The sequence below is a fragment of the Phragmites australis genome, chromosome 20, assembly GCF_958298935.1.
Source record: "Phragmites australis chromosome 20, lpPhrAust1.1, whole genome shotgun sequence".
Taxonomy (NCBI): Eukaryota; Viridiplantae; Streptophyta; class Magnoliopsida; order Poales; family Poaceae; genus Phragmites; species Phragmites australis.
This window is the reverse complement of record NC_084940.1, coordinates 24,878,004-24,950,092: the sequence shown is the minus strand read 5'-3', so window position 1 is coordinate 24,950,092 and position 72,089 is coordinate 24,878,004. Positions and strand designations below refer to the sequence as shown.

Sequence of the window (72,089 nt, the reverse complement as noted above, 5' to 3'; positions counted from 1 at the left end):
ACAAAATCAGCCAGTGCCTGGGATTTGATAGAAGTTCGGGGGACGAACTGGAGGTTGAATCCCCCGAGCTCTACTGCCCACTTTGCTGTTCTCCCTGTTGCATCTCTATTATGGAGAATTTCCCTAATTTAGAATGAGGAAATCACCTTGATTTTGTGAGCCTGTAAGTAGTGTCTGAGCTTGCGAGAGGCTATCATGATGGCGTGCAGCAGTTTCTGAGCCTGTGGGTACCAAGCCTTGGTATCATGTAAGACCTCGCTGACGTAGTACACTGGTTGCTGGAGGCGCTCTCGCTCAGCGATCAGAACCACACTTGCGACCTGTGGTGTCGCGATAACATAGAGCAAGAGCTCCTCATTGGACCGAGGTGCGGTTAGTATGGGACGGGTGGAGAGGTATCTTTTGAGTTCATGGAATGTTGTTTCCACCTATGGTGTCCACAGGAAGCGATTGTTTTTCTTCAGGAGTTTGAAGAGTGGCAGTCCCTTTTCCCCCAGCCTTGAGATGAACCTGCTCAGAGCAGCAATGCATCCCGTCAGTTTCTGAACTTCCTTTAACCTGGTCAGCGGTCGCATCTGGTCAATGGCTCTGATTTTGTCGGGGTTCGCCTCAATCCCCCGATGAGATATGAGGAATCTTAGCTGCTTTCCTGATGGAACCCCGAACGTACACTTCTGTGGGTTTAGCTTCATGCGGTACTTCCGGAGGTTATCAAATGTTTCTTGGAGATCGGCGACCAGGTCCGTCTTGATCTGACTTTTGATGACCACATCGTCCACGTATGCCTTGATGTTTCTCCCGAGCTGTGGTCGGAGAATGAGTTGAATGCACCGTTGGTAAGTGGCGCCGACGCTTTTCAGGCCAAAAGGCATTTTTACATAACAAAAGACCCCAAAGGGTGTAACAAAAGCCATTTTTCTTCATCCCCCCTACACATGCTAATCTGATGGTACCATAACTGAGCATCTAAGATGCATAACAGGTCGCTGTCGGCAGTTGAGTCAACTAGCTGGTCGATTCAGGGAAGGGGGAAAAGATCTTTCGGGCATGCCTTGTTCAGGTTGGTGAAATCGACGTACATCCTCCACTTACCATTGTGCTTTCGGACCATGACTAGGTTAGCCAGCCATTCTGGGTACTACACCTCCCGGATGAAGCCTGCCTCCAGGAGCTTATCGATCTCCTATCGAAGTGCTTCCTTCTGGTCGACCGTGAACCGATGCGCCTTCTACCTAACGGATCGTGCGTCCGACCGTATAGACAGCTTGTACTCGATCACATTCCTGGGGACTCCGGGCATATCAAACGGACCACGTGAAAAGACGTCCGCGTTCGCCCAGGGGAAGGTGATGAGTGCAAGTTCCTATTTGGGGTCCAGCGAGGCCCCAATCTGGATTGTCTTAGTCGGGTTGGTGTCGTCAAGGCTTACTGCTTTGAGTCGATCATCTAGGCTAGTGATGACCTGGACTTTTACTGGCCATCCGCTGGGTTCAGTGGTCTCAGGTTGTGACCCGGGAGTTAGCTCGATCATGTTGAGGCTCCTCTTGTCGTAGTGCAGGGCCGTCTTGGTGTTGCCAGCAATGGTGATGGCCCCTGTTGGCCCAGAGATCGTGATTGCCTGGTATGCGTAGTGAGTAACGACCATGAACTGGGCCATTGCCAGTCGCCCGAGGATCGCGTTATACGCAGCCCCGAAGTTGGCCACATCGAAAAGGACCCTTTCAGTCCTGAAGTTGTTCGGCGAGCCGAAGGTGACCAGTAGCTAAATTCGTCCTAGCGGCTTGGCCGAGGAGCCCGGGGTGATCCCGAAGAAAGGTGGGGATGGCTTTAATGAGCTTCTCGAAATATGCAGGGCATCCAGTGCATTGGTGAAGAGAAGGTTGATCGAGCTCCCACTATCGACGAGCACGCGGCCTAGCCAGATGTTTTGTACCGTGGGTTCGACTACGATGGGGTAGTGACCAGGGCATCTGACGCATGCCAAATGGTTGGCCTGGTTGAAGGTGAGAGGACCTTCGACCACTTGAGGCGTGGGCTCAGGTCTGATGTGGTTTCCCACACTTCCCGGACCGCTGACTTGTATTCCCTATTAGAGGAATATGTCGCGGCCCGTCCGAAGATGTGATGGACCATGTGATCGGCCTGCTAGTACCCCAATGCTGACTAGTCAGGGGTAGCCTGGTCTTCATCGTGGTCGCCGCATTTGTGCTTGCGCTCTCCGAGCTCCTGGTCGATGATGCCTCAAGCTACTTTTTATGCCTCTTGTGTGCTTAAGAGAAACCACCGTGGTAAAGTGGTTGCCCTATATGTTGGTGTCCCCATAAAGAATCGAGTTGTAAAAAGGAATGTGTGGGTGCTAAAAGTTCTTGTGACTAACGTGAAAGGACCCAAACAAATTTGGGTATCAAAAACAAAAGCCTAATTTATTTTGTAGGCATACTTCTCCAGTGGATCAAGTTGGGTGTTTGATAGTGGATGCACTAATTATATGACTGGAGAGAAAATCATGTTCTCATCATTTGAAGAAAATGAAGGATCACATGAGAACATTGTATTTGGGGATGATGGAAAATAAGAGGTAATTAGTTTAGGTAAAATTGCTATCTCCAATGATCATTCTATCTCAAAGATCTTGTTAGTTAAATCCCTTAGCTACAATTTGTTGTCCGTATCATAATTTTATGAAATGGGCTACAATTGTCTTTTTACTAATGAGGGTGTGACCGTTTCAAGAAGGGAAGATTCCTTAATATCTTTCACCGGTTGTTTGAAGGGCAAGTTTTATCTTGTTAATTTTTCAACAGATTAAGTGAAGCCTAAGACTTGTTTGATTGGTAAGTCTAGTATGGGTTGGTTATGACACCGCCGACTAGCCCATGTTGGTATGAGGAATTTGTCTAAACTTCTAACAGGGGAGCACATCGTAGGATTAACAAATGTTTCCTTTGAGAAAGATAAAATTTGTAGTACATGTCAAACGAGAAAACAAGTTGAGCTTTTCACCCTGTCAAGAACATGATGATGACCACAAGGTCATTGGAGCTTCTTTACATGGATTTGTTTGGACAAATCGCCTACATAAGTATTGGCGGTAACAAATATGGCTTAGTCACTGTTGATGATTTTTCTCGTTTCACTTGAGTGTTCTTTTTGCATGATAAGAGTGAAACACAAGCCATATTCAAGAAATTTGTGAGAAGGGCTCAAAATGAATTTGATGTGAAGATCAAAAGGGTGAGAAGTGACAACGGAAGTGAATTCAAGAATACATAAGTTGAAGAGTTTCTTGATGAAAAAGGGATTAAGCATGAACTCTCGGCACACTACTCCCCTCAACAAAATAGGGTTGTCGAGAGAAAGAATAGGACTCTCATAAAGTCGGCAAGGACCATGCTTGATGTGTACAATATTTCAGATCAATTTTGGACAGAGGCCATCAACACCGCATGTCATGTCATCAACCGGTTGTATCTTCACAAGATCTTGAAGAAGATCGCCTACGAGCTTCTAAACAGTAACAAGCCAAATATATCTTACTTTAGATTTTTTGGTAGTAAGTGCTTTATTCTAAATAAGAAGGCCAAAAGTTCTAAGTTTGCACCTAAGGTTGATGAAGGTTTCTTACTTGGTTATAGATCAAATGGCTATGTATACCGAGTTTTTAACAAAACCACCAGTTGTGTTGAAATCACGCGTAATGTGACATTTGATGAAACTAACGGCTCTCAAGTAGAGCAAGTTGATCCTAACATTTTAGGTGATAAAGAAATTCTAAACGGGACGATTAAGAAAACGGCAATAGGTGAAATCAAGCCTCAAGAACCCCAAGAGCTACAAGTGGCCAACAATGATCAAGATCATCCATCTTCATGAACTCAAGTGGAGCCACCTACATAAAATCAAGATCAAGATAAAGCTCATGATGACTCCAACCATTTCCTCGATGATGATAAAGAGGGAGATATTCAAGCCTAATCCCAAGTGCCACATCCAAGAGTTCATCAAAGTATCCAGAGAGATCACCGACTGGTTGACAACATTCTTGATGATATACAAAGGGGTAACTACTTGTTCAAGAATTATAAATTTTTGTGAATATTACTCCTTTGTTTCTTTTTTTGGAACATTTGAAGGTACAAGACGTACTTGGAGATCCGGATTGGGTGATGGTCGTGCAAGAAGAGCTCAATAATTTCAATAGGAATGAAGTTTGGTCCTTGGTGGAAAGACTCAATCAAAATGTGATTGGCATCAAATGGGTCTTCCGTAACAAGCAAGATGAGAATGGGATCGTGACAAGAAACAAGGCACCGTTGGTTGCTCAAGGATTCACATAAATAGAATGTTTGGATTTTCATGAGATTTATGCTCCCTTAGCTAGGCTTGAGTTAATTCATATATTGCTTGCCTATGCTACTCGCCATGATTTCAAGTTATACCAAATGAACGTGAAGAGCGTTTTTCTAAATGGGCTAATCTTCGAATTAGTGTATGTGGAGTAACCACCCGGATTTGAAGATCCCAAATATCCTAACCATGTATACAAGCTCCATAAGTCACTCTATGAGCATAAGAAAGCACCAAGAGTATGGTATGAATGCCTTAGGGATTTTCTCATTAGAAAGAGTTTTGAGATAGGCAAAGCCGATACTACTCTCTTCACTAAAAAATTTGATAATGATCTATTTATTTGCCAAATATGTCAATTGCATCATATTTGGTTCTACTAATCAATCATTTTGTGAAGAATTTAGTAGGATCATGATTAAAAGATTTGAGATGCTAATGATGGGAGAGTTCATGTTCTTTCTAGGATTTTAAATCAAACAACTCAAGGAATGAACATTCATATGTCAAATAAGTATATCAAAGATACGCTCAAGAAGTTTGACATGGAGAATGCCAAACCTATCAAGACATCCATGCAAGAAAATAGACATCTCGATCTCAATGAAGAAGGTAAGGTCGTGGATCAAAAGGTATATCGCTCCATGATTAGATCTTTACTTTACCTTTGTGCATCTAGGCCTGATATAATGCTTAGTGTGTTTATGTGTGCAAGATTTCAACTCGCTCCAAAAAGAGTGCCATTTAATGGTCGTGACGAGAATTCTTAGATATTTAGTTCATATCGCTTACTTTGGCTTATGGTATCCTAAAGGTTCAACCTTTGACTATATCGGCTATTTGAACTCCGATTATACCGGTTGCAAAGTGGATAGGAAGAGTACCTTAGGGACTTGCCAATTCTTAGGTAGGTCCTTGGTCTCTTGGTCCTCAAAGAAACAAAATTTTGTAGCCGAGGTTCAGTATATTGCAGCGGGTGCTTGTTGTGCTCAACTACTTTGGATGAGGCAAACCTTGAGAGACTATGGCTATAATATGACCAAAGTTTCACTTTTGTGTTACAATAAGAGTGCCATAAAAATAGCTAACAATCCAACACCATTTTTTGAGAGACCACTCAACCAAAGGCATATCGATATTCGCCATGTGAAAACCAAAAAATAACTAGCCGATATCCTCACCAGGCCACTAGACGAGCAAAAGTTTTACGAGTTGAGAATTGAGCTAAATATTCTAGATTCTCACAACGTGACTTGATATGTTGTACACAATTGATTATTCTAGTCTTATAGCTTTGATAGCTAGAAGTTTGCAAAAAATCTCTTTTAGTGGTATTTTCAAAAGATTTGATTCTTTGATCTTATGATCATAATTTGCTACTTGTGATCATTGTTATGTATTGTTGTTTGTTGGTTGATCACAAGTGGTAAAATTTCTTATGTCCAACTTTTCAATCTCTCAATGATCCAAATCGAATCTCATCTTCAAATCACAGTTCTGTCATCCTGCAAATCCCGGAAGTTCTAGATTCTGATGTCCATAGCCTCCTGTTTTCTCTGTCGAGTTGATAGAACCCAAAAGTTCTGGGTCCACCCAAAAGTTCTAGATTCTGTAAGTAAACTTGGAGGTTCTGAGCTTCCCTCCAGTGACCCCTCTCTATCTCCTACTCCACCTCAACCCGGAAATTCTGAGCTAAGCAATCTTATACCCCTACCTGTGGAGTTACCCCTTCATTCTAATCTTTTCATCCTCTCACCCTGGAGAACCCTCTCTGATGATTTGAAGGTTCCACCATCAAGATCTCACGATCTTCGTCCGAGGTATCCCTCCATGGGTTGGATACTTCGGGCAAACCTCCAAACTGAGTCCGGGTTCATCAGTTGTTCCTTAAGGTATACCAAAAACTTCGATCTTCCCAATCTCTCAATGCTTCCTTTTAGAGTCGATTCCCTTTGGTGAAATAGCTCCTTATCTATCATGGAATCATATCTCATAAGAGTTTGCACATGCTTTGGATAAAACCCCTCATACCCTAGAATTCTTGCCTGTAATCGAGAAACCCGGAAGTTCCAGGTTGTCCAGCTCCGGTTCATCTAAATCTTGTTGTTCATTTCCAATTCGTGTTCAATCTTTTCCCTTTATCAAGCATATCATCCATATCTATCTCAGGGCAGTTCAAGATGGTTCACGAGAAGGATTTTTGTCAAGCTTATCAAAGAAGGACAAAGGCCCATTTTGATCCTTAAGCACAAAACAACATACCATCGCAGCAACCTGCTTCAGAGGGCAGTGGTAGCGGGAGTGGAAATGGTGGTGGCCATGGTCGTGTTTGCAAGGTCGTTAGAAAGGTGCGGGCTTCACATTCAAGTAGCATCCGCATTGATGAGATAGCTCAAACCGTCAATGTGTCTCGTGGTGGTGCTTTGCCACCTAGAGGAGGAAGGGGAGCAGCACGGAGAGGCAAAGGAAAAGCAGTTGCATCTGGCACAAGATGATGACATAGTAGAGGATGTGGAACAACAAGAAGAAAGGACTGTTTTGGCACCGTTAAAGCTTCACGGATCCTACCATGCATCTGTGCATTCAAGTCAGTTGGGCAGAAAGGTGATAGACTATATGAACAAGTCCGACAAGTGAAAGAAGGAAAGATACAAAGATCCTTCTGAGTATGAGAAGAATTTGGTGGACCATCAGTTTTTGAATGAATTTCAAGCTGCTTTTTATAAAACTATGATCCTTAGGAAGAAGAAGCCAGTCACTCCCATGCAATGGATTGATTGGGACTATATGGCTAGGAAATATGATCCAATCTTCAATGAATTCATATCCGCTTGTGAGCACAAAAGAGTGAAGAATATCATGGGTTTGAAGTATGATTGGAGTGATGAAGTGATATCCTAATTCTATGATACACTCCACTATGATCATGAGGAGAACCAAACAGTGCATTGGATGATTGAAGGAGAAAGGTACAAGATCAAGTACAATAATTTTGCTCACTTGTTTGGATTCGATGTTCGTGATACTAGCAATACTAAGATTCATGTGGAGCAACAACTTGCCACCGATGAAATGGAATTCATGTATGGTGATCATGGAGAAGTGACGTATGGAACAACTAAGGGCATGAGGCCATTTTACAAGTATCTCAATTCTTTGTTCCACATAATTATTACTCCCAAAAGTAGTGATGCTACTAATGTTCAAGGAAACACAAAGAACTTGCTTGCTAGAATGTCTAATGAGGGTGATCCTTTTAGTGTGGTTCATTTCATTTGGGAAGAAATTCACACCACATCCTACACCACAAGCAAAAGTTGTGCCTACGCTCCCTATATCATGTTTATGATTGAGAAAGTGACCAAGAAAAAATTTCTTCAAGGAAGTAAAGCATGATCCTTTGAGGATTAGGTTGGTGAGCTTCCAATCAATCCCATTTTTGCCACCCTCTCCTTCCACGGCAGCACCTAGAGCAGCATCTAGAGCAGTGACAAGGCATGGATCTTCCTCTCGTGATTCATCCTCTTTTATCAAGAATGCTTTCAAGGAAATTTTCAATGTGTGCACTCATAATGCCTTGAAGATCGAAGAGCACAAGGATAAGACAAATTTGAGGTTGAGGAAGCTTGAAGCAAGGCAAAAAGAGATTCATGCTCATTTGAAGATTGAGCCTCCTTGCTCTCCCATAGCTTCCGAGGAAGAAATGAGTGAGCTCGAGGTTTTTGAGAACCTTTGGGCATGGTATGATCAAGCTCGAGCTACCGTTACTGTCACCGGAACATCTCATGCTCAAGTTCATGATGAGGAAGAGAATGAGGAAGAAGAAGAGGACTTGGGTGGTGCCAAGGAGAGCTCACATGATGATGATGATGATGATAGCAACAATGGATATGGAGATGAGGACTATGAGGAGGACAGCGAGTGATTTCTCTAATCGTACCTTTCTCTTTTCTTTTTGTGACTTGATGCCAAAGGGGGACAGAAAATGTGTCTTCTCTGTTCTTTTGTCTAACCTGAAAGTTTTGGGTTAACCTGAAACCTCCAAGTTAGTGAAAATCTCCTCTCCTTTATCAGTTCAATCCTTTATCGTTTCCGATGTTGGGCATGTAATGATCTTTATTGTAATGGTGTAATGAACTATGTGGTGTGCTAGTTGTTGAACTTTAAGTTTGTAAGAACTTATTTATGTTAGTATGAGACTTATGTGATGCTTAGTATGTGATGTACTGGTGTAATGTTGTTTTATCTTTTATTGTGTGATATACCATGGCATACACATCACGATTTTATATGTTCGCTCACACTCTTTGCACCCCACGAATGCTAAGATATAGGGGGAGATTTTGCAAAATTCTTTTAAATATGTGCATTTGATGTCAATATCAAATTTTAATCAATGCACGTATTTAGGGGAAGCTCACAATATATCTTAGAATTCAAAATCTTTTAATTCAATTATCTTTTGTAAGCTTTAATCGTGTTGTCATCAATCCCCAAAAAGGGAGATTGAAAGTGCATCTAGACCTCCTAAGTGGGTTTTGGATAATTGATGACAAATGGTTAAGGGACTAATGAGTTTAATGAGGTTATGAATAGGTATTAGACCTATTGAAGATGTTAAAAGGCGTTGGCATTCCTTAAAAAGAAAAGAGAAGCAGCACGTGGTTACTCATTATATTTAAATTTATTTTATTTTTGAATTTGAGTATAGGTATTTCATACTATCAAGATTGATGCGTATAGATAGTCTTGAAGGTGTCTCGGTGCTCAAAGTAACATTTTTAACCTAAAGATGAGAGACACAAATCACCCTATGAACACTGGATTTTCAAAGTTGCTCTGTGTACCCAGAAGTTCGGGGTGCAACTCGGATGTTCCAGGTAGCCGAAACCTCCGGGTGGAGCTCTGGGCATGGGTGCTCGGCTTGGTGTTTTTTAAGCCAACTCGGAAGTTCCGGGTTGCTGTAACCTCCATATTGGGTTCTGGCCGGGGGTCCTCGGGTTGCTTCCTTGTCTGGACCCGAAAGTTCCGGGTTGGTTCAGAACTTCCAGATTCTATGTCATGTCCGGACCCTCCGAGTTAGCTTCTGAACGGAGGTCCTCTGATGCTAAGTCTTGCGCCAACCTAGAAGTTTTGGGTTGAACCCAGAAGTTCCAGGTTCATACAAAAAGCTACATAATGGGTAGTTTTGGGGGGACAGGTATAAATACCCCTTCAACCCCTCCCCTCTTTTTGCTGAAAAACCACGAGACAAAAGCCTTTAAAGCCATTCGATAGCTCTCCCCACTCCTTTAGGGCATCAATTCTTGCAAGGATTTGAGAGTTGGGTGTGAGAGCAAAAGATTGAGTGCTAGTGAGCCACATTCAAATCTTTGAGCACTTGAGTTCATCGTCAGGCCAATCGAGCCGCATTTGTTACACTTGGAGGTTCATCCTCCTAGACAGCTAGGCGTCTCCTAGTGAGCACCCAAGATATTGGAGTGTCACGGGATGTTTGTAAAGGTCATCCTCACCTCCCCAAGGGAAGAGGACAATCAAATAAGCACAAGCTCGATCTTCGTGGTCGCTTGGTGAGAACAAGGGTTGAAAGAGATCCAGCTCTGTGTGAGCACCTCAACGGAGACGTAGGATCATTGAATCTGAACTTTGGAAAACAAATTTGTGTCTCCTTTGCTTTTTTGTGTTCATTCTTGTTCCAGTTGACTTTTGGGCGATTTGCTTAATCTACGTGTTTGTGAGTTTGTGGCTGCATGTATTCTGTTGAAAAACTTCTGTGCATCCTTTGCAACATGTGGTAATACTTAGAATCATCTAGACTTGCTTAGGTGTTCTTATTTTCAATTTTGTGTTCTAGCCGGAATATTTGGGTAGAGCTCAAAATTTTTGGAACCCGGAAGTTCCAAATTGAACCCGGAATATCCGGATTTTGTTAATCTGCTGTGAAGTTTTTAATTTTCAGGAATGTCTATTCACCCCTCCCCTTCTAGGCGACATCTCGTACATTCACATAATATTTGATGTTGAACGTATTGAGCAGTAACAAAGATGTACTCCCTCCGATCACAAATATAAGTCGGTTTAGGTTTGTTCGAAGTCAAACATTTTTAGCTTTGACCATCAATAGTTAAAATTCTACATAGATTTACAATATAAGATTGATATTGCTAGATTCATCATGAAAAATAATTTTGTAATATATAACTCTTTCTATTTAATATAATATATTTTTTAGATATTGATGGTCAAAGTTTCACCTTGTAGACTGTGTCGATGTTCTAAACGACTTATATTTTTGGTCGGAGGAAGTAGAACATTTCAGTTTCTTACACATGTGGTGGATCTTAGTTGTCATGTCCTAAAACACTAATCACATGATTAAGCATTCATAATTATCATGACATTATGTTTATACGTATTCGTTTGATGAATTGGGTTTAAACGTGTTCAAAATACTTAGAGATGGCCTAGAGCTCCTCAGGAAGACCCTAAATACTTTAGAGGAAAGAAAAAAAGGAAAAAAAGAAAGGAAAGAGGGGTAAATTAGAACAAATTCAGCAATAACCCTTCTCGCGATCTGACCGCCAGAGCATAGCAGAGGCGCCACTTAAGGATCGACCAGCTCTCTCTTGCTCTCTCTCTCTCTCTCTCTCTCATTTTCTCTCTCTCGCTCCCTCTCTCCACCAAAACCCTACAAGTGCAGTGTGATCCGTTCGTCACAATAGAAGGCCGGAGAACGAAGGTGGGAAACCCCCACGAGCTCCCTAGAGGACTTCCCCGCACTCCTTCCCCTCTTTTCCCCATCAGAATCATCTCCTCGAGCGTTCTCCCACCGTGAACTTCAACATCACTCCCAGAGCCCAATCCAGGAATCGAAGCTCTCCCATATGATTCCAATTTGCTAGGAAGTTTCCCTATGCCGAGGTAAACGTCCCCTTACTGTGTGGTTTTGAGCTGGAAAACCCTTATGACACTAGATCTAGATCTCATTTAAGCAATTTTACGTGTTTGTGCCGTGCATGTCGTCCGAATGGCCACGTAAAACGTTCCCCTAGTCTTATGGAGTACCTTGGTGTCCTTCGTCGCTGAAGGTTTCGCCGGAGTCCTCGCCGGTGACCATGCAAAGGTGTTGCCGGTAGGGTGTCGCGGGGAGCACCACTAGGGTCGGTCTGACCGTTAGATAGCGGTCTGACCACCGATATACCGTCTGTTTGACTGCCAGAGGCCAAAACCTTGTGCACGCTGGTGGTTTGACCACCACTTCAACACTAGTCAGACCGCCAGCTACTTAAAACTATATGCACTTAGGTTGTCTTTTTCGGGGTTTCAAACTTCTATACTCTAATCATTTGGCGATCTTTTACAAGTGTTTTCAAAGCACGACACTACTATTATTCAATCATGCATCGTGTGTACACTTTTCCATCGTTTGATTATTTATGCAATGCATTCTTGTTTCGTTTAGAGATTGTTACGCCGACAGTCCAAGCGAGTGAAGGCGACGCCGAGCTCCCTGAGTTCCGTGAGTGCTGTGCGGGCAGTATCGGATGACCGCCAGAGTAGCAAGGCAAGCATCTAAGCTTATTGCACCCCTTTAGTTGAAATAATAAAATCTAAATTGATAAGTTGTCTCTTATGTATGTTTGCATGTTTAGTAACGTCGATGTCGGGTTTATATGGGTAGTACCTATATTGATTTGCACTACCTCTACCTTTAGTTGTTCAATATATATATCCTTGTAGCCTTGATAACTTTGTTGATGTTTAACTTAAGAGTTATTTCAAATACTTGGCAATGCTTAGGTCTTCGGTAGAAGACGAGCAATGATTCAACCATTGTTCGTGAGCTTAGGGATTACTTATTGTTTACAAACACAATGACAATGATGTGGGTTGTATGAGATGTGAGAATGAGACGAGATATGGGCGGTTCTAGGGGTATCTTCTGCACCGGAGGAGTTCCTCAGTGTAGTATGGGAGAGGAAACATGATGTCATAGACCGCTTGCATCGATTAAGCATCGTTCATCGGTGTCATTGGCTTTAGCACTTTCTGTACTGATCACATGTTGATCTAATGGTAAGTCAAGCCAAATACCTCTGTAGTTGTGATCATTTGGGCTTGCACATCGATGGTGTGAGCGGGCGAACCTACAGAGACACTTGTTGCTGCTCCGAGAGTTAACCAAAGTGGGCTCCGCACCGAGCAATGACTGATACAAATGGTTGAAGCTCATTGGGAAAGGTTGGCACAAGTACCCCTTGGGTGGGTCTGTGTGGTCACTCAAGCCGTATGGTCCTTGAGTCATGAGGTTAAAGTTGTACCCCCTGCAGGGTGTAAGAACAATTCGAATTACCGCGCTCTCGGTCATGAGCATATTTTTGTCTATCCATATCGGTCGTAGAGTTTTTGAATTTGGGGATGTATGATGTGGTATGGTATGTTGGGGATGGTGGTTTATGATTATTTGATTACATGAGATGGTTCAATTACATTTATGTTTAAGTTGTGAGTTACAGGGTAGAAAGATATATGCGGTTAAGTATAGGTGCTCACACATAGGTGTTAGGCTGCTTACGCATATGAATTTACTTAACCTTGTGGCATACTCCTTGCTAATGACTTAATTGCATAATTCTTAGAGTCGGGTTATTATATGTACCCATTATGGATTAAGTCTTGCCAGTACCTTCGTACTCACGCCGATCTTTCAGGTTCTACCAGTGAGGAGGAGCTCGTGCTTGGCTACTTCATGCCCACGGATGTAGGTGGTAGGAATGAGTAGTACATACTACTCGTGTGGCGAGGCTTTTGGGTAGAGCCTAAGGGCATATGGCTTCACCTAGCTTTTGTTGGTTCATAGGTGTTAATCTTTCACTGCGTAGTTTCTAGTTTTAGTTAGGAGATGAGGTTTTCTTTAGTCCTCCAAGCCTCCTTTTGATGTAAATTTTTATAAATGATTAAATGCTTTAGAACTTATAATATAATTTAATAACTCATTTTTTCTTAAGCTTTGTTATGATGTTATATGTTGGAAAGGCATGTATTCTGATCTTGGGCACAAACACGTGCCAGAACTGTTGGGATGGTATGCTGGTTAATCATCGTGGACATGATTAAGCAAATGATCATCCTGATGATTAATTGGAATGCTATTTGGTCAGTTCCTTATAGCATGGCATTAGAGCTTTGTTTAATGAAGTAGCCTAAAAACACTTAAGACGTATGTTAGTAAAGGGTGTCAACATCACTAAGCAACCCGCTGAAGATTCCTTTTTGCCTTTTCATGCTAATATGTATAAATTGCTATACTATGTCCCTAAGTGTAATGTACAGTTGTTTGCAGCAATTAAGTTGTTGTTTGTTTCCGCATTATGATGTCTTTATGGATCGTGTTGCATCAACGAAAGAGGAAAGGAACACATCTCGATAATAATAAATATTCGGGGGCTCAACCAGTGTGAGGCAAGGGTTTGTATGTTACGTACGGAGTTAGTACGAAAAGTGAATGCGTTATCAATAACGTATGAACATCCACCATATGATTGTAGTTATGATCGTCTACCCATGTGGCGATTACATGGGGTGTCCCATAAGGCGACGGTACGAGAAGTGAATACATTGTCAACAACGTATGAAATGTCGCTTGTGCGGCGAGATGCACAAGTACTGTTCGTGCGAGAAAGCAAAGGTAGCGTGAAGGGTGATGATTGATAGTCATTGTGTATATAAATGCATGTGATCTTGATGTTTGTTGTGGAGTATGCACTTGAGAAAGAAACATGGCAATAAGGATCTGTTGCATGTGGAACAGGGTGGAAAGGCCACTGTTGCTGGCGCCAGGCTTCTAGGGATCTGATCGTCAGGTATGCAGCAGTCTAACTGCCATGTTGCCTGCGGTCTAACCGCCATCGGTGGTCTAACTGTTGGCAGTTGCACAGAAAATGTTGTGAGGGTGAGCTACCTAGGCCGTGTTTTTGCTGTGTTCTATTAAACCTTTTGGTCATGCATATTCCTTACTATAATGTGATTCCCTAATGTGCATTGTTTGCCTTGGTTCGCCCATTGTTGTTTCCAACTATAGTTTGGATTTAATCTTCTGTCTTCTCTCATTTTTGCCATCTCTAGCAGGATGAGAATCCGCCAAAGTCTCAGAGATCTTCCCGAGGGTTCCAATGAGAATAACCCTGTACCGCCTCCACCGCCGAGTATGGCGGATGTCCTAATGCAAGTTGACCAAACCGTCAAGCCTAGATGGTGATCCTCGAAGCTGTCGTGCGTAACACGGCCCCTTAAAGAGGAGGTGGAGTCGGACACCGAGACGACTTCTCGGATTCCTTAGGACTCAGCCATCCACTTTCACGTGGGCTAAGAATCCTCTCGATGTTGACCACTGGCTCTGAACCATCGAGCAAAAGCTCGCGCTTCTTCGATGTGAGGACCACGAGAAGGCTCTCTTCGCCACCCATCAGCTTCAGGGTGTTGCTGGTGCGTGACGGTCCAACTTTCTGGCCATGCACGCCTCCAACCACCGGGTGTCTTGGGTGGATTTTCTCCAAGCTTTCCATGATTATCATGTTCCCAATGGGATTATGGAGATCAAAAGGTGGGAGTTTCTAGACCTCAAGCAGGGAGGCAGGTTGGTGATGGAGTATGTGTAGGTGTTCAACCACCTTGCACAGTATGCGCTGGAAGAGGTCAACACCAACGAGTGGAAGCAATACCAATTTGTGAAAGCCTCTTTTCCAAGATGCAAGACCGCTTGTCAGCTCACGAGTTCGCTAACTTCAACAAATTTGTGAGCACCTCCCTCACTGTCGAGTTCAAGCTGAAGAACCATCAGGAGGAGAAGAAGCGCAAGAGGGTTCCATCGCCTTTCATGGGCTGGAGCTCTCAATGTACATAGATGGAGAGCTAATCTTCTCCATCTCACATGTCCACTTCGACTACACCACAACCAATGTGGATGATGCGACACCCATCCTTCTCGCTGCAAGGACAACCTCCAAGATCCACCGGTTCTCAGGGGAGTGTGACAGGTGGCCCTAGCAGCAAGTGTTCCAATTGTGGCCATGTTGATCACTATGCACGGGATTTCCATTTCCTGAATCTAGGAGTCACGTTGTCCGCCCCAAGGCCACTACTACTCGCGCCCTCCTCTCATCAAGTCTCAAAGGCTGCGTAAGTTCCCAAGCACGGTCGAGTTAATTACACCACCACCAAGGAAGCTCACGAGGGTGTCAACATATTGATGGGTACGTTGCTTGTGAAGTCTAATTCAGTCATCATTCCAGTGGTCATTCTTTTTTATTCTGGGGCTTCTCACTCTTTCACAACGAGGAGTTATACTCAGCATCACAAGCTGAAAGTTAGCACTACCACTACACCTTATCGCATAGAAGCACCCGGAGCCAATATGCTTATTAATACATATGTGTCCAAAGTTTTTATTGTTATCAATGAGATATCCTTCTTTGCAAATTTGTTGGTAATTGACTCCAAAGGGATAGACATCATATTGGGAATGAATTGGCTCACAAAGAATAAAGCTATCATTGATTGTGCTCAGCGGACCATCACCCTTAATTGTTTGTCTGACACCCAAATTTATTTGAAGCTTAAGGACGTCGATCCTTGCCTTTATTCCCTAAAGGTTGTCACAGTCATGGGTCTCCTGAACATTCCCATCGTGTGTGAGTTTCCTGATGTCTTCCTAGAGGAATTGCCAAGAATGCCACCTGACACAGTAGTGGAATTCTCTATTGATCTCTTGCCCGGTACGAGCCTGATTTCGAAGAGGTCTTATCGGATGTCGCCAAGTGAAATGGTAGAGTTGAAGAGGTAGATTCAGGAGTTGCTCTCAAAGGGTTTCATTCGTCCGAGCTCCTCACCTTAAGGATATTCGGTGTTCTTTGTGAAGAAGAAGGACCAGACTATGCGGATGTGTGTCGATTACCGTCCGTTGAATGAGGTCACTGTCAAGAACAAGTATTCACTTCCCAGAATCGATATTCTATTCGATCCATTGACCGATGCCCGGGTATTTTCCAAGATTGACTTGAGGTTGGGCTATCACCAAATAAAGGTCTGGTCGGAGGATATTCCAAAGACAGCTTTCTCTACCCATTATGGACTTTATGAGTTTACCGTCATGTCCTTTGGATTGACTAATGCACCGGCACTCTTCATGTACTTGATGAACAAAGTATTTATGAGGAATTCGACAAATTCATCTTGGTTTTCATTGATGATATTCTCATATACTCCAAGATTGAAGAAGAGCATTCTGAGCATCTCCGTGTTGTTCTTGGCTAACTTCGAGATCACCAAATCTATGCCAAATTCAGTAAGTGTGAGTTCTGGCTCAAAGAAGTTGCTTTTTTGGGGCATGTGCTATCTGAGAATCGTGTTGCCGTTGATCTAAGAAAAGTGCAAGAAGTTCTCGATTGGGTTCAACACAAGAATGTCCCCAACATCCAGAGTTTTCTTGAACTTACGGGTTATTACCGCCGGTTCATCAAGAACTTCTCCAAGATTGCCAAGCCAATGACTGAGCTATTGAAGCAAGGAAGTGTATTTGAGTGGTTGAGTGAATGTGAGTCAGCTTTCCAAACTTTGAAGAAATTGCTCACGACCGCTCCCGTTCTTGCTCAACCTGAAGTGGACAAGGGTTTTGGTGTTTATTGCAATGCTTCCCGCATAGGCCTCGGATGTGCCCTCATGCAAGAAGGCCGAGTTGTGGCATATGCTTCATGCTAGTTTAAGCGCCATGAGGAGAACTACCCAACCCATGACTTAGAGCTTGCGATAGTTGTGCACGCTTTGAAGATTTGGCACCACTGTTTGCTAGGAAATCTATATCGTATCTATACGGACCACAAAAGTCTCAAATACATCTTCACTCAAGCTAATCTGAACATGAGATAGAGAAGATGACTCGAGTTAATCAAATACTATGAGCTAGAAGTTCATTATCATCTCAACAAGGCGAATGTGGTCGCTAATTTGCTGAGTCGAAAGGCTTGATGCAATTGTCTTATGGTCAAGCCCAGAAATGTCACATTTTGTGATGAATTCTGAAGACTTGGACTCGAAATAGTCCCGGAGAGATTTCTTGCAAACTTGGAGATCAAATCCACCCTCCTGGATCAAATCAAAGAAGCTCAGAAAGATGATAAGGACATGGCCCGAATCTGAAGGAAAATGAAGGAAGGCAAGGCCACATGTTTTTCTGAAGGTGATCAGGGTGTCTTATGGTTTGGGAAGAGGCTAGTGGTTCTGAAGGTTGATACACTGAGGAAGAAAATTCTGGATTCGTTGTTGTCCATTCATTCGGAGAGTACCAAGACCTCAAACTAAGGTTCTAGTGGACTCGCATGAAATGAGAAATCACTCGGTATGTTGCCGAGTGTGATGTATGCCGAAGAGTGAAGGCTGAGCACCTCAAGCCAGCTCATACACTCTAGCCTTTGGTCATTCCCTCCTGGAAGTGGGAGGAGATCGATATGGACTTCATTACCGGATTGTCAAAGACCTCTTAAGGTTATGACTCGATTTGGGTCATCGTGGACTGGCTCACAAATTCAGCACATTTCCTCCCGATAAAGACTCAATATAGTGCCAAGGACTATGTCAAGTTGTATCTCACTCGGATTGTTTGCCTTCATGGGATTCTGAAGTATATCATTTTCGATCGAGACACTCAGTTCACTTCTCATTTCTGGTAGAGCCTTCATGAAGCCATAGGAACCAAGCTCTTTCATAGCACCGTTTACTACCCTCAGACCAATGGTCAAACTGAGAGGGTGAATCAGATCTTGGAAGATATGTTGCGGGCTTGTGTTCTCACATATGGGAAGAAGTGTGAGATTTGTTTGCCATTCACTGAGTTATCTTACAATAACAATTAACAGTCGAGTATTTAAATGTCACCATTTGAAGCTGTCTATGACTGAAGATGCCGAACATCGTTGAAATTGGTCTGAATCCAGTGAACAGGCTTTTCTAGGCTCGAATTTGGTCAATGAGGTAGAAGAGCATGTTCTGGCTATTCGCAAGTGTCTCCTCAAAACTCAGTCCCGATAGAAGAGCTATGCGGATCGCCGCCGATGAGAACTTGTGTTTGATATTAGGGACCTTGTATATCTCAAGGTATCACCTCTCAAAGGGGTTCGATGCTTTCAAGTCCGAGGGAAGTTGACACATCGTTATGTAGGGACTTTTCAAATCATTGCTCGGTATGGAGATGTGGCCTATCAATTGGACCTACCTCCATCCCTATCCACTGTTCATAATGTGTTCCACATCTCAAAACTGAAGAAATGCCTTCGCGTTCCAACTGAAGTCATTGAGGTTGCAAATCAAGACTTGCAACCCGATCTAACGTATTGCAAGCGACCAATTCGAATCTTGGATGAAGTGGAGCGTAATACTCGATGTCATTATATTAAATTCATCAAAGTCCAATGGAGCAACCACACCGAGGATGAAGCGACTTGGAGCGTAAGGATATAATCCGCTCCGAATATCCTGAACTTTTTGAGAATGTGTAAATGTTGTTATAATTTTGCATAATTGGAGCATCTCACATGTCTATCATCACCGTGTTGAATGGAAAGTTGTTCCCAAAGGATTGCATTTAGAAACCTTTCGAACCGGGAGAATATACTCCTTGTAGTCTGACCGTTGTGGGTCTGTCGGTCTGACCGCCAGAGGCACTTAGGACCCAAAACTCTCTGTTCTCGGGCGGTCTGACCGCCCCAGGCTTGCGGTATGACTGCCATCTCATGTGAAGGTCCAAGGGCTATCATTTTGTTCCGTCGATGAATTTCAACCAAATTCTTTTCCAATTGTCAGAATTTCCCTTCCACTTTGTCACCATCACCTTTCCCCTGAGTTTGACGAATCTCGGGTCGAGATTCTTTTTAAGCGGGGAGGTTTGTCATGTCCCAAAATGCTAATCACATGATTAACCATTCATAATTATCATGACATTATGTTTATACGTATTTTTTTGATGAATTGGGTTTAAACGTGTTCAAAATACTTAGAGATGGCTTAGAGCTCCTTAGGAAGACCCTAAATACTTTGGAGGAAAGAAGAAAAGGAAAAAGAAAGGAAAGAGGGGGAAATCAGAACAAATTCAATAAAAACCCTTCTCGCGGTCTAACCGGGCTCACCCGTGGTCTGACCGCCAGAGTACAGTAGAGGCACCACTTAAGGATTGATCGGCTTTCTCTTGCTCTCTTCCTCTCATTTGCTCTCTCTCTCTCTCTCTCTCAACCAAAACCTTAGAAGTGGAGTGTGATCCGTTCGTCGCAGTAGAAGGCCGGAGATCGAAGGTGGGAACCCCCACAAGCTCCCCGAAGTACTTCCATGCGCTCCTTCCCCTCTTTTCCCCATCAGAATCGTCTCCTCGCGCATTCTACCACTGCGAACTCCAACATCGCTCCAGGAGCCCAATTTGGGAATCAAAGCTCTCCTGTAGGATTCCAATCCGCTAGGAAGTTCCTCTATGTTGAGGTAAACGTCCCCTTACCATTTTCCCGTTGGTTCCTAGCTCTAGACGATTGTCGTTTGGTTTTGAGCTGGAAAACCTTTGTGACACTAGATCTAGATCTCATTTAAGGGGTTTTACGTGTTCGAGCCATGCATGTCATCCGAACGGCCATGTAAAATGTTCCCCTAGTCTTGTGGAGTACCTTGGTGCCCTTCATCGCTGAAGGTTTCGCCAGAGTGCTCACCGACGACCCCGCAAAGGTGCTACAGGCAGGGTCTCGTGGTCTGACCGCCAACATATCGTCGGTCTAACCACTAGAGGCCAAAACCTTTTGCACGTTGGTAGTTTGACCGCCACTTCAACACCGATCTGACTGTCAGCCACTTAAAACTATATGCACTTAGGTTGTATTATCTGGTGGTTCAAACTTTGATACTCTAATCATTTGGTGGTCTTTTGCAAGTGTTTCCAAAGCACAACACTCTATTATTATTCAAGCATGCATCATGTGTACACTTTTTCATTGTTTGATTATTTATGTAATGCATTCTTGTTTCGTTTAGAGAGCGTTACGCCAACGGTCCAAGCGAGTGAAGGCGACATCGAGCTCCCTGAGTTCTGTGGGTGCTGTGCAGGCAGTATCGGGTGACCGCCAGAGCAGCAAAGCAAGCATCTAAGCATATTGCACGCCCTTAGTTGAACTGAATGAAGTCTAAATTGATAAGTTGTCGCTTATGTATGTTTGCATGTTTAGTGATGTAGATGTCAAGTTTATATGGGTAGAACCTATATTGATTTGCATTACCTCTACCTTGAGTTGTTGATTATCCATATCCTTGTAGCCTTGATAACTTTGTTGATGTCTAACTTAAAAGTAATTCAAAATGTTTAGCAATGCTTAGGTCATCAGAAGACGAGTAATGATTCAACCGTTGTTCGCGAGTTTAGGGATTACTTATTGTTTACAAACACAATGACAATGATGTGGGTTGTATGAGATGTGAGAATGAGGTGAGATGTGCGCGGTGCTAGGGGTATCTTCTGCATTGGAGGAGTTCCTCGGTGTAGTTCGGGAGATAAACCCCGATGCCATAGACCGCTTGCATCGTTTAAGCACCGTCCGTCAGTGTCGTTGTCTTTAGCACTTTTCGTGCTAACCACATGTTGATCTAATAGTAAAACAAGCCGAATACATATGTAGTTGTGATCATTTGGGCCTGCACATCGATGGTGTGAGCGGGCGGGCTTGTAGAGATACTTGTTGTTTCTCTAGGAGTTAACCTAAGTGAGCTCCGCATTGAGCGATGCCTGATTCAAATGGTTGGAGCTAATTGGAAAAGGTTGGCATGAGTACCCCTTGGGTGGGCCTGTATGGTCACTCAAGTCGTATGGCCCTCAAGCCGTGTGGGTAAAGTTATACCCCCTGTAGGGTATAAGAACAATTCAAATTGTTGCGCTCTCGGTCATGAGTATGCTTCTATCCATCCGCATCGGTCGTAGAGTTTTTGAATTTGGGGATGTATGATGTGGTATGGTATGTTGGGGATGATGGTTTATGATTATTTGATTACATGAGATGGTTCCAATTACATTTATGTTCAAGTTGTGGGTTACAAGGTAAAAAGATTTATGTGGTTAAATATAGGTGCTCACACATAGGTGTTAGGTTGCTTACGCATATGAATTTACTTAACCTTGTGGCATACTCCTTGCTAATGACTCAATTAGATAATCTTTAGAGTCAGGTTATTATATGTACCCATTATGGATTAAGTCTTGCGAGTACTTTCGTACTCACGCTGCTCTTTCAGGTTCTACCGGTGATGAGGAATTCGTGTTTGGCTACTTCATGCTCGCCAATGTAGGTGGTGGGAATGAGTAGTGCAAACTACTCGTGTTGCGAGGCTTTAGGGTGGAGCCTAAGGGCATATGGTTTCACCTAGCTTTTGTTAGTTCATAGGTGTTAATCTTCTGATGCGTAGTTTCTAGTTTTGGTTAGGAGATGATGTTTTCTTTAGTCATCCTAGCCTCCTTTTTGATGTAAAATTTTGTAAATGGTTAAATGCTTTCGAACTTGTAATATAATTTAATTACTCGCACCTTTTTAAGTTTTGCTGTAATGTTATATGTTGGAAATGCTTGTGTTCCGATCTTAGGAACAAAACATATGCCAGAACTACCAGGGTGGTATTCTGGTTAATCATCATGGACGTGATTAAGCAAATGATCGTCCTGATGATTAATGAGAATGCTATTTGGTCAGTTTCTTACAGTAGCTACCAGAATATGCTCAAAAGATGGGATCATTTATTAACCAGTCAATTAATTAGCATGATCTACTTTTGGGAGGTTCATACTTTTGGCATCTGCATCTGAAATTTGCCATCTCATGATTTTAGGGTACCAAGCAGGTCAAGCACCAGGTAGAGCCACAACACAAGGATAATGGTGGCACAATCAAATCCGACGGAGCAGAGCGTGGTGTGGTACAGGCCAATCATAATGATGGTGCATGCGTAGCTAGCCATGGAGCATGTGGTCGAGATGTGGTGCAAGCTGAAGCTATATGCTTGTGGTAGGTGGAGATGAGTCCTGTACCACCAAGATTTGTTGTGCACAATGAAGCCTGATTGTCCTCTGGTGATGGGATTGTAAATAATTTTATGTTGCAAGTGTTATTGTAAAAAAGGAAGACCATAATAAAAGTGCGCTGAAATGCTAAGTGTTACAAGTGCTCTAAGCATGTAACTTGATTTTCCATTATTGTCCAAAGCAGGTGGGCTATACTGGCATACTTAGTCATGTATGTCTTATGTGACAGTGATGATACAACCAATATAGCACCCTCTTCTTTTGCATCACAATGGGAATTATTTCTTTTTTCATAAATGGTTGATTATAGTTAGCTTCAAATATTCTATTTACTTTAGAATGGTTGTGCTGAATGTTAGCTTCTATTTTATAATGGTTGTCCTGGATGGTGGTTCTTAATGTTAACTTCAATTACTATTTATATTTTACAGTCAAAGTACCTTGAGTTATAAAAATACCGGATGCGCTTTTTGTTGAAGCATACCTTCATGATGTAGTTGATCATGCTAGAGATTGCTTGTGTGGTGTTATTATGCATTAGCTTGACCAATCAACTACACTACCACTATGTGAAAAATAAATAAAGAAGATACGAAATTAGTGGTGCGACATAATATAACTCGCCACTTATGTTAAAAAGGAACGAGTCGTAATTGTGACTCGTTATCAGTGATGGATCATCCTAGACTAGATATAAGTGACGGGTCAAATTATGACCCATCACTTATGACTCATCATCAGTGACGGATCATCTTAAACCAATCATAAATGACGAGTCAAGTTATGACCCGTCACCAATGATTAACTCATCAGTGACGGGTCATCTTAGAGAGTCATTAGTGACGGGTCAAGTGACCAATTTGATGCAATAGAGCAGAGGAATGAATTTTAATTACTCAATCATAGATGTATTACTCAATCAGTTTGATAAAACATTAGATGTATTAGCCCATCAACTCATTAATTTTTTATGTAGTTGTGAGAAAAAATAATTTATCCTCTATAATTTATCAATTATAAATCTAGGTACTATTAATTAAAAATAATAACTAGTTCTTAATTAAAAATAATAGTTAGTTATTAAAAATGATAGCTAGTTGTATTTATTTGCAGACCATAAAATATGTAGTAAAGAAAATAATGCACCTTCAACAATTTGCTTATATAGTAAATATATGTACATAGCATAATGTTATAGTTTTTTTCTCATCTCGGTAGCACTAGAATAGAAACCATTGTACATATCTGCTCAAGTTTTATGCAAAGGGTGGTGACTATGGATACAAACACACATTCCGAAAACGGTACAGAAACTTTCAGGGGCGAGAACTCAATCTTCTAAGCCGTTTTTGGCCTCGAAAAATTTGCTGAACCCAACAAAGTTAGGGAAAAATGTGTGACATTTTCTATAGATGTCCGTAGAGTCAAAAAACATCAAAATTATGCAAAAATTATGCCTGTTTTACCGAGCGCGCTCCGAGTCGCTTATTTGAAACATTCATTATATTGCTTATTTCAATTCTACAGCTGCTTTGGGTCAAAGTGAATAGCTCAATTGAACTTTAATCCCACTCTCCGATTCCAAAACTTTTAATCGAACCATTAAAAGTGTTTTTATTCCCTTTGCAGTTAACCTCTGTAGCAACTTATAATTCAAATTGATCACAATTATGACTCATCACCCATAGGTGACGGGTCACGATTATGATCCGTCACCTATAACCTTCGGCAATAAAATTTAAAAGGATAAAATATCCGCTTCATATCACAACAACGTGATAGCTGAGTTTGTGAGAGGATTCGCGTGCGAGAGAGGTGGTGGATTCGATTCCCATGGAACACAATGATTGAAAATACTTTAAAAAGGTCATGCTTGTGGGGCATATGCAATGAGTTTGGGCTGGCTCGGGTCGGTAAAAAATACTTTTTAAGACTTTTTCCGTTTTTAAAAATATGAAAAAAAAAATTCATCAAATTATAAGTGACGAGTCATAACTATGACCCGTCATTAGTTGTGATCTATCACTTATGACTTATAATAAGTGACGGATCAGAGTTACGATCCGTCACTTATGAACTTCATTAGTGATAGGTAAGTTTTGATCCGTCATCAATCACCTAATTAATAATTGATAACTAGTTATCAGTGACGTGTTTGAGGTGACGGATACGAGATCCGTCATTTATAACGGTTATCACCCGTCCACTTATAGCATTTTTTCACGTAATGTATCTTATGAATATTTTTAACTCCCGTTGCAACAAATGGCTATATAACTAGTGGACCTAAAATGCTTTGAGTGGGAAAATCCAGCTCTGCGCCGACGCTGCCGAGGTGTACGTGTTCGTGGCCAAGACGGTGCGGTCGATGGTGCTCTCATGCTCGTCTGGTGGGTGTACCCCGTCACACCTTTCTCCTGTTTCAGCTACGAGTGCTCGTCGTCCAGCTGGGCGGCGGACTCGCGCTCCCCGGCGGTGTCCGCAGAGTGGCCGACCTCGGCGCCAGTGTACGTGTCGTCATCCCCCCGGCCGGTCGGCTGCCAAGCACCCGGCAGCGACGCCTGGCCGTCCACCTGAGCCGCGTGACGCACGCCGCTCGGCCTGTCGACCAGACCGCTCGGTAGAGGGAGCAGACGAGACAAGGACCACATTTTGGTGACCAAAGGCATTGCCAAGAAGATGCAAGAAAGTAGAGATGTAATCTTCGCTGTACTCATTGAAGCACATTCTGCAATGGCTGTTAAGGGGGCGGAGAACTGTAGATGAAGATAATCAACACTAATTACAAGATAATTAGCCGTTGAGATCGACGGTGTTTTAGGATTAAATGCATTTGTAATGATGATGTTTCTTGAGCTGAGGTAGAAAACAAGCAGTGGGTATGCACAAGCATAATGTCAGAACTGACCGCATGTAAATAGACTAATAATATATAAATTTATATCTAATATTAAACAGCTTACTAGTGACATATAAGATTTTTGGAGTATAACTGGAACACCCCTGGCTCCACCAATGCGCTTAAGCATTTTCAGGGGTAGGAGCAGCAGCAACGGTGTCCCATGTGGAACATTCAATTATGGACCAAGCCGTACACAACATACCCGAGTTTATAGGAAACATTTAGTTGAAGCCACTCCTAAAGGTGGCAATCCAAACTATGCCGCTGATAAATGAGGTGCTCCACAATATAGCACTCCTAATATCCTCTCCCTTCCTAATATGCCACTATTCCTATTATTTGCTTGTTTTCTTTTTTTAGCTGAAATTGATACATGAAATATTTGTTCTACCCCTGGACGTGAATGGAGCAAGCTAGTCATATTTTCTGTGTCTACTGCATATAAGTCACAGGTTATCAGCACTAATTGGGACGCCCAATCCTGCAACATGACAAAAACTTACAAGATATTGTTGCTAGACTATGGGAAAGAAAGCCATAACAGGGTCACACAGAATTTTGTTCCAAGGCTCCTTTCGTGGCAAAAACGACAGCCAATTTTGTTTCCTGACTCCTAACGAAGTAACTAGCAACACACAATTAACACATAACCTATGACTTCTATGCAATAGGCACCGAAAATATGACTAGCTTGCTCCATTCATGTCCAAAGGTAGAACAGACATTTCACATATCAATTTTAGCAAAAAAAAAGAAAACATGAGAATAATAGGGATAGTGGCATATTAGGAAGGGAGAGGATGTTGGAGTGTTATATTATGGAGCGCCTCGTTTATCAGTGGTATAGTTTGGATTACCATCTTTACAAGTGGCTTCAACTGAATTTCTCTGAGTCCATAAGCCAGCTCGGCCAACCACCTATGCCTGCCTTTTTCAGACTACTACTCATTCACAAATACTTAGGTTATGGCCAAGATTTGGTTAAATTTTTTAAATTTTGATCATCAATAACTTTTTAATATTTAATTTGAAAACATGAAAATCATATATGTAGATTTGTCTTGAGAAATACTTTCATAATCTCATACATCTATCTCTTTATATGCTATTTTATTGAGTATGGACTAATGATGATTAAGGATTCGATCAAGTGAGAGAATGTTAGTTATGATCTCGGCTAATAAACCGAGAGATGAAAGGGGCTTATGCCTACCGCTCATGCACCAAGATTAGAGGTGAAAACCAACTTTTAATTTTGGGTCCCATTCACTGGCACTATATAAAAAAAAGGAAGTCAGCGGCCTGGTAGGTGTGCTATCGCCTCGTGTTCATTAACCCAAAACATATCCTGATCAAATCGGTAGAGCTAAGGTGGCCGAATCCGACGGACCTCCCCAGCAATCTGCTACAACTCCGGTGGATCACATCGACAACAACAACCCTGAACATCGTACCCTGTCGATGTTGTCCACAGACCCATCAAGACTAATGGCTTCTCCTAATGAAGATTAATTACCTCTAAAAGTATAATGGGATGTCAAGTCAGAAAAGAAAAGTAATATGTAGAATTAAAAACAACATTGCCATCACTCTACTGCGTTACGTGGTGGTATTGTCAGATCAGCCAATCAGTGACGTCATGGATATGAATTCCTTCATTGGTTGCCATAGCCAACAAATTATTTACGACACTTTTCTATATTTTGTAAATTAGATTAAATTAATTATAACTAAATAATAATAAGTCTAACAAAATAATATTATAAACTATTTAACAAAATGTCTCACCATGTTATTTATATTTTCTTGATAGACGTTAATATTCCAGAGAGAATCTAAAATCTGAAACTCTTTCATCTTGTTATTCACCAGAAAGATGATCCAATGTTTCGTACGTACTTGCTCCACCAGTATGGGGAAAAACCTACATATATTTCATAAATAAATTTAATAATTCAGTAGCTCGGAGTTAAAAGTTGTGTATGGTGAACTAACCAAATCATTGTTTGTCATGTCCAAAGCAAGGTTGACATAATTTCCGTATCCGAAATTTCTTTCTGGGAGGTTAGTGTAAAAACTGCCACAAGATGGCTCCAACGATTAAAAAAAATGGTATAGCTTGCTTCGTTTGCATGGGCATCCATCATCAGTTGGCCACGTGCATCCATTAACTGCATATAAAACACTATGCTTAGGCACTTGTATTACACACAAACAGCATTGCATAAACAAAATCCTGTAAGAGTACTCACTCTATCACATAGATATTTCATCTTGCCATCACGTGATGGTCCAAATATTGTTAACGGTCTCAAATCCGCAATCCTCAAAATAGTATGATACTACTTGCCAAAGTGGAGTACCGCGCTATCCGGGCTTTATTTGTGGTACACTCGCACGTATTAGGCAAGCATCTTCTAGCGACAACTCTAAAAATCAAATTAAGAGACATTAATTAGATGTGAATATTCTTTACATAATTTCACAGATTTAAAAGAACCAGATTAACGTTAGGTCAACAAACCGGGCATCCAAGCTGTACCGACCGATGCACCGAATCAGAGGCGCCGACGACCAAAGAGGAGCGGGTGGCACCGGGAGACTGTCAGGTGTGAGCAGGAGACGCTAGGCAGCGACGCTAAGAGGCGCTAGGGCACAAGGGAAAGGGACAACGCAGAAGACGGATCCAAGCGGGTTGTGCAGAGGGCAGCATGAAATCGGATGTCGGATCCTGGCAGATCCAATCAAGCGCAAGAAGATGAAGCAAGACGATTAACGACGGATCGGGCTGGCAACTGACGGATCAGGGTAAAGGTAACACCCGAGTGGAGCCGCGACAGGGTGACAGGGGTAGACGTCTGAGGCGGCTCGGCTACCCAGGTACAGAAAGGGAGGCGAGCCGAAGCAGGTGTCAACAAGAGAGAGAGAGAGAGAGAGGATGAGATGAGGTCCGGAAGGGTGGGTGGGTTGGATCGGAACGAGTTGCTGCGTCCCTAGGAAAAATCTAGCTCTAATATCATATTAGGAATAGCAACTTGTATTCTTTAGAGACCAAGGTTCAACTTACCAACCGGAGGTCGGTTACCGACCTCCGGCGGTAACCAAAAAACCGCGGTAACCGCGGTTACCGGTCAAAAATTCAAAAAAATTCGGAGAAAATTCATTCGGCAAATTTTGAATTTTTGCGAAAAAATCGGATTTTTGACCTCTCGGTAACCGGTCGGTTTGTACCGGTTACCGAGCGGTTTGCTCGATAAATCGAGCGGTTTGGGCGGTTACCGACAGGTCAAAAACCGAGCGCATTTGTGCGATTACCGATCGATTTTTAGCGATTACCGACATGTGTGGATGCATTTTCAATAATTAAGGTGAAAATCATAATAAACAAATAATTGCCCACTAAATCATGAGGAAAAATAGTATATAACCATGATATGTTTTGTAATATCATATAAAATTTTGGCATGACCTTTGCTAATTTTTTATGTTTCGAAGGCAACAAACAGATAGTAATAGCAATTCAAGCACGAACATATAATTATTGTTTCGAATATATGCGTATATTACATATGCAGCGCCTAAAATTAATAAATATATATGGAATTATCATGACCTTCGAAAGGAAATCTGCATCACCTTTAGAACCACCAACTTGGGGGCCGATTACATTCGGCCATAGTGTACTCATCGGTGGACATTAGCATTAGCCGTCGTGTCGATAGTAACTCTGCTTTGAACTCAGCCCATGTTTGTCCTGTCCATGCAGAAGTGGTTGACCATTGTCCTTGCAAAGTGGCATAAAACTCAGGGTCTTGCCACTCATAGACCCACTGAATAGGAGGCTCTGAATGAGCATCGGGGGCAGGATAGTGGTACGGATACGATCCAGAACTACTCTCCATGCCATAGCTGCTGGAATAGCTCGCACTATCTTGTGGTCCATCGTGGCCACCATGTGTTATATGCCTTGGTGAGGATGTAGCACCGTGGTCCTGATCTTGCGTGGCATGTGAAAACTGACTCTCACCAGTGAATTGCACAGGAGGAACGACAGATGTTTGGCCTGGATGAGCATCACCGCCCTGACCATCATCATCACCGCTGTCAGTCTTTGAGCTGCTGTCATTCGATTCTTGGTAAGTTGGGCTCTTTGGGTCACTATTCGTGCTCTCATCGCTTTGCACTTGTCTTTTGCCCTTGCCCTTAGTCCTCTTGCTCTTCTTTCTTTGCGTCATTTGCTTCTTCCTCTTTCCCGTGTGTGTGTCACCAACCGTTGTAGCAGCCCATTGTTGCAAGTCAGGTGTGTCCACTGTGTCTGTCACCAGGTGAGTAGGCAAGGGTACGTCGCTATCTGTGTCCTCCTCGTCAAGCTCAGGGGCTGCATTTGATCTCCTGGTCTCCATCCAGTCCCGGAGCGGATTGTTATCCTCATTCAATGTGAGCTCCATAAGCCGCTGAAATGGATCATCATCAAGAGTTGACCTGATACCTGCATCCAAGTTGTTCTGTATTCTCAGGTTGTAGTTGACATACACCAACTTATGGAGCTTCTTGTAGCTTAATCGGTTGCAAACTTTGGTGTGGATGAAAGCAAATGTACTCCAGTTCCTCTCACAACCACTAGATGAGGCGCACTGTGACACTAGGCGTCTAGCAAGCATTGATAGTGTAGGTGTAGATGAACCAAACATGGACCACCATTGCGCTGCAAGTAGGTATAGTGATATGAGGCTCAGAAAAGTAGGTAAAATGACGGATCAGATAGATATGTAAAAATCTTCGTACCCGGATGAGTCCTGCCGTCACAAGCCATCCGTGCAGCTAAAGGACCTGAGAATGAGAGAGACTTTGTCCGATACGTTTCAGCCTCAATAAGTGCTTCCGCGGCAGTAGTAACATCAGTCAGCCTCTCAAATGCCTCACGGAGATCTTCGAACAAGGTTGGACCTGTGCCATACGCGTAATGCGTGCGGGGGTTCAAAGCGGCCGCTGCAAGTTGACGATCAAAACATTAGTACTAAAAGCATTAGAAACACAAGCATTTGAAAAGTGGTAGGAGTGTATTACCGGCATTCATGTTATTACCGGCATTCATGTATGTCCCATTGGCTAGATCATTCATTCTACGATCGACAATTGCCATGTACTTATCCAAAGAATCCCTATCATTCTTATACAATGATTCATACTCATGCTTCACAATGGTGTATCTCAGGAGCACCTCACTCAATATTGGCACTTTGTCCTGATCCGCAAAACGGAGGAATGCATACAATGGCTGGACGGAATCGACAACCATTTTTAGATTGTCCCACCATGGTAAGCTGGATAGGCAACTATGTGCATATCTCCCAATATCAGAACTAATGTATCGAGACTGCTGGAGCTCACTAGATGCCATCCATTGCATGAACTTATCCTTTCGTCGTAGAAAGCTATCAAGAAATAGGTAGTTAGTTCCAAATCTTGTGGCATTCCACCTCACCAACTCTCCACCAATTGCTGCCTTCATCATTTCATGTAGTTTCGAATGATTGTACAGCTATCGTGATATAGCCCTTGCACTTTGGATGACAATGTCGTGTTCTCTAAAATCACCAACCGATTTTAACATTAAATTTATCGTGTGTGCCACACAAGGCTGCCACGCGATAGCAGGATATTCCCTTCTCAAAACCTGACATGCCTTCTTATAGTTGGACCCGTTATCAGTCACAATCTGTACAATATTTTGTGGACCCAAATCAATTACCACTGCTCTTATCTCCTGCATAAAAGAATGAACCATATAAATATGCAACAATTTAAATACTATGTTACTAACTGAGAAAAATAATATACCTTATTCAAATATTTTGCATCTTGACTGTAGCCGGTCGCATCAATAGACTTGTGAAAAAATATACGACCATTGCAATATATGAGGAAATTAATAATACTCATGTGCGTCGGTCCCGTCCACGAATCGCACATTATAGTAACACCATATTCTGGCCGTTCTAGCTTCCACTTGTCAAATATTTTCTTTAAAGCATTTTCGTTCTCGTCCAGATACTTACCATCTATATCCCGCCCTGTTGGAGATAGTACACCCTCGCCTGTTACAGAACAAATGATCAGACCTCAAAAAGAAATAAGTATGACAATAATAAATTCATCGCACACTAAATCACTCACCCCATTTTTGTGTTTCTTTAACTGCAGCGATAAAGAATGCATCATCCGCCCTTCTGCCAGGAATGCCTGAAGTGTGAAAAAATTTGGACCATGCCACACCAATAGCTTCCTTCGCTTTCTTTCCCTTGGCACTCCATGACCCGGTGTCAATCCTCGGTTGCACAAGGGATTTTGCTAAAGCAACATTGTAATCCCGGACACTTGGTGGTGGCTCCCTTGTTGACGATGCTCTTCTAAGCATCCTCTTTAATACAGATCCCCCTCTGTCAGTACCACTACCACCTCCATGCTCGTAGGACTCGCCTGCCCTCCTCCTAAACTCTTCCTCATCCCTCGATTGACCTATGGCACACTGCACCTGTTCCTCTTCCGTGTCCTCATTGTCGCTTGTCAAATCTACTTGAACTCTAGCTGATTCTTGCCTCCGAAGCCTCTCGTCTGCGTTTCTCTTCCTCTTATCTTTTGCCCTATCCAGCTCATGTCTGAAATAATCACGTACATCTGGAGGCACCCTATCACAGTGTACAACATTTGATTCTCGCCCTGCCAAATGTTCTTTCAATCTTGTGGCACCATCGCCTCTCTTCGACTTATTGCAATAATTAAACCTAAAACCCGGAGCCAAATTGTCCCCATGCTACCACACCACATCTTTATCTGTCATTGATTAGTTTGCAATTTCTCTGTACGAAGAAATAATCTCGAAGGTTAGCCTACTAATACATATGCCCACATGTGTTCAAATCGTTACCCAACTCAATTGAACAAAAATTATCAATGCTTACCCAACTATTAGACTTATTTGACCGCATATTAGCATCATATACACCTACATAACCGATTATGTAGCACATATATTACCATCATTCACATGTACATGGACAATTCAATGTAATAAGGTCTATAGCTCAACGATTCACCCGAACTCATCACCGAACAATGCATTTTACATGAAAGAACTACTACACAGTTCACAACCGAACTAATAATGCATTGCATTGTCAAAATAACACGATACCGACAGTTAAATTGCTAAAATCGAGCTAACTACATCGGTTACCGACCTCTACTCTGCAAAAATCGCGCCCAATTTAACGGTTACCGAAGGGGGAGAAACGGTTACCGACCGTGCGCCAATCTCCGCGCCCGAGATGTTGAAGCTATCGGTTACCGAATTAAATCGGTCGGTAACCGAGTTGAAGCTGTCGGTTACCGATTCTTCACCACCGGAGTCGCGCCGTCCTTCCACGGATTCGATCGGAATGTCGCCGGCGCCGCTCTAGGAGCTCCTGCATTCGCGATGGGGAAAGTGGAATGCTGCCAGGACGCGCCTACCGACGCCAGCTTATCCATTCGCCGTGGGCTACAAATGGGCCAAAGTCCACTGTTCATTCGGCCCAGAACAGAAACGAGCCCATTAGAAATATGTCCGCAGTTTGCCTATCAATTTGGATGTCGAAACGATATTTGTTTCAAGTTTCGTTTTCACAGATACTCTTGAAATTACCTCTAGTTTTTTATCAGATTTTTTTTGGATTTTTTTATTTTTTTTAAAATTCGGTTTGAATTTTTTGAATTCAAATTCGGTAATCGAACGATTTTTGAAACCGAGCCGCAGCGGGAAGGTCGGTAACCGCGATTTTTGGGCGGTTACTGTCGCATTTTTGAACCCTTTTAGAGACCATTGACTAGTATATATATATACACACACATGTGACAATATGCAAAGAACCCTTTATACCCTAGGGATATTACATTATATATATATATATATATATATATATATAAAGTCTTTTCTGTACTCTGAATATATATATATATATATATATATATATATATTTCACTTATAAATCTTAGATAGTAGTATATACACTTAAAAATTAGTATATATTTTAGTTATAATGGAATCAACTATGGATTGACTCAGGAGTATATACTCTCAGAAAAACTAGTATTTACTCCCGGAAGTATATACTTCCGGCTCATCCGTAGTTGATCTAGTTATAACTGAAGTATATACTACTTTTTTAGATGTATATGCTATTTTTCTGATATGTGTACTTCTTTATAAGTGAAGTATATACTTTTTCTAAGATATATAAACTACCTTTTAAGATGTACATATTTTTTCCAAACACCCATTAGAGAGGAAGTATATACAAACCTTTTTCTGTACTCTTGGGTGTACATACTCCCCCTCTAATGGGTGGGTAAAGGTTTAAAGCCACATGTATGATATACCATGTAAACAAATCAACAATCAAAGAAAAGATGCTTAATTGTCTTGTTTTTTTTTTTTGACAAAAACAACACTTCTGGCTACATTTTTATTTTCTCTTAATTAAGTTATATTTGGTTAGAAAGACACCTTGGCAGAGATACCAAATAAAGATTTTGATTTTGGTAGGTAGTTCTAGTTTCCACAACTGTTTATTTATATTTAGGGTATCAATGTGCTTTAAAGGCGCAATATAAATGGTTCACTAAGAATTTACCATTTTGGGTCGAGTTCCAGTTAAACGCATCCCACTCTTATGACATATTGATATTATTAAGTCTCAGAATGAGATCATTCCATATTTCTATGCTATCAGCTTTGAGCATTGAGCTTGAGAGGAGCTCAAGTCGATTTGAATATCTTGTGAGCATTGAGCTTTTCTTAAGACCTAGAACCTCGATACAACCAGAAGGCTGGATTGCTAGTGTTCGATCTGCGTGTCTGAATCGGCCGCCACCTTTACTGTTCTACCGATTCAAATGGAGTCTAAACCAGATTCTCATATCCTAAATCCAAATATGCATAGAAATTTCCAAATATAGAAATTTCGTTCACGTACAGCATAGTTCAAGGCCCGATTTTGGTATGTGAACAGTAGACCAGTGATTCAGCTCAAAGGAAATTGTGCATAACAGCTATTCTTTCCAGTAAAAAACAAAGGCATGCACCAGTTGGTTCCTGTCAGAACCCCGGAGTGGAATCCTGCAATCCGAATCTATTGATAGAATGAACTACAGCTATAGTAACCAAACTAAGCGTATGTTTAAGTAAGTTTTCCAACACGTTTGTGGTAAGAAAAATAGCAGCAAATTACTCGCAGGGTTTCGGTGGGGCTGTCTGGGCACCAGACTTGGTAATCTTCGCAATGAATACAATCCAAAAATGAATCAGGGGAAGATACGGCTATCAAACAACAGTCAGGCTTCGTCTATGCATGTTTGAAATTATAATCTGATCTTTTAAACTAAGTGATCTCACACCACATTGTATCATATGATAAACTGTCGCACCTAGTTGCTTAGTACAATCATACCAAAGGTGTCTACCCTATTTGAAGGTCAAAAACATAATATGTCACTATTCACATCCACTGTTATGTGCAGACCAACACAATGCCATCTCAGTTGCAAAAGGCGCTTTGTCACTGACCTGTATGACATAACAAAATGAAATAATTAATTGCTGTGCTAATAAGGTAGCACCTGATTTTATATCAAAACTCAGAAGTGATATATCCCATAAAGTTTGATGATACCATTGCATGTTTCCCACAAACAGACACTAGTGGTGTGATGTGAGCATGGAACACTTTTAGTAAAACTTGAAAGATTCAAATATTCAAAATTTGATGTGAGGAAAGCATCACTTTGGGACACAAGCATTCTCAAAAAATGGCATGAACCACACTGCCAAATTGTAGCACCCAGCGAGCGCTTGCACATAGCCAGATGATTCTACAGCATGCTAAGTTGGTAAGCATCCCTAACCCGGCAACCTATTCACAAGTAACCAGTGCAGTAATAGCTGGGTCAATGCAGCATACACATTTCATGTTGAAGCACTTGTCACAGAAAATGCCTCGAATGCAAGCATATAATAGTTTCATGTAAAATTTTGAAGTCGGATTGTTAGACTTCAAGTATCGAAGGCTTAAAATCACACAGTAGACCACTTCTTAATTTCTAAATTTCAATTTTCTGAACATAGAAGCAGATGCTAATAGCTTTTACTTTCAACTTACCATTTGTTTTAGGAACCTGGTCAGCTGCATCTCCAAAATTAATGTTCGACATAAGCATAGCAAGAGGGTCTATCTATCACGCAAAATATGGGAAACTGCAAAATTAATTTTCTTGAAAACTTGAGAAATACATGAACAAGAATGTCTCCAAGACATAAAGTAGTGAATTTTAATTAGAGCATGTTTACAAGTCCAACAAGATTCTAGTTGACACCAAATGCAGCACATTGAACAGTGCTCAAAAGGTCTATCTTTCACTACGTTCCCCAAAAAAGATGGTCAACGAGAAAACACCAAACTGAGTGATTACGTTCAAATTTCACATGATACTTTTCAAGAGCACAAATTTCACATGAAAGAAGTCAATGACTAGAAATTAATAATACCATGATGAGATGATTGGACAGGTGTTTCCCTGGAAGCAATGGTATTATCTCGGATCTACAAAGAAAATGTTTATACTTCTTTACTTCCTTGACATTAAAAAATAAAGAATAATTAAAACAAGGAATTCAAGACATTACCTGTTCACGTGGCCACGCAATGGAACATTTAAGTGCGTCGAACATCTTCTTCATGTTCCCATATGGGCGTAACAGTGGAGCATCTCCTTGCAACACATCACTCACAAACACCATACAACATTGGGTCCCAAGTCGTGTGCCCCCCACTATTGCAGACTGAGAGCTTGTTTGAAGAATAGCCTTGGCTACAGGAGTATGTGGCCTTACTATTGAAAGCAAAACAACCTCTTTGCCACCCTAAAAAGAAGGTAAAATGGAAGCTTATTCAACTGCTAAGTTACAAGTATATAGTTAAATGTTCTTTCAAAAAAGTATACAGTTCAATGTGAACAAAGCTGTCGCACTAAACAACATGATCATTGCCTCCCCATTCCTATTATTGCAAAAATCTTGCTGCAAATTTACAGTTACCTTCATTTCCTCTATATGTACACAATAAGCATGATGCAATTTCCATAAATGTAAATATGCAAACAAGCATTAATATAACAAAAACAAAGGAACGCAACCGCATTGCATGGAGTCTGACTTTCAGCATCAATCTTCCTCCTCCTACCATGAAACTTCCTTTTTGGTGGCAACATACCTTGCAGTTTCTGTTTACAAATTAAGCAAGAGATGAGAAATCTCACGAATTAAAGGTGGAGGACATATCAAGTGGAAACAGTTACTTTGGTGAAAAGTTGAAAACTGTTTTGGTTCTCATCACCAAATTAACGTGACAAATTCACAAAAAGAAAGCAAAATTGAGGAGATAGTCTACAAAGTATTGTAAATTTCAAGTTTAAATCAGAATGATTATTAGAAACCAAAAGAAGGATGTCCCTCAGGGGCAGATCAGATATTTGAGTTTAAACTTGAAATTCTAAACGGATGATAGAAACCAAAGAGTTCTCCACTTATCACCAAAATGACGTTTTTTGCTAGATATGTCGACATGGCATAGTAACATAAGGGGAAGATAATCACATTATTGCAGAGAACATTGCGGGGAAGGGCACAATAATACTTAGAGGTAACCTCCTCGTCCTTTGTATGAGACAGGCTATTTGGTGCTGCCATCTTCTTTTGTAGTATCTACAATAAAATAAACTTGATATAACACATAAATAAAATATGACGTGAAGTAATGCAGTACCAAAAGAACAAAGAAGATAATCACATTGCATGGAATCTGATTTTCAGCTACAATCGACTGAAGACCACTCCCTGTAGATTCACATCTTATACCCTATCAAACAAGTGGAGAGAAGTGACGAAAATTTGCATATACATTAGAGATATATCAAAGGTAAGCAGATAAAGGTATAACCTTCACTGATGAATTATCATAGCGCGGATTGCTTTCTATCTTTGCCTGAGACTGAGAAGCTATCACAATTTGTCTCAATTCCACTATTTCATGTTCAACTCGTGCCAATCGCCCTTGAGCACAAATATCCATATCATCAGTTTTGTCCAAACGGTCAAACAAAAGATTATTCTCATTTTCTGCTCTTAACTTTTCTGGTTGAAGCTTAGTGGATGCACACAGAGGTGCTGTACGCATTTCCATATTTTTCATCCTTGCCTACATTAGTATCAAGGCACATTTATTAGCACCAAATATTGATGGTAGCGTATCAAACAAGATTATGGAAGGCTAGTAATTTACTATGTGCCGTGCTTACTGTAAAATCAACTAATCAATTAAAGAATGCACTAAACTCAATAAACATATACAATAATTCTGTTGATTATAAGGGTATAAAAATCTTATTATTTCATAGCCATAGGCTGCAATTGGTTAACAAGCATATTACATCCTGGCACTGACATACATATACTCGTATGATTAAGTCAACCATTTCGGACAGAAACAAGCCACTCCAAATACATTCTGTCTGAGATGCATTGCTAACTAGATTGGCAAAACCAGTTCATCTAACAAGTCAGTACTGCAAATTTTATCCAGCTCATATAAGTATGATATCTAAGGAGTACATTTATACTGCATAAGACAAAATTAGGGACAAACTTCTATGAAATCTAAATCTAGGAGCACATGAAAAAGCAAGCAAACCTACTAATCGCATATTTTCATCAAGTATGAAATGCAGCAGGTGAGAATCCCACCAGTCGCAGAAGAATGTCGTACACTACCAAAAAGGGCAACTTTGACCAGTGATTCCTATTTCAATATATTTTGAAACCATCCTTTTACTAAATCTATGCATGTTTTTCATGTGTCCTACAACTGCTATCATACCACAAGCAAAATTGTACTTTGCCAAAATACCACTGAGCGTGTGAATGACGTGGGGGACCAAGTCCCACCTGTCATTGGCGTAGCCTAGTGTTATTTTGGCAATATAGGGTTTCACTTTAGCACCCACAGTTTAGAACTTTTGACCGCATGTACCCCTGAACAACATTCTTTTGAGATTAGAGGTTAATTTTCAAGCATGACACAAAAAGGTGATGAAAACAGGATACGGGAAACAGATTTAAGATGGGCAAAAAACAGGATAAGTGAAACAGATTTAAGATGGTCAGAAAACGAAAAAAAAACTATATAAATTGGCATGTGCAACTACATTACTATGATATCTTTGGCACTTGCCAACAGAAAAGAGGTGATGAATACTCTCTATTGACCTTGGGCAGGTCTGCGGGTTCAGGTTCACCTAAACTCTAGGGCCTTATTTTCTGTTGCCGTGGTGACTAGTTGGAGATGGCTTTAACACTATCTTTTGGCTGGATCGTTGGCTTCATGGTTGGTCCCTAGGTGAGTGTCAAGTCCCGCAAGTGCAGATACTCAACAACCGAACGAAAGAGTGAAATCGAGGAAACAGAATTGAATCAGGAGGGGGAAATCGCCATGGAGGCGGAGAGGAACTAGCCAGAACCCTAAAAGCTAAAAGATAAGACTAGAGAATAATTCCATCTTGGATTCCTTCCTTTGCCTTGGAGTCCTTTTAACCGATTACACAGCTCAACGGAGTTCAAATTACAGCTATCAAGTGAAAGTAAAAAGTAACAGTAGTTTCCGACAAAAATAACAGAGGAGCAGCTGCTTCTTTCTTCTCTGCTTGGGAGTCGTTTCTAGCCGCAGGATTCAAAAAGGACGCCCGAGATTTCATGATACCGTTTCAGCCAGCCTCCCCGCGCTAGACTTCCCTGAAGCTATCTGAAACCTGACGAATCTGAATATTGCGCTCCTGACAGTCTCCCCTTCCTTGAGAAAATCCTTGTCCTCAAGGATTAAACTTTGGGAACACTTTCTGGATGAATTTAGCATCCTCCCAGGTAGCTTCATTAGCAGCGAGATTCTCCCATTGCACCAGCCATTGTGCGACTGCTTCGCTGTTCCTAGGGATAATCCTCCTCTCCAAAACTTTCATAGGCTCGGTTTTAATCTTCCCTTCAGCAGTCACCAATGGTAAATTCGGCAATGGGATTACTTTTGCTCCCACATGCTTCTTCAGTTGACTGACATGAAAAACTGGATGTATCCCAGCATCTTCGGGTAGCAACAATTTGTAAGCCACTTGTCCAATCTTTTGAATAATCCTGAATGGGCCATAAAATTTGGATCTCAGCTTAATGGCTCCCCTCAAACCAAAAGCATTCAGCATGTAAGGTTGCATTTTCAGATATACCATGTCTCCTTCCTTGAACTCTCTCTCAGTTCTTTTCAAATCTGCAAAATGTTTCATCCTCTCTTGAGCTTGTGTCAAGTTCTCCTTTAACTTCTTGAGCATCTTCTCCTTCTCTTCTACGGTTACTCTGGCTTCATCAGAAACATTGCAGGGGATGGATAATTCACCCAGCTGTGGAGGTGGGTACCCATAAAGGGCTTGGAAGGGAGTGGTTTTAAGAGAGGTATGAAAAGATGTGTTGTACCACCATTCAGCCATAGTAAGCCACTTCAACCATTCCCTTGGGTCTTGAAATGCCATGGTTCTCAAATAATTTTCCAAACATTGGTTTACTCTCTCAGTTTGCCCATCAGTTTGTGGATGGTATGAGGTACTGAATCTGAGTGATACTCCAGCTGATTTGAATATTTCTTGGAAGAGTTTACTTGTGAAGATTCTGTCCCTGTCTGATACAATAACCAATGGGAATCCATGTAGCCTAAAAATCTGATCCATAAACAATTGGACTACTTGCTGGACAGTATATGGGTGTGAAAGTGCAACAAAGTGGGCATATTTGGTGAATCTATCAACTACCACAAGTATCACATCCTTTCCCTTTACCTTTGGTAAGCCTTCAATGAAGTCCATGCTAATATGAGTCCATGCCATATCAGGAATTTCCAGGGGTCTGAGTAGGCCTGGAATGCGAATATTCTCAGACTTTGTGATCTGGCAAGTAGGGCATTCTTCTATCATGTGCTCAACTTCTGATTTTAGCTTTGGCCAATAGAAGATCTTCTTGATTCTGTGATAGGTTGCTCTCTTTCCAGAATGTCCACCAATGGCTGAGGAGTGAAGAGTATGCAGTAGTCTGGACCTCAGATCAGTCACTTCTCCCACATAGACTCTCCCTTTGTATCTCAGTAATCCTGCAACTACTGAATAAATACCCAATGGATCATCTCTCCCATTGAGCCCTTCCATAGTCTGCTGGTAGAAAGTGTCACCTGCATAGCTTCCCTTTACATCCTCTACCCACTCAGGTTGTAAGACTGTGATAGCCAGGCAACTTGCTTCAGGATCAGCTCTGGAAACTCGGGACAAGGCATCTGCAGCAATATTTTCCTTTCCCCTTCTATATTCTATCTTGTAGTCATATTCCATTAGTTTGAGTAAGAGCTTATGTTGAATTCCCTCTGTCAGTTTCTGTGTAGAAATGAATTTCAAACTTTCTTGATCTGTCCTTATGATCACATTGCTTCCCAAGAGATAATGCCTCCACTTCTTTAGTGCCTCAATGATTGCCATAGCTTCCTTTTCATATATAGATTGTGCTTGGGCCCTGTTACTAAGGGATTTGCTGTGATAGGCAATGGGTCTTCTAGATTGCATGAGTACAGCTCCCAACCCGGTGCCACTTGCATCAGTTTCCAGCACAAAGGGCTGTTTGAAATCAGGTAAAGCCAGCACTGGACATGTTGTCATGATCCTTTTAAGATTTTCAAATGTGATGGTATGAATCTCTTGCCAATTGAATGCATCTTTCTTCAACAAATCATAAAGTGGTCTGCACACTTTGCCATAGTTCTTGACAAACCTCCTGTAGTATCCAGTGAGGCCGAGAAATCCCCTCAGCTCAGACACATTTTCAGGTTTAGGCCAGTGTAAGACATCCTGAATTTTCTTAGGGTCGGTAGACACGCCTCTATCATCAATAATATGACCAAGATACTCAACTTGTGGCTGCCCAAAAGAACACTTACTCATTTTGACAAATAACTTCTCTTTTCTCAGCACCTCAAGGACCAACTTCAAGTGTTCTAAGTGCTCATTCAGATCTTTGCTGTAGATCAAGATGTCATCAAAGAATACCAGCACATATTTGCCAATTAAATCTAAGAACACTTGGTTCATGAGAGATTGGAAAGTTGCAGGTGCATTAGTGAGTCCAAAGGGCATGACAATGTATTCATAATGCCCTAGATATGTCCTGAAAGCAGTTTTTTTGGATATCTTCTTCGGCAATTCTGATTTGATGGAACCCAGACCTCAAATCAATCTTTGAGAATATTCTTGCACCATGCAGCTCATTCAGAATATCATCAATGATTGGCATAGGGAATTTGTTTTTGACTGTAAGAGAATTAAGAAGTCTATAATCAATGCACATTCTCCATGACCCATCCCTTTTCCTTACCATCACTGCTGGAGAAGAGTATGGGCTAAGGCTCGGCCTTATCTCTTCATTTGCCAACATTTGCTTGATTATATCTTCCATAGCTTGCCTTTGATGGTGAGGAACTCTATATGGCCTCAAGTTTGGGGGTTCTGCTCCAGTTTTGAGGTGAATGGCATGATCACAACTTCTCCTTGGTGGTAAACCTTTGGGTTCTTCAAACACATCAGAATATTGCTTCAGCAATTCCTCCAATTTCTTGGGAACAACTATGCTTCCTTCTTCTTGGTCATGAATATGTTTCACTTGAATCAAATATCCCATCACTCCCTTTTTACACATATTTTGCAACTTCTTAGCATTAATCACACACTTGTCACCAGGGGTAGTAAAATCTGGAAATTCATATTGCTGTCTGTCTTTGGTAATGGTGAGCAGCCCCTTTTGCAAATCCAACCCAATAGGACTATGTTCATATATCCAATCCCCTCCTAAGATTACATCATAGCTTTTTAGCTTGAGGAGTCTGAGTGTGTTGCAAAATTTCACATCACCAATAGTGTATGTCAAGTTTGATATTACTGCATCTGTCAACAATTCTCCACCTCCTGCTACCACTACCTTCTTAGCTGCCTTGTAGCTTAGCTTGAAACCGTTTTTGAGAGCGAACTCATAATCCATAAAAGAGTTTGTACTCCCACTATCCACCAAGGCTATAGCTCTTTTATCACCCATCATCAGAATCAGAGAGAAGGTCTTAGCATCAGAAGTGCCATTCACAGCATTGAGTGAGATATGCATGAGCTGCTCAGGAATATCTTCTTGTACATTTTTTTGTGGGCTACCTGGTGCAGTGACATATCCAGCTTCTAAAGTGCTCACCTCAGGATTATCTGGTTCCTCCTCCCTTCCATCCACCAGGGCAAGAGCCATTAGCTTTTCTCGTATAGTTGTTTCGTTTCCTCCCTCAAGAGCTAAGGCTAACAACTTCCTTTTCATCTTGCAATTATGCTGAGGGGTCCAAGGTTCTTGGCAATGCCAACACTTACTCTTATCCCTGCCGTTCGATTGGCTACCCTTGTCTTTGTTCACAGTATACTTGTTATTCCCCTTAGCATTGGTGTTGGGCTGGCTGGAGAAGGCAAACCTCCTGGCATTCACAGATTGCTCCAACTGCTTAGAATACCAGTAAGCCTCCAGAAGGCTCCTTGGCTGATAGCAGGTGACTTGGTGCTTGATTGTAGGCTTCAACCCTCCAATATAACAGCTTAGGAAGAAAGCCTCCTGAAGGTATGGGTGATCCCTCTTCAAATGAGCCATGCACTCTTCAAATCTATCTATGTATTGGTTCACAGTTCCTTGCTGCTGTAGGTTCTGAAATTTTGACACCACCTCATGTGTACCCATTTCAGAGAATCTGTCCAACAACATTCTGCCCAATTGAACCCAATTAAGATGTTGCCAAGGGATTCCCAAACCACCAAACCACAGTTCTGCTTTTCCCACAAAATGAGCTACTGCCAAATTGACCCACTGAGTATGAGGTGTACCGGTGATTTCAAAGAATTTCTCGCAGTGCTTCAACCAACTCAAGGGTTGTTCTCCACCAAACAACTGTAACTCCAGTTTTGGGCCTCTGATAATAGCCTCTGCATATGGTTGACCCCCTTTTTCTGGATACAATTGGAAGCTTCTATCCAGGGCCTGGTGAGTCATCTGGGTGTGAATTCTATTGGCAGCACCCCCATCTGTACCTCTATTCACGGCAGCATTTCCCACCGTGGCGTGTAGGTCAATCCCATAAGGGTTAAACCCCTGATCTAGACCACTCCGCTCCAAACCCCTGGGTCTGGCCAGTGCTTCGAGGTGCATTGGTATTGTAGGTTCACTTGCATATGTGTAAGCTGGTTCATATCCATAACCCAAATGCACACCTCCATCATTTGAATTCCTTTCCCCTGAAGAGGTGACGACGCCCAAAGCAGTAGTGGGTGCGATAGTTGGTGTTGGGTTCGGAATCACCTGATTGTTTAGAGTAGCTGAACCACGCACATGGATTTGAGCTGTGGGATTAATACTTACACTTGCTTGGGCCTGATGTGCCTGAGGAGCAAGACCTGATCCGAGAGACAGCAGGAGTTGTTTGATCTCAGCCATCTCTCCTTTGAGTGATTGCATGTCCCCCTTCAAGGATTTGAGTTCAGCAACCTCTTCCTTAATTTGTTGAACCTCTAGCTTCAGAACATCCTCCTCACTAGATCCCATATCCACTGGTTGCTTTTGCGCTCTGGTCTTGACCATACACCACTGTCGAGGTCAGATCGGGATTCACCCTCACCTTAAGCCTCGATCAGCTCCACCGCCGCCTGACAACGGAGATCGACCAAGGGATTTTATACGCAGACAAGCTGCGCAACCCGAGTCTGAATCCGTTGTCCCGCCGTCGCCTCCCGGTCTGTGATCGATCGCTATCGTCGGGATTTCACAGAGCAAATTGCAAGCAATTGCTCAAACCTGCGACAACGATGCAATCCAGAATCACTTCCGAGGATGAGCTTGCTCTGATACCCTTGTCAAGTCCCGCAAGTGCAGATACTCAACAACCGAACGAAAGAGTGAAATCGAGGAAACAGAATTGAATCAGGAGGGGGAAATCGCCATGGAGGCGGAGAGGAACTAGCCAGAACCCTAAAAGCTAAAAGATAAGACTAGAGAATAATTCCATCTTGGATTCCTTCCTTTGCCTTGGAGTCCTTTTAACCGATTACACAGCTCAACGGAGTTCAAATTACAGCTATCAAGTGAAAGTAAAAAGTAACAGTAGTTTCCGACAAAAATAACAGAGGAGCAGCTGCTTCTTTCTTCTCTGCTTGGGAGTCGTTTCTAGCCGCAGGATTCAAAAAGGACGCCCGAGATTTCATGATACCGTTTCAGCCAGCCTCCCCGCGCTAGACTTCCCTGAAGCTATCTGAAACCTGACGAATCTGAATATTGCGCTCCTGACAGTGAGATAGCTCCGCACCTCCTTGCTTTAGTACCACGCAGAGTTGTTAAGCAAAGGACGGTGGCTGAAGCTTTGGTTGATCTCAATTGGATCTCGGATATCAAAGGGACTCTTTCGGTTTCTGCTATTGTGGAATATCTCCAAGTTTGGGATTTGCTTTGATGGTTTTATTCTGCAACAAGGGGAGTGTGATCAGCATGTTTGGCAATTTTCAAGCTCGGGAGTTTATTCTAATAAGTCAGCATATAATACCTTTTTCATTGGCTCTACTAGGTTCGCTCCCTGGAAGCACATTTAGAAGTCTTGGGCACCGCTGCGCTGCAAATTCTTTCTTTGACTTGCAATCCTCAATCGATGTTGAACCGCATATAGATTGGCCAAACGGGGACTTCCTCATCCTTCTGCTTGTCCGCTTTGTGATCAAGTTGATGAGACGATTCAGCATCTCCTAGTCTCATGTGTATTTTGTATTTTCCAGACAGGTTGGTTCATCATTCTCATTTAGGTCAGCTTGCATGCGGTCGCTCCTCAACCGGGTTGGGCTGCGTTTTCAAGCTGGTGGTGTTTTGCGTTGAAGAAGGTCGATATGTAGCACAAGAAGGGTCTTAATTCTCATCATTCTTGTGGCTTGGGAGATTTGGAAGCTTCGGAATGATTGTGTATTCAATTGAGTCTCTCCGGTGGCTGATATGGTGAAGCAGGCTGTGGCTGTCCAAGGACCTCTTTGGTGCGCTGCTGGTGCAAAGGACCTTTAAGTTCTTCTAGCTGGGTCTTAGTTTTCTTGGCTCTCTTTTGAGCCTTTGTTCTTTGTATCTATTGTTCTCTTCTTCGTGTTTTGTTGTCTTTGTTCTTAGGGTGTTTGTCTGTGTTTTGTTTGTTTTTATGTGTGTTGTTCTTTGGCTTTTGCCTCTACTTATAATGAAATAACACGTAGCTCTCCTACACGTTCGAGAAAAATACTCTCTATTGACAAACTGTTGTTTTTTTTTCCAAGTTTGATGTCAGAAAGTTCAAGGAAATTTTATTTTATTTATCATCTTGTAGAGCTAATAGAAGTGATTGGTGCTTTCAAACAAGAAAGTTCATTAGTTTACTGTATCACATGTGTGCGTTCTCCTCTTACGTTCTTTCCCCAATGGACATCCTTGTTCTAGATTCTGGAACAGCGTACTGAGACCTTACTTATTTGCTATCATATTTCTTATTTTTCATGCAGAATGTTCTATGGTGCACTGGCTCTACCAAAGTGGATAATCAGTGCCTTGAAGAGAGCGAACATCAGAATGGGGGAAATAAGGGTAGTCATTCGACAATAGTGACACACTCCATATTTTACAGCGCCCAAGGCAAACTACTCAATCATTATGATCATATTTGCACATAAAGGGCAACAATGTCCTTTTCATTATCAAATAGCATCGATCATAGTTAAATACTTTGAGACAGCCTACTCAAGTAAATTAATCCTTGGAAGCAGAAGCACGATCACTGACAACTTACAATCTACTACATGTGGAATCTAATGGTCCACTGTCTACAATCTACCTTTGTTGGGAATCTAATGGCCCACTGTCACACATCTTGTCTCAAGAAATTTGAGGTAAACAAACATGGCACCCAATCACCCTAAATAGTTATATGAACAGAAGATATAAGTTCAGTGAAGACCATACCTACTTAATAGGAAGCTAAAAAGTGCAATGCCAAACGGAGTTCAAGACTATGAGAACTCCGACACCATACCTACATGTTTCATCCTAAAATAAAGTCAACAGACAGTTAAGTCATGTCCTATCATAGGTTCATGTATTCAAGCCTTTCATTTGAAATTATAGGTACACTTGGCACTCTTTTTTTACACAAAAAAATGCTGCAAGTTTCACATTAACGTCCTCCATCCTTAGACACTCTAGGGCGAAACACATTATATAAGCTCCAACGATGCTCCTTAGCATAGAGATAGCATCAATATATAATACTACATGCACTTTATTATGAGACACAATGAATCACATCATGTCAATCCCTTCAAAGACACCTGGATGTTATTATCCAGCACAAAACAAAATCTGGATGTTAGTGAATTCCAATCAAGGATTCGATCGCCTCTTCTATTAATTATTTCAACACACAGGTATAGGAGCACTAATAGTTTTTTTTTTTTAACTTAGTTGGATCTTGTGGGTTTCATCTCTAGCCTACCCCAACTTGCTTGGGACAAAGGTTGTTGTTGTTAGAAAGTAATCACATTATGAAGTTCCTAGCGGAAATCTCCATCAAGATTTTTTAATGGTATAATCTATAACTATCATTTTTCATAGACAATGCTAGTAAAATCTCACATTATTTTTCATAGACGATGCTTTGCCCTGAATTGGATTGGATTCAATGTCATGTCTTGGACGTGTTCCACTCCCCTCTTTTTATATTGGGGGAACTCGGACGTGACCTATCCGGACTCCTCCAGGCGTATTCTTTCCGGATTAGTAGACTTCCAAATATCTAGGACTCCAACCGAATAGGAGATATCTTCCCTATTTGATATGATTACCTTCCTTGTATTTCATCTCTATACCCTTACTCCATGGCGGCTACGACTAGCCCCGGATTGAGTAGGATATGTACAATCATCATATACCCCTTATTGATATATGGTGTTTATAGAATATATAGTAGTAATTATATATCCTTATCAGCTAACCCCCCAACTCTATTCAGAAGAGGGTCGTTGGTTATTTATCGACGTCGGGAAATTTCCTTGGACTGTATCCCTCCTAATCTAGAATTTCTCCGATTGCATGAGACGGGTCTACTGGAAGAGACTTTGACCGAATTGAGTTGCAATGCTTTGAACTCTTGGTTGGAAATTTTGGAAAATCCTCAGGCTTTCCATCCTTATATGCAGCATTAAATCAGAGACACGCGACTTGTGAGGGGACTTGACATACCTCCTTGGAGACCGGAGATCATGAATCAGCGCACCTCAGCTCTCGCCGTACCGTACCGAGAACCGAAAGGTTGCGCTTGCCGTTATTGTTTGACGGCTCCGTTGCACCTCGCAAAGTGAATACCTACGAAGTAGCGAGTTTTTATAAACGGAGATCCCACATTCTCTGAGCTTCTAGGAATGGCATCCTCGTCTTCTTCCTTCTCAAGAGACTCAAGGATCCCACCGCTGGGACTTCTACCGCCTTCACCGATGGAGTCGTTGATTCCACGGCCAGTTTCCCCTATGAATGCTTCACCCCCCTTCTCGGTCACCTCTATTGAGGTCATCACCATTTCCTTCGACAAGGAAGTAGCAGAAGCTGTGGCGGCCAACAAGCTCATGGAGGTTTAACCCAAGCTTTAACCTCAAGCATCAAATACAATTTGGACTGTTATTTTGTATCCAAAGCCGATGATTGCTTAGTTAGAAACCTATTAATGTTCACGTAAGTGTACTCCACACTTCAGAGGACCAATACGACATAATGTCGTAACTATTATTTTATTAATCGTAATTCAGAAAATAAATATACTGCAGATATGCTCTCATAAAGGTCTACAACTTTATATGGAGAGTCAAACCTTGGCCATCTGCTATTTCTAATCTTCGAATTACAGGCTGCCCAAATTCAACGGTTTACAGGACTGCCGAATTTCAGAGGCTATAACTCCTAAGTTACTCAATTAAATTCCGTGCTAAATGTCTTGATAAAAGGATAACTAAAATATCTGCAACTTTGGGGATTACATTAAAACCTAATTGGGTGAAAAATATTTTTAATTCGGTGCAACTCTCACAATAAATTAATTATTTCCACAACAGTAATTATTTTATAGTTGGGGTATTACAACAAACTACTTAATCATGATGATCCTTTTAACATAGAGGGCAACCATGTCCATTTCACCAAAAGTAGTATCAATCATAGTTAAATACTTTGAGACAAACTAGTCAAGTAAACTAATCCCTTGAAGCACAAGCACAATCTTTCAGAACTGACAACCTAGTACATCTGAGAACCGGAAAAGGAAAACCTTCCTCTTTTTTAAACCACAATCATTAAACAAAGAACAGAAATCTTGAGATCAGCACACATGCAGTAATGAAAAGTCGTGGTAGTTGCTAGTCTTAGTTAAAGGCAAAAGGAAGGATGTATTCACCGATTCCGTGATGGCCTTGGTGAGCTGCATCCTCATCTTCTTGATGTTTTTGTCCAGCGCCTGGGCCTCGCAGTCGCCAATGCTGGGGAGCACCCTCCCCAGGTCCGCCGGATCGACAAGGACCATGGCCTCATCAACAAGGCAAGGATACAGCTCGTGCATCTCAGCCAAAGTCCTGGCTTTGGGCGCCAGCGCGTCCTTGCCTGTTTGCTCGCCGGCGTTTTTCGCTTCGGCGGTTGGTGGCAGGTCGCCGGCGCTCTTCGCTTGGGCGGCATCGTTGCTGGTAAGCACGCCAGCGCTCTTCTCTTCCGCGGCACGATCCCGGATTTGTGGTTTCGGCGGGGAGTGGCCGCCCCAGACGTCCCTAGAGAAGTAGAGGCGGCGCTCGTGGTCGCCGGCGGGCGGCGCAGCCTTCTTGGCGTCGCGGTCATAGCGGCGCTTGAGGCTGCGCTTCTTCTCGCCGAGCTCCTTCGCGCCGACGCGCTGCTTCCTGTCGAGGTGACCGTCGGGCGCGGCGGGATCCGACGCGCTGCTTCCTGTCGGCGGCGCTTTCGTCTCCTCGCAGCGGGGCGACGAAGGCGCCTGCTTGCGGCTTTTGGCGGGAAGTGTGGGAGCCATGGGCGCGAATGGGGTCGGATTTCTCGCGTGCAGCGCAGCGCAGCGGTGAGGAGAACAAACAAAAATTGGGGAATGAAGCGTCGCCCGCCTGGTTTTTCCTGGTCCACCGTGCACCGAGTCCACGCAGGGTGGATGCGTTCGTGCTGATGTGGAGAGTGAATGTTCGTTTGAGATATTTTTACACATCTCCATTCAGTGCATGAAATCACCCTTCCTCTCAGTCGATGATGAGTGTGAACGCGTTTGAACAGGATGACGGTTAGGGGAGGGAAGTTTAGCTGCAGGAGGGGGATTCGTCGTTGCCGGGCTTGAGAGGGAGGGTCTTGGGCAGTTGGCTGGCCCGACGACGGTGATGGATGCAGGGGCAGGATGACAAGGTAATGGGGACATCACTAGCTGCAAGCAGCGGATGACATCCGGTAAGGAGGGTCGGGGCGGGGGAGACGGAGGCAGGTTGGAGGAGCGAGGTGGGACTTTGGCGCGGTTTGAGGAAGAAAAAGCTTCGTTGAAGAGATGAAAAAGAAATAAGTGCGGTCATCCCATTGAAATCGAATGGTTGGAAGCGTTGACCAAAGAGATCCTTTTTCAAGCAACTGATAAATATCATAACCTATAATTTTATGTTCAATAATCTATATTTTTGTTGTTTGACAAATAATGTGTGAAATACAAATCTTCCATGGAACATCTTTTGTTCACTCTGTCCTATCTCCTCTAATCCATATGTTCCATTAAACAACATATGGCAGCTCAGGACTAATAATCAACCTACTAAGCCTACACCCAACATTTTTCTCTCTCTAGTAAGAAACACTACTCCTAGTAACACCATTTCTCTTCCCACTTGTTAAATGAGTTGATGAGTCTCTGTGCCTGTATCAACAACGCCCCTATAAGCTTGTGGGCTCAATGGCCTTGTGAAAAATCAGTGTCTGGCCAAGGGACACTCATTAGGTGGTGGTTTATTGTTGAAGGAGATAGTCCCTTTGTAGGGATCGATGATGTCCTAAGAGGAGAGTTAATTAGAAAACTTAAAAACCTAATCGGCTTTAAAAAACTTCATACGATAAACCTATATCAATTTCTATCTAAAAGTGCGCTAGGTTTATCTAATGTGTCTACTCTACCGTTCAATGGAGTTTTGTAACCTATAACCAGTCCTAGCAAGCTACTCTAGGAAGGTAAATTGCAAGTATGTAATGCGAAAACGTAAATAAGGTAGAGAGAGTAAATTTGGCATAAGAGATTTTTATCCCGTGGTATCGATGACATAAATGACTCCCTTAGTCCACATTGGAGCTCCACGAAGGATACGCTCCCGATCGCCAAGTCTCTTCCGGTCACGGCTCTTGAGCCACCAAGCTACAAAGGCAAAGCTCACACCAAGCCTCTCTTCTGGTCACTTGTACGTCGTCTTCATTTCGGAGCTTTAGCCACCAATGCAAGGGCCTCTGCGTCTCCGTACAAGCTTCTTGCCACCGCTCCACACCAAGTCGGAGGGTCAACAAGCTTGAGCAACTCTGGCTCAAGTTGCCAGCGAGTCACCAAGACTCCAAGGCGCCGGCGTACCTCTCGATACAAGGTTGGATCACTCATTGATTCACTCTCTAGGTTGCAGCACCTAGCAACACTTCTCTCTAGGTCTATAAGCACTAAACACTCTCTAATCTTGTGCTTAATCGCATTGGATGATCATTTTAAGCACTTTGGTGGCTTGGATGTCTTCTCTAGTGTATATGAGTTTCTCTGGACTCCAGCACCTTCAAATGACCAAGTGGGTGGGTATTTATAGTCTCAACCCTGGGAATTAGTTGTTGCTCCAACGGCTTAGAAAAACTGTGAACATTGGATGATCCGGTGACAACAGTAGTACTAACACCAGATCATCCAGTGAGTACAACATCAGAAACTGCCGTTAGAACCCCACTCAAAGCCTTTGTGAACACCAGATAATCCTGTACTGACTCGCTGAACACCGGACACATGCACCGGATCATCCTATGCGCATATGTCCATTTTAGAGCCCTCCGGAAATAATAGTCCGGTGTGTTCATTTTGTGATCACCGAATGTAACACCCCAAATTTTAATTTTTGCAATAATTTAAAATTTTGCTAGAAATTAAATAGGTGTTGCAATTTTGTTCATTAGAAGAAAATTATTTTCTAAATTTAATTGGCCATAGGTTATAATTGTGCTTGTTGCATTCATGTTGTTATAGATGCAATAGGGTTTTTATGCGTGGAAAGGTTTGTAAAAATTCGCTAGAGGTAGCTGTTCAAACCCCTTTTGAAAATGTGTTGAAAATCTAAATTGGAAAAAGCATTTTCAAATAGAAAAGAGTCTCTCGGGCCAAATCTCCCCTCCGGCCCATTTCTTCCCCCCCCCCCCCTCCTTCCTTTTCTTCTGTGTGGGCCTAGCCCCTTTCTTCCCGCAGGCCAAGCCGGCCTCCCTTGCGTTGAGCCGGCCTCCTCCCGCCACTCTCGCTGCCATGAGGGCCGCCCAGCCCGAGCCACTTCCCCACCGAGAACTCCTCACCTCCCTCTGCATGCGGGCCCGGCCCTGAGCTGCCAGTCGAGCCGCCGCCCGACCGGCTCACCTTCTTCCTCCCCTCGCCGAACGCCCAAGTGCACCCTTTCTCCACCACTGTTTCAAATTAGAGCCCTCCCACGCCATAACTCGCGAATTAAATTCCATGGCCGCGATCCTCTCCCTCCCCTCTCTTGATTCCAGTCGTTTCCCCCATCTATTGCCCTTTCAATTTCGGGAACCGTCGCATTTATCTCCTAGTATGCCGTCGGCCATATTTTCTCAAATCCGGCCGCCCCTCTCCCTCCCTCAGCTATTTAAGCTCACCCTCGCCATCCTTGCTCCGTCCCCACCAGAACCACATATTTTCCCCTTTGTTGGCGCACGATTTTGAGCTCACCGCCGTCTCCACCATTGTCACTGGTGAGAAGCTCGCTGCCGCCCCAAATTCGGCCATGCCGAACCCTTTTTGATCTCGTTCTCCGCTCTTTCAGTGTCGCAGGTCCCCGTGCGACGCACCCCGACACTCATTGGAGCCTTTCCCGTCGCCATCGGCCTCCGCACCGTGCTCCAAGCGCCGCCGACCTTCCTCTTTGTCGTCGACCTCCGCACCGTGCTCCAAGCGCCGCCAACCTTCCTCTTCGCCGTCGACTGCCCTTGGGTCTCCCTCCGCCGCCATCTAGTCATGGTAAAAGTTCCCCGTGAGCCCCTCTTCGTTTTGCACCTATCCTGAACTCGATCCGTGGCCGGATGCGCGTTCCGGCGCATCTCCGACGAGCTCCGGTGCCCCGCCACCGTCAGCCGCCGCCACCCTCCTGTATAGTGCCGCTGGCCATAACCCATTTTAAAATCCGGCCGTTGGATATCAATCCAGCGGCCCAGATCTCATACCCCTTTGTATCCGGTCCACCGTGCACATGGACCGGCCCTTTGGGCCATGGTCCATGAACCCGTGGACAATATCCATGCATTTCTCTTTTGGAAAATAAATCTGGTTTTGTTTTATGACATCATAAATCCACTTTTTCAGTATAAAAATAATTCGGTATTTCTCTGAAATTCAAGTAAAATTTGCAGAATAGCCCCTATAACTTCAAAAGCTCAATACTTTTTGCTCGTAGCTCCGATTTGGGCGATTTTTACGTCCAAATGTTCATAGCGACGTGTAGAATCTTTTTATAGGGGTTTATCTAGAAATAGTAATGTTTGGTATACTGTTCCTAGAGTTTTGTTGTGTGTCCTTTTGTTGCTATGTCATTTAGGAGGTGAGCAGTTCGGAAACCTGCAAGATCAAGCTTTGAACACTTCAACTTCGAGCAACCCTCAACTGAAGGTAAGTGTCCTTGAACATCTTGCTCCTAATTTTAGGGTTCATATGTAGTTTTTATCCTTCAATTGCATGCTTGTCTAAATGGAATCCCATGTTAGGGTTTAATAGTTTTGCATGATAATTCCTTGTCGCCATTGATGGATCATGAGTTAAAATGGGTAGTTTATGCTAGTGCAGTCATAGTTGGGGTAATTGTTAATCTTGACTAATGTCTATGTAACAAGAATCAAAAATGGTATTTTGTGTAACAACATGGTATAGGGATCCTAACAGGATGGTTGGTTTGAGGTGGTGCTATACAGCATGTTTGTGGTTGTTCCTGTGTGGGGTCCTAAGGACTGGTTCTTGGATATGTAACCAAGTTATACCCGCACAACCACAAGGCCTATATGGGTACGGCCTAGCCAACTAATTAGCCACCCTCCGATTCTTTGGGCACCATTGGTCGAGTAAGTGGCACAAGAGGGGGCTTCTGCAGTGACTTAATCGTCTGTTAACGGTGAAACCTTAGTGGGTGCCTACAAGTCTGCGGGAGCTTTGTAAAGGCCTTATAGTGAGACCCTGACTCCTTACCCCAGAAGTATGGAGTAACACAGGAATCACGACTCGTGGAGCTGTGCAAACTCTACAGAGTATCAATCTGGTCGATTAGTCATGCTCACAGCCAAGAGCGAGCTTGGACTTCTTCAAGATTAGTTGAAATCATGTTTGGTATGGTTGGGTGGGTAGTCAGGTAATGGTATTATCTAGTGAGTCTGGGTAATCAGATGGAATTCGATGAGTCAGTCTTTTTGATATAGTTGTGTCTTCACACTTAGTAAATAGGATGCCTGTTATTGGAGTCAAAGGTAGGTCATAATTACTTAGTGCAGTTAACCAGTGTCTAACATCTTCTTGACTCAAGCCCCATAACATGATTTCCTTACACTTGCGGAGTACATTTTTGTACTCACACCCGTTGCTCCCTTTCTTTCTTGCATCCTGTTGCTGTTCAGAAGCTGTCAATGAAGCTGCAACCTTCAATGGAGTCGACTTCAACCCGGAGTTGCTATTCTAGGCTGGCGTGCCCCCGTCGACGCCTGTGGAAGATGGAGCCGCTAGCACTGAAAACCCTTTAGTTCTCCACTGTGTTTTCTTTTTGACCCTCGGGTCCTTTTGTAATTTTAACACTGTAATGATACACTGATGATGTAAGCACATGTATGAAACTTGATCCTGGCATACATGTGTTGTGCCCGGTTTTGTTCTTTTAAAACTGGGTGTTACACCGAAACATCTGGTGTGTATTAAACTCTGCTCCAAACTTTCTGTGAACACTGGACTATTTTTCTTTGTGAACACCGGACTATTTTTGTTAGCACCGGACTATTTTTGTTGTGAGCACCATACCATCCGGTGAGGCAAATCTTAGCATAACAGTAATATGTATTTTGGGCATAACTTTTCGCTCTGAACTTCAATTTTGATGATCTTAGGCTCTATAGAAAGCTTGTGAAGAGCTCTACATGATTATATAGATATCCATATCATTTGATTACATCAAAATTCATGAAACGAGTCCAATTCATTCCTCTCTTTTGTCATGGCTTCTCTGTGTAAAATGCTTCGTGCAACTATCTGGTGTGTATACCTTCAACACTGGACTGTCCGGTGAGTTGATCTACAATCTTCAATAGCTGCAACCCTCTTTGGAAGAAATGATCCAGTGTAAGCATCCGGTGTGTACACTCCGAGCACCGGACTATCTGGTGGGGACTTCATCTTTTTTCTGCCACATGTCCCAAAGAATAGCTCCGGTGGTACTCAGTGCTGATCACCGGACCATCCAGTGAGGTCTTCAGCTTTCTCTTCTCTTTTGGACAAAATACTCCGATGTGTGCAAACATCAAAGCACCAGACCATCCGGTGAGGCAAATCTTCCTAGGACTTCTTCAATTCAATTAATTTTTGTCCTGGCTGTGGTGGCTTCTTGATATATTGCATCCAAGCGACCTACTAAGCGTATACTTGACAAACATGTTAGTCACATTGACTATGTTGTCATTAATTACCAAAATCACATATATGCCTGAATGATGGTCGATACAATCTCACTAAGGGCATGTTTTCTACACCCTCCAATATGGCAACATTGGACCAAGATAGAAGAAGAAGATGACTTAAGGACACTAGCCTAGGCATTTTAAGAGTAACCGAGGAAAGGATAGGCACATGGGTCACCAGCTCGCATAACTTTTATTGATCATAGAAATACCTTTAAGTTCAAAAGATATGAAAATCTTTTATTTTTTTAAAAAAGAATTCTCCATATGTTAACTTCCTAAAACTATAAACTTCAAATATTTATGACACCATATATTCCCTTAGTCGAGTTAGAAGAATTTTTCCATGTGGCTTTTCTAACTGTGACAACCCGCACAGCTTATGTGGGAATCCAACCCGCGACCTCACCCCTCGCGCAAATTTTTTTTACCATCTCACCTCACAGTCTTACCTGATGGCTATGGCGATCGCGTTGATACACCTGGCGAATTTGTCAATAGTCTCAGCATCACAGAATGCCAGAGCGTCGAACTCCCGACGCAGTGTTTGGGCTTGAGCTTTGCGAACGCGGTTGATGCCGATGTACATTGTGCGGATTGCTTCCCAAGCAGCCTTAGCGCTGCCCTTAGCGGCAAGCGTGCCCATCATGTCCGATGGCACTGCTCGCCGAATGGCCTTAAGTGCCATTCGATCTTCTTGGAATTCAACGCCGCCGACCCTGACCGCATTCCACAGTCCATGCGCCTCGAGCATCACCTACATCAGAACTACCCAGTCGGCGTAGTTCGTGCTCGTGAGTGTTGGGTAGCCCATGGTTCCTCCGACTTCTCGCACCACCCGCTGCACAACCTGTTGACGACGTCCGTCGTCACGGAATCGAGGTCAGTGTGATGGAGGAGAAGGAGAACGAGGGACTCGGCACGGTGGAGTGCGCGAATAGCTATGCGTCGGGGAAGACATGGTCTCTGGGATCTCTCACCTCGTTCTGAATACCACTTGTAACACTTCTTATAAGCTAACACTGTTTAGAAACTAACATTAGAACTCACGCAAGCACAGAGAGAGTGGAGGTCGATTTTGCGCTGCAATGGTGCCACAACTTTTTCTGATCTTTTTCCTTTTATTCACGTGAATAGAAAACGATCATGCTGAAAGTTCAGCCACGATCTAATCTCGCCGTGCCATCCCACGGACTCGAATGTGCTTACTCAGTCACGTCGTGGACTCTTGCATGGCACCCACACAAACAGATCGTGGGCTCATGCACTGCTAACACGACTCAAAACAAATAAGCAAGGAAAACTAACTAGCTAACTGAACATGACAGGATTATATTAGGACTCAAGCTAACAATAATGCTTCCATTATCACTAATAGTTCATGGCTAGAACTAGCGGTGATAATCAAGTATCACTACTGATTTTTTAATTGAATCGGCAGTGATACTTGATTAGCATTGCCGGTTTTTGCCGGATAGGCTATTACTGTCAGTTTTTGCTAAGAACTGGCAGTGATAGTTTGGCCCCATTTGGCATAGCTCCAGGTCCAATATTTCTTGGAGCTGGTCAAACCTAGCTCCAAGAAATCTTGGATCTGGAGTTATGGGTGGATTGAAGGTATTTTGTTGAGTCATCTGGTTTTTATTTTGGACTAAAAATAAAAGTTTAAACTACTTTATTTTATCATACAAACTCGAGATCCAGTATAGATCTCGAAGCTGGAGCTGTGCATTGAACCAGCACTGAAAAGTGGACACGGATGACCTTTTCTGTATTAGTGTGAGTTTGATATGATACTTGTCTCAAAGCATTGTATTCTGATGACTCATCCTATACATTGGAAATGATCATGATCTCGATATAATTGCTTTTACTATGTAAAATATTTGTCGATACATTTGGTAGTTAAAAGCCATTGATTTTTTTTTAATGTGGCATGATGATGCAACTAGTATCTGCTAGTTCATAGGTTCCAAGTTCCATTGTGAAGCCATCGAATTCTTCTCTTCTGTTGTATGTGCTAATTGTTTGCCCATGCACCGCTGAAATGGGATATACCGTTGCAACTTTGTGTTTGGCTACTAGTTGATGCGTAAGGTCCTTTACCGTCTGGGAACCTTGAGAAAAGAGGCCGCTTACTAGTATTGCTGTATTGGATACAATAATTGCAAACTTGGATAATTTGATATCTGCCATCATATTTTGCCTTGCTGCCCCTTTTTCTTTTGTGTAATTAACGTTCTTGTGTACGATCATGGCTAGCTGTCTCTTTGATTGGAGGATTTCATGTCCCTTCTTCTGAATACATATAGTATCATATTTATACTGTAGCTTCGCAGCTGTGATCCAGGTGGCTTAGACTTTAGACCACCCGCAACAAGCATGTTTTATACTGCTAGCTTCTGATAACAATAAGCAATCTAGTGAGGCAATATTCTGACATGACTTGTTTGTTCGTCACAGATTTGGGTCAAGCTGCAATTACATGCAAGCTTGGGTGTGAGAAGACGTCAGCAAGAATGCACTTGATTCTTTTGCGTTGAATTCTGCTTAGTATCTAAACTTTATGCTGTGGATGTCTTAGTTGTTCTCTCATTCTGGTCCACCAGGCTGGACATGCTTGAACAGCTGATGTAAAGGCAGCTCTGATGACTCTGGGTATCGTAAGAGTAGGCATCTAGCCTATATATAGATAGATTGTAGTTTATATTTTGCTGAGCTGCCTGCACAAAGGTTATATGATAATCTCGTGTCGAAAGTGGTGACATATTTGGCTAGTCCTCTCATCTGCTAATTTTGATGTTACGACTTAAGAGACATGATCAAAACATTTTGTGTGGATCACTCGCTTGATTGCTGATAATCAATTCATGTGTGGAAGGAAAAGTATAGCCTGCACAAAGGCTCAGGCCTGTTTGTTTTTTATTATAATTGTAAATTCCAGTTTTTAAAATTAGAATCGAAAACAAACATTATAATTCTACAATCCAGATTTTATAATATGAGATTAATTTATGCCATAATCTATAATCTAGATAAATGCTGCTTCTATCAGATTATATCATATATTTACCCACTATTATCATTACAAACATAACATTTCGTTTCTTTTTCCTCTCTTTCTCCCGAGCTTCATTTCCTCTCTGGCGTTGTTGATGAGGACCCCCACAGCCACAACGGCTAAGTTGTCCGGGTTGAGGCCGATGAGGATGAGCCCGAGCCTGACCGCGGTGAGGTGAAACGCAATGGCGCAGCCAATGAGGACGAGCCTAATGGCGGCGCTGGCCTGTGCGGCAAGCTCGTGGTGGCACATCACCGAGACAAGGGACTTAAGCGAGGACGGAGAGGCCATACAGCGTCGTGCCTCATCGTCGAGTGGGAAGAACACTGTCAGCACAGAAAGGATCTCCCCCGTTGCGCCTTGAGACTGCACCGACGCCCTTGACGAGCTCGCCAGTGAGGCACCCGAACACCGCTGACAACTCGCGCGCTGCGCCTACCGCCGTGAGGCATCGCTTGTTCTAGTTGCTATCTTTCCTGAGGGCCCTCGCCCTGGTCGCGTCCCTGCGCCTGGCTGCAGAAGAGACATTCGCAATCGCGTCGGCCATGTCTGCCTCACCGAGGGGCACCCTGGGCGTGGGCACCAGCTCCACCCTGCTCACGCGGTTGGTGACACACCAGTCCTGGATCATCCGACGCATGGCATGGTTGGGCACGAGGTTGGTGAGGCGCACGGGCAACCGGTGACAGGGCAGGCAGTGTGGGGGAGAGAAGGGGAGAAATTCTAATAATTTGGTGCTATTTGTTTTAGATTGTATAATTCAGATTTTAACAATATAGATTTTAGACTGTGAGAATCAAAATCTGTATAGTTAAATTCACAATAAAAAATAAACAGACTCTCAAACATTTTATTCTATAAAACTCGCTGGTTCTGGTGCTCTTTTATGAGGAATTAGGTAAGTTAGGATTTGAAGTTGAATTTGAAATGTAATTCTCACTCTATATAAAGGGGCTGGAACGGATCAATGTAATTAAGCAAGAAAAATAGATCTAGTTTTTAGTCATCTTTTTCTAGTCTTTCCTAATATATTGTCTTCTCAATCTATTATAGATCTAGTCCCCCACCTAATAGCCGATGCAGCCAGTTATCCTCCCGGTGGAGGATTATTATCCGTCGTTCAGTCGCGTGAACAGTAATTTCTGCGCGGATCAGCACATAACAGCACCACTATTGAGTATACTCTTCCCAGTAGCGAATGGAAAATAACCCACAGAAGAGCAATCATTGGCTTGGTGCTGCTCTCAGAAATCAAACAGGAGACGCAGAGGCACCGTTAAGCTGCTGCTCTCAGTCGATCAAGGTGCTTTGCACTTGCAGCCGACAAGATCGAATGGAGTGGCCAGCTTCTTGCTTGATTGCCTCAACAACTTGATGAATCGAATCGGTGATTCATTGGTGCTGCAAAACTTTGATGTTGCGCTCTTTCCAAATGCTCCACATGACTCTTCTCTCCTCTGATGCTACCTAGTAGTTTTGAGTTTAGGCCTCGCAGGCAGAGAGAGATTAGGCGCCAATCTGTACTTGGACAACTGTAGAACGTGTTACTTTGGCGCCAAAACGCAGTATGTTCCCTTTATTGGCGTATGGTACGGTAGCTCCACTCCACCGACGCTCCGCATTCTCCTCCATCCCATCTGCTGCACTTCGCTCTGCTCTTCTCGGTTCCATCGCTCTGCTTTTCTCAGCTCCCTCGCCGGCCATGGCGCCCACCCTACCACGACCTACCTCTGGCATTGCTCCTTCCTCCTCGGCCTCTCCCTCATCGTCGTCCGACTCGAACCCCGCCCCCATCGCCCTATCCTCCTCCGATGACGATCAGGCAGCGAGCAGCAAGAGGCGGCAGCCCCGCAGCCAGCGATGGCTCTTCCGCGACGAGGTCACGATCCTCACCGCGCTCGCCGCCGAGCGCCGCGAGTCCGGACGGCTGCCGGGCCCGTCCGCGCTCTGCGACGAGCTGCGCCTCGACCTGAAGCGGGAGAACCTCACCGCCGGCGACGTCGCCAAGAAGGTGTACAACCTCAGGGAGAGGTTCAAGAAGTCGGTCGCCTCCGGCGGCCCGCGGGATGAGCGCCGCGACAGGAGGCTGTACGAGCTGTCCGTGGTGGTCTGGCCGGAGCTCCTTCCGCCAGTATCGGTGCCCACGTCGTCTTCCTCCTCCTCCTTATCTTCTTCAGCTAGAACGGAATGATCGGTAATCAAGGACTATATATATACACTTTTGTGATCCCCTACGTAGCTAATATGGTAGGAGGTCAGTAAATTAGTCTCTGCTTCCTTTCTTTCTGTTCTTGCTACCTAGCTAGATTAGTAGCAAAGCCGGTTAATATCAGCACTTTTACTGTTGCTAACTGGCAATTTCAGTTGTTGCTGAAGCCTGAATGTAAATTTGACCCGCTGATGATGCAGGTTGGCACCTATGCAATCTATCCTAGCTTTAGTTTCAGTTACATTTGCTGCTTTGTTTCTCTACCATTGTTACATTTGCTCAGAACCGGAATAGGATCCTTCCCTGAATGAGTGAATTGAGTAACATCAACAGGAAAGTGAGCAACCTTGCAATCGTTGCTTACATGATGATATACACTGCCTCTGCTAATTCTCCCTGGCATCAGTCACAGATGCACAGGTCTGAGTGTATAAGTATGAAACTTTTTCTGACAACACAGTTTTGCAGCTCGCAGGCACGGTGAAACAAAACCACACCACTTAAGAAAACGCAACAATCAACAAGTAACTAATTAGAAGAAGCTGAACCAGATTCTTTGATTGAGCTTTAGAGTAAAGATGATGATAACCAGGAATTCCGCGGTCCCATCCAAGAGTTGCGCGGCCAGCACCTGGAACCAACAGAATATATGTTGTGAGCATATAAGGATTCCGACATTGAACAAAAATGGGAGCTTTTGTCAATCCTTTACCGAGCTTGAACTTGCGAACACCACTGCCTTCAGTAGGGTCAACTGTTTTCCCATCCCTCAACATGCCAACATATTTCACATAAACCTGCACAAGTAACCTTGGAATCGTTAACATGTGATTTCTCTTTTCCTGGGCAAAGAAAAGAAACAAAATTGTCCATATGGTGTTGTATGATTTAAGAGCAGACAACAGTACTTATCAATAATCTTTGCTACCCACGCGCAAGCACACACGCACAAACCTGGGGTGGGGGGGGGGGGGGAGATTCTTATATCATAGAGCTAATCTCAGATGTAATCATAGACATAGCTCAATAAAAATTCAGTAAGTTAACGAATGTTACAAGTAAGGTTGAGGATGACCATTTTTCCGCGATGCCGTTCTACCATCAGGGTTTCCCAATTTCAGATCCTCTATTTCTATCCCATTATGAAGCGTTTGTTTGTGGATAGGGCCCTCTCCAGCATGTACGTTGTCACAGTTTCAAGCGTCTTTGTAACCTTGTAGATTAGCAGCACCAAGGGAAGCTTCATCAGAGATCCTACAAAGATGAAACATATAGACTATGACACAAGTAATAAGAAATCAAGAAAGTTTAACTAGATGAGGCGATAAGTTATATTCCTTACATGATTGTAGGACCAGTTTGTCTAATCATTTGGTCTGTACCATCATTTTCTCCTTCAGTCTCAAGCATATTTCCTCTGACCAACATTTTGAAGAGCACTGCTATAATGGTTATTGTTTATTGGAGAGATGAGAGGAGGGGGATGGTGACCATGGAGGTCATCGGCGGTTATGGTGGACAGCGGCTAGAGTTTGGGCTTACTAAATGAGAACGTTCCTAATTTTAAGGCTACTCGCAATTAACAGTCTATGTTGTACGTGTTCCTAAAGAGGTGGGGGTCCTTGCATATATAGGGGAAAAACCCCCCACCTTCACCTCCATTAACAATATTGTACTAATAAAGGGTAGGCCTCAACATGGGTCACCTCTCCATAATATGGGCCATTGAGATTTATTAGGAATTATTACATGAGTCAGCCCTAATAATTCTAACAATCCCCCACAAGATCTCAAAGTCCCATAGAGAATTACCAGTTTCCCACTGTTGTTTGATATACTAGTGTTTCTGTAGAGATTGTTAAGTTGAACATCCACCTAGAACATCAAGCTACACTCATCACAACTTGAACAATGGACTATGCCTTGAATTGCAAGTTTCGTGCAAACAAGTTTCACTTAAAGTCATAACTGATACTTGGCTACCAGTAGACTACCTCGCGGGTGGAGCATATAAGTCCAACTCCATGGTCTCTTCATGAGTTTACTAGAGATCACCCAAATCTCATAGACTGCGATCAACAGTCAGACCCATATAGGTGTGTTCTTTCAAGAATGCTCTATAGGTTAGCATCTTTACTACTTAAAGCCAACAGAACACATTAAGACATTAGCCAACCTGCCTTACAGATATCTAAGAGTATTGCATCTTTACTCGAGTGGGTCAAACAACAAAGGTACTCTCCTCTAGTTAGACCAATAGCTTGTTCTTCCCAGGTCTTATTTCACGGGATCTCCAATCACATAAGTTGGGTTACTACTATGGTATAACTCACATGGGTCTCATACCCATCTCCTTCGATGCATTATCTATCACACTCCGTGATAGTCCCTTTGTAAAGGGATCTGCCAGGTTCTTAACTGTTTGGATATAATCCAAGGTTATCACTCCGGAGTTTCTCAATTTCCTGACAGACTTCAATCATCTCTTTACGTGCCTTGAGGACTTGTCATTATCCTTAGAATGTTTACTTTGATAATAACCGTCTATTATCATAGTTCATAAGGATAGCCGGTACTGGTTTCTTAACCACAGGTAAGTCCATCAACAACTCACGTAGCCATTTTGCCTCAACAGTGGCTGTGTCTAATGCAGTGAGTTCTGCTTCCCTAGTTGACCTCGTCAAGATGGTCTTTTTGCAAGACCTCCATGACACAGCACCACCACCTAGAGTGAATATATATCCACTTGTGGCGTAAATCTCATCAGCATCAGATATCCAGTTTGAATCAATATAACCCTTTAGTACCGATGGGTACCCGGAATAGTGAAGACCATAACTGTCGGAGGATTAACTCCTATCGCAGGGATCCCGAGAGACCCCTTTTTAGAGATTCGGCCGGGGGGATGATCCTGAATAAGTTCGTCGAAGAAATGAATGAGAGTAAATGCAACGGCCGGTGGTGGGGGTGATGATCTGGTGCAAAGAGAAGTAAATGCACCAGAATTTAGACAGGTTCGGGCCGCACGGGGGCGTAATACCCTACTCCTGTATGGATGTAATAACTGTCCTGAGGAAGTACCTCAAGGATGTTGCTGGTTATAAGAATATTTGTCTAACTAAGAGCTTGAGTCTCCTTGTTCTTGGGCAGGGACTGTGCCTTGAGTTGGTCTATGGTTCGGTTCTTGGTGCTTCTGTGTTCGATGCTTGGATTGTTGGCTTGCTCGAATTCCCTATCGATCCCCGGACCTGATTGGGTTGGGTTCTCTTCGTCTTCTTCTTCCCTTCTGTGTGCCGACTCTTTTATGCACTCGCCGGCTGAGACATGCCCCGAACGGGAAGGAGGGGGGCACAAGTTTCAAGACGCCGCGACTGGGAAGAGCGTCATCATGTCTTCTGGGTGAAGTGACCGGGGGTGGAAAAAACGCCGCACGCCCGGTCACCTGTCACCATAAACGCCCTGGCAACGGGTGCCGTAGAGAGGGCCCACCGGGCAGCCGCAGAGCAACCCGACGTGCCCGCCCTGTCTTGTTCCTCTGCCACGGCAGGGCAGCAGACGGAATGCCTTGATCCTGGCGATGTTATCCCGAGACATGCCGGATGATATGGGATGGGACCCGTGCAATTAATAGCCCCACGCCTCTCTGCCAAAACATGGCAGGAACTGACACTGCGGCGGGAGCAGTTGGGGATGTCAGGCCACGCACGCTCATTAAATGCGGCCTCGGACCTCTGACTGATTGACCCCTCATCGGCGGGTCCCTCAGGGGTCTTTCTGGGTTGTCGGGGCACCGAGTGCTCGGGGGTACTGTTCACCTCCCCGAGCACTCTCTCCCGAGCACTCTGCACGAACTTTCGGGGAACTGAGTGCTCAGGGGCTGCCACGTGCAGCCCCGAGCACTCTCTCCCGAGCACTCTTACGCGGATCCTCGGGGAACCGAGCGCTCGGGAGCTGCCACACGCAGTCCCGAGCACTCTCTCTCGGAACTTGGCTCTTCTGATCGTCGGGGGACTAGGGCGCTTGGGGGTGACTGGGCACCTCCCCGAGCACTTTCTTCCCGGTACTTAGACTCCGCGGATCACCGGGGAACCAGGGTGCTTGGGGACCAGTGACTGTGGTCCCAAGCACCTTCTCCCGGGACTTGAACTTTCCTCACCCCGCAGGAGGGACCTCGCGGGATGGCGCCATGTGGTGGATGGCTGGCCTGGCCTCGGGACTCAGGGACCCCCGGTTCTCGATACACTGACAGTAGCCCCCGGGCCTATTGGCAGGCGATGGCACGGAGACTGCGGATAGGCCCTTCGTCGCGAACAAGGCCGAGGCCGGCGCGGACGCCACGTGGAAAGCTTTCAGAGGGTGGCCCCTTCGACTCGGGCCTTTGGTACGGCCCAACGGGGAGACGAATGGATGCGCATCCACACAACTCCCGATGGGCATGACAACGGAACAGGTGGCACGCGCGGCTGCCGCGCAGATCGAGGAAAATACGCCTGGCAGCCGCTGACGCCGCACGACTAGTGGGAGATTCGCCTGGCGGTTGCGTCGACCGAGGAAACCGTCCCGCCGAGTGCGCCGTTGGCAGGAGACGTTTGAATTCTCTGAGGTATAAAAGGGGGGGGGGGGAATCGATCCGCCCCCCTCTTTACACCATCTTGCGATCTTGCTCTTGTTTCCTTCGCGCTCTTGAGCCCTTAGAATCCCTCAGGCGATCAGAGCGCTTCTCTCTCTTCCTCTCCACCACCCAGACAACATCCCCCTCCGACGAGATGCCGAGAGCCGGGGGAAGTTGCCGCAACAGGACTCCGGACAGCGTACTGCCGGAGTCTCGCTTGAAGAATGAGGAGGCGGCGGAGAGGGTCAGGAAGCTGCTGGTCCCCGAGGGCCAGCAGGGGGCCTCGGTGGTGACGCCGGCGAACTTCCCGCCGGCGACGACCATCCCCGGGCGTATCGTCTTGTTCACATCCTTCGTGGCGGCGGGACTGGTGCCGCCGTTCTCGACATTCTTCCTCCAAGTCCTCGACACCTACGGCGTGCAGTTGGTGCATCTGAGCCCCAACTCCGTCGTCATGCTGGTGGTGTTTGGGCACTTCTACGAGATGTTCGTGGGAGTGGCGCCGTCGGTGACGCTTCTTCGACATTTCTTCGTCCTGCGATCGGCCGGGAAGAAGAGAGGGTACTCCACGGCGGACGTCGCGGGATGCTGCAATCTTCGGCTGCGAGACGGCATGGGGGAGCGGTACATCCTCCAGGTGCTGCGAAGCAAATGGGAGGAGTGGCGACGGGACTGGTTCTTCGTTGACGTCGACCCCCATGACCGTCTCGCCCTACCGGAGGTGGCGGCAGAGCCCCAGAAGTCGACGTGGGAGGCGCCACCGTCGGAGGACGCGAGGTTGGAGCCGGTGTTCGAGCGCATCAGATTCCTGCGCGACGCCGGGTTGACCTCGGTGATGGTGGTGACGGACTTCCTACGCCGCCGCCTAGCGCCCTTGCGGGAGTCGGCCCGGCCATGCTGGCTCTACACCGGGCCCGAAGACATCACCCGGACCCAAATCGGTGCAAGCTGGGACCTAGGCCCGGCAGAGCTGAGGGGCATGATCCAGGTGGTGACCGGCATGGAGGACACGAGCCGTGCGGAGCTCCCGTGGAGGGAAATGGCGCTCTGCGTCAACCCTTAGCGCGCGGCGATCCAGGCGAAGCTCCTGGAGTTCGACGCCTAGGGGCTTGTCGACCGACCGAGGAGCCGGAGCCCTGAGGCCCCCAAGCTCCCTGGGTTGGATGAGGCGGCCAGCGATGGGGCCGCGAGCAGTCCGGTGCGGACCGGTGGCCCGGGCGCCGCGAGCGGCGAGCCGCAGGCCAGCGGTGGGGCCGTTGCGGGCAGCAGCCGTCGCACCGAAGGAGGAGGCACCGCCGACAGCGGAGCGGCGGTGGCGCCGGAGGACCGGGGGAAGCGCCCCTAGCTCTACATTCCTGTGCCAGAGTCCCCACCGTCGCCATCGGTGGTGGCGAAGTTCCCGGTTCTGGAGCCGCGCCTCGTAAGGATGGGCCCCGCCCCGGTGCCCGGAGACAGCGCAGCGGCCCCGCCGAACCCCCGGCGGAAGAGGGTGAGGGAGGACTCCGGGCCGGCGCCATCGGGCCCGGAGTTCAGGATCCCGGCGGCCAAGTTGCAGTACCGAGGGACCAGGACCACGTAAGTTTTGCCTTTCATTCCTTCTTGGGCGTGCTTCGTCCGAACTAAACTTTGATTTTGATTTTTCATTCTTCTCCTGCAGGCCGCCTTCGGGCGCCACCGAGGTTCGAGAAGCGCCGGCGCCGGCGCCAGCACCCGAGCCAAGCCGGCCGACGGAGCCGGGGCAAGCAGACGTGGCAATGGAGGCAGGGACGGCGGAAGCGGCGGCCGTGTCGGGGCCAGCGGACGCGGCGGCCGAGGCGGGGACGGCGAAAGCGACGGCCGTGCCGGAACTGGCGGACGCGGCAGCAGAGCCAGAAACAGCGGGCGTCACGCCCTTGCTGGGACCGGCAGATGCGGTGACCGAGAGGGTGCCGGCAGACGCGGCGGTAGAGGTGGAGACGCAGCCGTCCCCCGAGCGCCCGGCGCCGGTCGAACCTACCCCGGGCGTGCCGAGCTCGGGGCGGATGGTGGCGTTGCAATCTTCGGGAACCCCGAACCCCCCGGAGGAGGCCCGCGGGGAACCCAGCGCCCAACCGGCGCCCGGCCAGCCTGCCGACCCCCTCCTGGTCGCGATCGAGAGCGTCCGGGTGGCGGTGGAGCGACTGGGCGCGGCGGTGGACGGGGAGGTGGCGCAGCTTGAGGCGGAGCGCGCCAGGCTGGCCACGGAAAGGGCGCGGCTTACAACGGCTTGGCGGTCCTTCGAAGCCCGGCTCATCGCGGCGCGCGCCGCCAACGAGGAAGAACAAAGCGCCATGGATGAGGCCCGCGTGGCGGCCGCGTGGGAGCAGAAGCTCTTGGAGGATACCCGCGCGGAGATCGCGCGGGAGCAGGATATTTTGGAGAGCGCCTGCGCAGAAGTTGCGCGGGAGCAAGAAGACACCGCCTGCCTAACTGAGGCGTCGCGGCAGCAGGCTGCTGAGGCCCTTGCCAGGGACAGGCGAGCGCAGGAGCGGGAGGAGGCGGTCACGAGCCGTGAGTGGGCGGCGGAGGCCCTCGAAGCTGACCTGACCCGTCGGGAGGGCGAGGCCGACCGAGCTCACGCCGACTTCCAGCGTTGGGCAGCGGAGCTCCAGAATACCGAAGGGGATCTCCGACGCTGGGAGGAGGACGTCGCCATCCGAGAGTTCGACACCGAGATTACGGCGGCGGATCTGGGTGCCCAGGAGGACTTGCTGTCCCACTGGGAGGGTGAGGCTGCCGAGGCGGCAGTGGCCGCTGCTGCCAGGGAGGAACAGATCGCTAAGCACGAGGCGGAGCTGACCGCCCGCGAGCGGGCTCTGTCCGAACTGGTGGCGCAGGCGAAGCAAGCCGCCGGCCCTGCACCCGACACCGGCTGTTCTGGCGTGGCCGGGGGCTAGGGTCTCGAGGAGCAGCTGCGGACCGCAAAGGAGAAACTCGAGGCCGCCTTTGCCGCGCGGGCTAACCTGCAGCAGATGTTGGAGGACACACTCCGGCGGATGCGGCGGTCCGTGGCTAGGGCCGGCCTTGGGCGACTCGTCGTGGACAAGAAGGGCGATGCCCCCGGACGATACGTCCTGGGACTCCAGCAAGTCTACGAGCGCCTCGAGGCGCTGCCCTGGGCCGTCCAGGAGCTTGCCGCCCGGGAAGGACGCGGCTTGGCCCAAGCGGTGGCCGAGCACGTCCTGGCCTGCTACCGGAGCAGAGACTCGAACTTCCCACTGGAGCCAGCTCGGGAAGGAGTAGTCGAAGCCGAGGGAGAGGCCGCTCGGGAAGCGGTTCGGAGCACTGCCACCGAGGTGGCGGCTGGCTTCACGCGGGAAGCGCCGCCGCCGCCAGCCCTCGAGGGTGGCGGTGACGACTACGACGCTGACTCCGATGCCGACTCCGATTAGGCTTTTTGTAGCTTCTTCTTCTTTCATTTGTCTTTGACTTGATGTAAATACGGGAGTGATCCCTTAGAAAATGCTTGTATTCCCCTTGTAAATATAATGGAAGCTTTTCTTTGGGCTCGCAACTTCGATATTCTCAAGTACTTAGTGCTTCTTCTGATGCTTTGCCTTGAAGCCCCGGGGAGTACTTAGTCGGTCCGACCCCGACCTTTCCGTCCCCGAGAACGAAGTCGTCCCGACCGTCCTTCTCGGTGCGTTCAGCCCCCGAGCCCTCGCGAGTCCGCATCGACTAAGTCAAGAGACAAAGACACAAACTTCCTTGCTCGGGAAATAGATCGATCCAGCACGGAACACGCCATGACCGGTGAACACTTTTCCATCTTGCGACCACTCAGTCCGCAGACCGGAGACACGTGCGGGCGGGAATGCGACCAAGAGTCCCCATGGTTCGGTGGTGCCCGGGCTTAAAACGGACCGGACCGAGCACCGACAGCCTGCCCCTGAGGCCTAGGCTCCGGACTACTCGAGCGGCTCGAGCGATAGGATTACCCAGGGCGCCCAGGGACTCGGTAGTGCTCGGGGCCCTAAAAGCGGACCGAAGACCACGACCACCATGAAAGACTTCGATCGGACATTACCGCACGTACGGTACACCTTTCTACAGACCGTTCTGTCGTTCTAGGAAAAAGTGGACGCAAAGTAGGGTTTTGTGCGCGAGGAGACCATCTCACCAGGCAGATTAGAATACGAGGGCCCCCGAGGACGACTCGGGAACAAAATATTATTGAACGTAAATTCGTTTGAATTTAACCACTCACCGGACAGCTGTCGGCTTTTTGGCCAACCGATCCAGGAGGGGCGTGCACTTCGAGCTCGGGGTGCCCGGGGACTTGGTTCCCTCAGCCGGGGCGCCCGAGGATCAAGGGGCGCGCGAGGAGCCTGGGGTCGGGTGATCTCGACCACTCATGCTTAAGCGGTAGGACCACCTGAGGACCCTTGGGGCCGAGCAGCGACCTAGGCATCGAGGCCCTCGCGGTCGAGCTGCCTTTGCTTTGATTGTCGATCTGTGACTTAAGAGAAAATAGAGAAAATCCTTGCTTGGTGCGCTCTGTTAGTGCGGTACTTGTTATAGACTGCTCTCGTTTTTGACCCGAGACCTCTCGAATACCCAGACTGGCGGACAAGAGCAGGCAAAGGCATAACCCAGAGGTCCTATGGTTCGGTGGCGCCCGGGTATGACAGACCAGACCGAGCACCGACAGCCCGCCCCTGGGGCCTGGGCTCTGGACTACTCGAGCGGCTCGAGCGATAGGATTACCCAGAGCAGCCAGGGACTCGGTAGTGCCTGGAGATCTGCCACGACACCGAACACCACAGCCTACCACATCGGACGTAAGTCAGCGGCAACTGCCCGCGCGCATACCGATCGGGATTCTTTTATCAGCTGGGAAAATGAGAGAGCGAACTTTTCTCGCACCATCGAGCATCTCACCAGATAGATTAAACATATGGGATCAAAAAAAAAACGAAATTGACACACGATTGTATTTCAACATTCGTACTGAATTGACAATCTTTTACAAGGTTGGGTGACTTACCGAGCTAGTGGTAGCCCCCGGTCAACTTGGGCGGGGGGAAACCCCCGGCCTGGTTGACCTGAGCCGCGAGCATGGCCATCTAGGGGTAGAACTTGCGTAGGTGCTCGATGTTCCACTGGTTAGGGAGCGGTTGCTCGTCTTCTGCAGCCAGCCTGAAAGAACCTTCTCGCGGGACCCCGATCACGGTGAAGGGACCCTCCCACATAGGGGACAGCTTATTTTTTCATTCGCGTGACTGGACGCATCGGAGAACTAGGTCCCCCACCTCGAGAGACCGGGCCCGGACATGGCGCTGATGGTAGCGCCGCAGACTTTGCTGATAACGTTCGCGTGACTGGACGCATCGGAGAACTAGGTCCCCCACCTCGAGAGACCGGGCCCGGACATGGCACTGATGGTAGCGCCGTGGACATTGCTGGTAACGAGCCACCCGGACAGCGGCACGCCACCGGCGCTCCTCCAAGTAGTCGACGTCGTCGCGCCTCTGCTGCTCCTGTTCGCCTTCAGAATAGGCATGCACCCGAGGGGAGCCTAGGGTGAGCTCGGAGGGGAGGAGCGCCTCAGCGCTGTACACGAGGAAGAATGGAGTTTCCCCGGTGGCGTGGCTTGCCGTGGTCCGGTTAGCCCATAGCACGGCGGGCAGCTCGTCCACCCATCCCTTCCCGTGCTTTGCGAGCACGTCATAGGTCCGGGTTTTGAGGCCCTTCAATATCTTCGCGTTGGCGCCCTCAACTTGTCCGTTACTCCGAGGATGAGCAACAGAGGCGAAGCAGAGCTTGATGCCGAGGTCTTCGCAGTAGTCCCCGAACAGGGCACTCGTGAACTGGGTGCCGTTGTCGGTGATGATCCGGTTCGGGACACCAAAGCGACTGGTGATGCCGTGGATAAACTGGAGCGCTGTGTTCTTGGTCACCTTGATGACTGGGACTACCTCCTGCCACTTGGTGAACTTGTCGATGGCGACGTAGAGGTACTCATAGCCTCCGATTGCTCGGGGGAATGGACCCTGAATGTCCAGCCCCTAGACCGCGAAAGGCCATGACAGGGGGATGGTGTGAAGAGCCTGAGCTGGCTGGTGAATCTGGTTTGCGTGGAACTGGCATGCTCTGCAGTGCCGAACCAGCTCGGAAGCATCCTGGAGGGCTGTAGGCCAGTAGAAACCTTGCCGGAAGGCCTTCCCGACCAGCATTGTCACGGCCCAGAGTTTCTAAACACGTAATTAAGTGCTAATGAGCATCATTTGTTTTTGTTTTGAGCCATATAGATTTGCAGTGTGGATTAAACCGAATTTAGTTGAACTGGGTTTAACTGATGCGTTGTGAAGCATCTCCTAAAACTTCTATGGAACCTAGGGCTGGTGATAATTTTAGAAATTAGTAGATGCTAGGAGAAGAATATAATTGAATTTTCCCAAATTTTTGGGGATTGTTTTAAAGGCATAAAAATCAACACAAGTTAGAAAAGCTTGCCTCTTTGGAGAATTTTCATTTGAAATTGGTGCAAGCTTTTTAAGTCAAACAAGTTCAAATGGGTTCTTTCTGAGTTTTAGTTTCAAGCAAAATTCGTTTGACTAATTTTGGACTTTGGAAAGGCATTCAAATGGATGGCTAAACTGGTGGAGATATTTTGCCTGGCGGTTACTGTTCACGCGGGACCCACTCGTCATCCTCCCTCC

The 72,089-nt window shown here is 44.9% G+C and overlaps 1 protein-coding gene across 4 annotated transcripts; it reads right to left on the bottom strand.

The window, feature by feature from the left end:
* Positions 1–34,601: 34,601 nt before the first annotated feature.
* Positions 34,602–49,727, bottom strand: LOC133901242 (uncharacterized). 4 transcript variants are annotated; one of them, XM_062342537.1, is made up of 8 exons: positions 49,010–49,722; positions 37,370–37,627; positions 37,220–37,288; positions 37,027–37,134; positions 36,567–36,653; positions 36,058–36,294; positions 35,920–35,974; positions 34,602–34,941 (listed from the first exon to the last, which is right to left on the bottom strand). In XM_062342537.1, the coding sequence occupies exons 1-8, from the start codon at positions 49,625–49,627 to the stop codon at positions 34,934–34,936; spliced, it is 1,440 nt and encodes a 479-aa protein (XP_062198521.1). In that variant the 5' UTR covers positions 49,628–49,722; the 3' UTR covers positions 34,602–34,933. The 4 variants fall into 4 exon arrangements, 2 of the variants coding, with proteins under 2 accessions (XP_062198521.1, XP_062198520.1); XR_009906695.1 differs by lacking the exon at positions 35,920–35,974 and having other exon boundaries at positions 36,587–36,653; positions 49,010–49,727; XM_062342536.1 differs by lacking the exon at positions 35,920–35,974 and having other exon boundaries at positions 49,010–49,725.
* Between the last annotated feature and the right edge of the window lie 22,362 nt (positions 49,728–72,089).

What these genes read in the sequence shown, in the direction of transcription:
- LOC133901242 (XM_062342536.1), bottom strand. Translation starts at nt 49,627, where the DNA reads ATGGCTCCCACACTTCCCGCCAAAAGCCGCAAGCAGGCGCCTTCGTCG. An exon ending in GCAATGTTCTCTGCAATAAT is followed by an intron (nt 36,654 to 37,026) that starts GTGATTATCTTC and finishes ATTTGTAAACAG; the next exon opens with AAACTGCAAGGTATGTTGCC. An exon ending in TTGCGTGGCCACGTGAACAG is followed by an intron (nt 34,942 to 36,057) that starts GTAATGTCTTGA and finishes TATGTCATACAG; the next exon opens with GTCAGTGACAAAGCGCCTTT.